This window comes from Somniosus microcephalus, chromosome 18, assembly GCF_052327205.1.
Source record: "Somniosus microcephalus isolate GS21.2 chromosome 18, FLI_Smic_1.0, whole genome shotgun sequence".
In the NCBI taxonomy this organism is placed as follows: Eukaryota; Metazoa; Chordata; class Chondrichthyes; order Squaliformes; family Somniosidae; genus Somniosus; species Somniosus microcephalus.
The window spans coordinates 40,358,232-40,430,320 of record NC_141004.1 but is presented as its reverse complement, the minus strand read 5'-3'; the positions used below and the strand labels follow the sequence as shown (position 1 = coordinate 40,430,320).

The window sequence follows — 72,089 nt, the reverse complement described above, 5'->3', positions numbered from 1 at the left end:
CTGCGGGGCGCGGGGGCGCTAATTAAAGGGGACTCCTCCTGCAGTATAAATGGCAGCCATTTTGCGCCACTCCTTCTTTGTGAGAGACGGATCTTTGGAGAGAGACAAAGGTAGAGAGCTTTCTGGTTTGGCTCAACACTTGCACAGGTACTTGTGGCTTCAGGCCACAGCTTTGCACTTGTCTTTAACTTCAGTGTCATAGCATTGATTGGAAACATATAATGGGGGCTGCAATGGGTGGAAACGTTGGGCTTCTCCATTGCATTCAAAGGGCTCAGAGACGCCGTGAGAGAGTGCCAGTCATGGCCAGACGGAGAAGGGCCAACAGGCATTGGCAAAGGAGGCCTTACCCACCCAGGGTATACCGCCAACAGTTCTCATATCTGAACATGACTGAGGAGCAGTGTGTTCGGAGGCTGCGATTCAGAAGGGCGGTGGTCACTGAGAACTGCCACCTGCTTCGCGGAGATCTGCAGCCACAGCTGAGGAGCAGGACGTCTCTGTCGGTGGCAGTGAAGGTGATGGTGGCTCTCAACTTCTATGCCACCGGCTCCTTCCAATCCGCTACTGGGGACATTTCCAACATCTCCCAGTTTGCGGTACATTGGTGCATCCGCCAGGTGACCAATGCCCTTTTCAGAAGGAGACGTCAGTTCATCTCCTTCCCCATGACCGTTGACAAGCAGCAACAGCGTGCAATGGGCTTTGCAGCATTAGCGGGCTTCCCCATGGTGCAGGGTGCCATTGACTGCACTGCATGTGGCTTTGCGGGCACCTCTAGAGAATGCCGAGGATTACCGCAACCGGAAGGGCTACCATTCGCTCAATGTGCAGTTGGTGTGTGACCACAGGCAGCTCATCCTAGCTGTCAATGCCCGCTTTCCAGGCAGCAGCCATGATGCCTTCATCCTGCGCCAGACTTCTGTGGCAGACATGTTTGAGGCCCAGCCTCACCCATGAGGATGGCTTCTCCGGGACAAAGGCTATCCTTTGTGCACCTGGCTGATGACCCCGCTCCGTGCGCCCAGCACCCCTGCTGAAGAGGGATACAATGACAGCCATCAAGCAACCAGGAACATCATTGAGCAAACAATCGGCGTGCTGAAGCAATGGTTCTGCTGTCTGGATCATTCCGGGGGAGCCCTACAGTACTCGCCTGAGCGAGTCTCCCATTTCGTTGTCGTGTGCTGCATGCTGCACAACCTGGCTATCTGCAGGACTCAGCCACTGCCAGCAGACATTGGAGGACCACAGGAGGAGGAGGAGGAGGAGGACCAGTACAGGAGGGAGGCAGAAAGTACAAGGGCCGCCCGTCGGCGGCTTATTGCAAGTCGGTTCTATGCCCCCTCTCAGGGAATGGCTTGTGCCAATGGCAGAAGATGAATGTAGCCGCTCCACAAGCCCTCAGCCGAGCAGGGCAACCAGGACTTCCAAAAGAAAGCATGGACAGTGCGATTTAAGATTTTATTTTACTGTGATACCTCTGTGCCCTTCCCACATGACAAACTAATGGTGAGAAACCCCCCCCCCCCCCCCCAAAACACAAATACACCAGTCTCGGCCTTTACAAGTAAAACCAATATACCAGTCTCGGCCTTTAAATATGAAACAAATACAGCAGTCTCGGCCTTTATATATAAAACAAAACATTTGGCCACACCTTCTACTTTTTCCCCTGCGAGGGTGATCCGTTTTGCTTCCGTGACTGGCCCCTACCCGCCCTGCAGCTCCTCCTCAATGGGACCCCAGTGGCTGGGGGAAGGCTGCTGAGGGTCAGATGGTGAGACGGCAGATGCCCTGGGGTCCGCCTGGACCAGCTCTGGGCCTGGAGGGGCCGGCTGCTGACTGCTCCAACTCTGCTTGGGTGGCAGCAGTCTGTCCAACAGCTGGTGGCAGCTGCAATGGAGGAGTGACAGTGTTGGCTGCAGGAATGCTGCCAACCTGACAGATCACAGGCACTCCCTGGTCGGCTGATTCTTTGGCACGTGCACGGGCCAGCACTGCAGCATACGCAGCAATCTGCTGAGGCACAGACTGCTGGGCTGCTGGGGCACAGTGAGTGCCCCGGTGATGCCTGGCCGAACCAGCGAGTGTAGCAGCAGTTAGTGCCCGTGTGGCCCTGGTCTGTGTCTGCATGACAGCAGCCAGTGAATGCACGGCATGACTGAGCACTTGGCTAGAAGCCGCCTGTGAAGCAGCAAAGTCCTGCTGACTCCTAGCCTGTGCTGCCGCGACATCCTGCAGACTCCTGGCCTGTGCTGCACTGAATTGTTGCAGACTCCTGGCCTGTGCTGCCGCGACGTCCTGCAGACTCCTGGCCTGTGCTGCCCCGAATTCCTGCACACTCCTTGCCAGTGACTCTATGGAGTCAGGCATCCTTGCCACTGCAGCCATGAGCTCAGTGTGCCTGCGCTCAGCCTGGGCGCCCATTTCCGCTAGGAGCTGCACCTCCTCTGCGCTCACCGTAGCAGGACTGGAGGCCGCACTCGCCCTCCGGGGAGAAGGCCGCCAAGCTTCCCCACCCCTCCCGCGTTGCTGCAGCCTGCTGGTCCCCGGAGCTTCACTATCCTCCGACCCTTCCCCCCCCCCCCCCCGCTCCCCTCCAGGGAAGACGTGTCACCATCATGGCCATGGGCTGCCTCGGCTGAGTGTGTCCCTGATGGGCTGGCTTCCTCCTCCTCCTCTATGTCTGACTCGGACACAGTGCCAGCTTGAGGGGCCGCCTCCTCACCTGGCGAGTCACCATCTGAAAGCAGGGAGGCACAAGAGTTGCTTTAGAGTGAGGACAGGGCGGCAGCGAGGGAGGCATGAGTGCTGCTGTGCACTGCATTGGTTCAATAGTGGCAAAGGATGCTGGTGTGAGGCGCAAGTGGAAAAGGAGAGGTCAAAAAGGTGATGACCTTACCATTGGTGCCCAGAACAGGGTCAGCATCTCCAGTGGCGACGGGGCCACTCAGCCGGCCTGCCATGATCTGCTCCACTCGCTGCTCGAGGTCGCTCAGCTGTTTCATGTCAGGATAGCCTCCCCCGGTCTGTCGCTGCTGTCTTCTGTTATGCGCCAGCTTGGCCTGCAAGAGAAAGGACCGCCTGTAAGTACAGTGTCAAGCCCTGATCTTGCCCGCACTGCCTTCCATGTTCGATTAGCCCTGACAGTGTCAAGCCCTGATCTTGCCCGCAGTGCCTCCCATGGTTGAATAGCCCTGACAGTGTCTAAAGTCCTGAATGAGCAAGTGCTTTTCATGACAGTCCCATAGCTGCTGGATGAGGGCTGGCCATTAGGGCTTTCAGACCCGTTTGGCCATAAAGTGAGGTGCACATGCAGGGATGAGGAGGATACTGGAAAGGGTACTCACCCTGACAACCCGAGTGAGGTCGTTGAATTTTTTCCGGCACTGGGTGGGTGTCCTGCCAACCACGCTGTTGGACGTGACCCTGTTTGCCACATCTCTCCATGCTTTCCGATATTCGGCGGGCTGCGGCCTCCTGCCACCCTCAGGGAAGAGGATATGGCGCCTGCGGTCCACTGCACCAACCAGCAGCCTCAGGTCACCCTCGCCGAAGTGCTGCGCTCTCTCCCTGGCCTTCTCCATTCTCCTGGGCGTGGAGCTGTTCCAGAAGCAGTGTTCAGGCCTTGCCTTAGGGCTGCAGTGTGCAGGGTGTGGCAGCCAAGTAATTCCACCCTCCCCCTTTAAGTGCTGACCGGCACCTGACTGTCTGCCCTCAATGAGCAACTCGCCGCACCTGCGCTGCGCCCGCCTTCGGTGTTTGCGCCCCGGATCGCCGGCTTAGCGCCTAATGATAGTCGTGCATCGCCTGCTTTAGCGCAGCAGCAACCTCTTGGGGCGATGCAACTGAATATCGGCGAAGGTGGCGCTAAGTTGCGCCGGGCGCAAAAGTTAGCGAACGCCATGCTGTAGCGCCCCAAACGTGGCTATACTGAATTTCTAGGCCTAAGTGTAATATTTGAACCTACAATTATAAAGAAAAAATAATAAATAACGGTAACTACGGAACTGCTCAGATAATAAAATATCTTACTGTATGAAATGAAAGGAACAATTTTATGTTTAGTTACCGTTTTGTTTAGTCTGTGAAATGTCGAGGAAACTGATGTATAATAAAGGCCTCTGAACATTATTTTCCACTATTTCAAGTTGAACATAAGCTGTTAAGAGTGTTTCAAGGAGCTCTTTATTTAAACCTGGTTTTATTAATAGGGTATATGCCCTGTTTTGTGCGTTTCTCTTCTCCCGGTCTTTGTGGGAAGATGAAGCTGCAGGTTCAGATATAGAGCTGTCAACTGTTTAACAAATGTAAGAAGTCACACAACACCAGGTTATAGTCCAACAGTTTTATTTGAAATCACAAGCTTTCGGAGCGCTGCTCCTTCGTCAGGTGAAGGCACTGTTTAACATGTCAGCTGTAATACTGTGTACATCGATGTGGTGAAGGAAGTTTCAGACTTTCCAAAAACTTGAGGCACTTTAAAAGCAACTCCAGCCATTAAGTCAGCGGTGTATATCATTAAAAAATTAGATTAAAAGCACTGTACATAACATTTTAGACGAACCAAGGCAATGATGGATTACTGGATAGTTAACCGGTCATTGTTTATTTATTATTTTACTATAAATCTAAACCCATCATCAATATTACATTTTACATTATAATTTCCAAATGTTCAGTAACTTTTCTTTTCCATAATTCGAATGCAGCACAGATGGATGATATTATGTATTAGACAAAAATTAATTTGTTCTTTTTCCCTTGCAATTGAATTTCAAATTTACAAGGAACAGCTGGTTGCAGACTCTACTGCAAATGGCTAAAAGCTAAAAACTTTTTAGAATCATGTCACACCGCAATTACCACCAATTAAATTGAAACTTCCAGATACTGAATCATATTTTTTCACATTGCAGAATATTGGTCCAATGTTGCTTGTTAGTCGAGGTAAATAGACGTGGCACTCTTATGTTCCTTCAGTGCTAAACACTATCAAACATTTTCTCTCTCCACAGATGCTGCCTGATTTGCTGAGCAGTTCCAGCATTTTCTGGTTTTATTTTTAACATAGAAACATAGAAGATTGGAGCAGGAGTAGGCCATTCGGCCCCTCGAGCCTGCTCTGCCATTCAATGAGATCATGGCTGATCATCCAAATTCAGTACCCTGTTCCTGCCTTCTCTCCATATCCCTTGATCCCTTTAGCATTAGAAAATATATCCAACTCCTTCTTGAATATATTTAATGAATTGGCCTCTACTATCTTCTTTGGTAGAGAATTCCACAGGTTCACCACTCTCTGGGTGAAGAAATTCCTCCTCATCTCTGTCCTAAATGGCTTACCCCTTATCCTTAGACTGTAACCCCTGGTTCTGGACTCCCCGGCCATCGGGAACATCCTTCCAGCATCTAGTCCTGTTAGAATTTTATAAGTTTCGATGAGATCCCCTCTCATTCTTCTAAACTCCAGCGAGTACAAGCCCAATCGACCCAATCTCTCCTCATACGTCATTCCTGCCATCCCAGGTATCAGTCTGGTGAATCTTCGCTGCACTCCTTCCATGGCAAGAACATCCTACCTCAGATAAGACGACCAAAACTGCACACAATACTCAAGATGTGGTCTCGCCAAGGCCCTGTACAACTGCAGCAAGGCATTCTTGTTCCTGTACTCAAACCCTCTCACTACGAAGGCCAACATACCATTTGCCTTCTTAATCGCCTGCTGCACCTGCATGCTTACCTTCAGCGACTGGTGCACAAGGACGCCCAGGTCTCATTGCACTTCCCCTTCTCCCAATCTATTGCCATTCAGATAATAATCTGCCGCCTTGTTTTTGACACCAAAGTGGATAACCTTATCCACGTTATATTGCATCTGCCATGCTTCTGCCCAATCACCCAACCTGTCCAAATCATACTGGAGTTTCTCGGCATCCTCCTCACAGCACACACGCCCACCCAGCTTTGTGTCGTCTGCAAACTTGGAGATATTACATCTAGTTCCCTCGTCCAGATTATTAATATATATTGTGAATAGCTGGGGTCCAAGGACCGATCCCTGCAGTACCCCACTAGTCACTGCCTGCCACTCGGAAAAAGAGCCGTTTATTCCAACTCTTTGCTTTCTGTCTGTCAACCAGTTCTCTATTCAAGTCAATACCTTGCCCCCAATCCCATGTGCCTTAATTTTACATGCTAATCTCAATCTCTTATGCGGGACCTTATCGAAAGCCTTCTGAAAATCCAAAAACGGCTTTTATCTGAAAAGGACCTTACGCTGGAAAAGGCTTTCAGCATTGCGGTATCATATGAAGCAGCAGCACGGGGCACTGCAGAGATGCAACAGAGACCGCAAGAATATGGCACAAACGAAATGTCATATAGAACAGAGAAGTGCTATCGCTGCGGCAGAACAACACACAACCAGAATGATTGCTGGTTCAAAGACAACATGTGCAGACAATGTGGAAAAGTAGGACACATAGCACGAGTCTGCAGGTCAGGAAAGAAAACCAGCAATAAGAAACCTACCAAAGGAAAGTACAAGAAGGTACATAAGATGACGGAGAATAGTTCAGATGAACAAAAGAGTGATAACGACTCCGAAAGCAGGGAACTGAGTTGTCTGAAACTACATAATGTGATCACAACGGAGGATCACCGAACCATTTGGGTCACTCTCAAGATAGCAGGAGTCCAGGTAAAGATGGAATTGGACACAGGATCAGCCCTAACAGTCATAAACCGACGGGACTACGAGCGGCTATTCTCACACATACCCTTGAGAGACACAAAAATTATTTTGAAGACGTACACGGGGCAAAAAGTCTACCCCAAAGGAAAAATAAGGGTGACCGTTATATATAACGGTAAGGAAACAACAAAACTAGACCTGTATGTATTGCAAGATGGAGGACCACCATTACTGGGACGTGAATGGATCCGGAAAATACAACTGGATTGGCATTCCATACAGGCAGACTGTGGCTGACAAAAAGGATGACGACGTCACGCCTGGGCGACTGTCAAAGATCCTAACTGACGTGAAAGAAGTATTCCAGCAAGGACTCGGAATACTAAAAGGCATGACAGGGACAATTAAAATTGAAGAAAACGCAAGCCCAAAATGTTTTAAGGCCAGACCGGTACCTTATGCGATCCGCCCAGCCGTCGAAGCAGAGCTGGAGAGTCTGGAACGTTCAGGTGTACTGTCCAAGGTAGACTAGAGTGAGTGGGCTACACCCATCGTCCCTGTGATGAGAAAGTCATTGAGCAGCACGCCTGGGGAACCAAGGAAGGTTCGCATCTGTGGGGGTTTTAAAGTAACAGCGAACCCGGTCCTTCACACCGTACAATATCCACTTCTGCGGATTGAAGATATTTTCGCCTCGCTATCTGGAGGGAAACACTTCACTAAGATTGATCTGGCCCAGGCGTATCTGCAAATGGAGGTAGAAGAAGCATCAAAAAAATACCTCACAATAAACACCCATAAAGGTCTCTACCAATACAACCGGCTGGTATTCGGGGTAGCATCAGCTCTGGCTATTTGGCAGAGGGCAATGGAACAAGTCCTGCAAGGGATCCCAGGGACCCAGTGTTATTTGGACGACATCCTGGTCACGGGCGAAAATGACAGTGATCACCTTGCCAACCTGGAGCAGGTGCTCACTAGATTGCAGGAATATGGGCTCAGAGCTAACCGCCCCAAATGCAAGTTTTTTTAGAAAACCGATCTCGTATTGTGGCCACGTTATCGATTAAAGAGGGGTTACATAAGTCCCCAGAGAAGATTGAGGCAGTAGTCAAGGCTCCAGCACCGGAAAATGTGTCACAACTGAGGTCGTTCCTCGGGCTGGTAAACTACTACCATAAGTTCTTGCCAAATTTGTCTACAATACTACACCCACTGAACACCCTACTGCAAACTGGGGTGCCATGGAAGTGGAGTGACGAATGTAGACGAGCTTTCCAGAAGAGCAAAACACTAATCACATCGAAAGAGGTATTGGCCCATTACAACCCAGCATTACCAATTCGGTTGGCATGTGATGCGTCACCCTACGGCATTGGAGCGGCGCTGTCGCACAAATTCTCGGAGGGCTCAGAGAGGCCAATAGCCTTTGCGTCACGATCACTAACCTCAGCCGAGCGTAACTACGCCCAGATTGACAGGGAGGCCCTCAGCCTAGTGTGGGGAGTGAAAAAGTTCAATCACTATCTGCACGGGCAGAAATTCACCTTGCTGACTGATCACCAACCTCTTGTCTCCATTTTTAATCCGAAGAAGGGCGTTCCGGTGATGACTGCACAATGACTACAAAGATGGTCACTTTTTCTAGGGGCGCACCACTATGAGATTGAATATAAGGGCACGAAACAACATGGAAATGCTGATGGGCTATCACGCCTGCCACTGCCTACTGCGGAGGAAGCACCAGCAGTGGATCCTGTCGCAATATTCCATTCGACTATAGTTGAATACCTACCGGTAACTAACGCTTGTATCGAAAAGGACCTTACGCTGGAAAAGGCTTTCAGCATTGCGGTATCATATGAAGCAGCAGCACGGGGCGCTGCAAAGATACAACAGAAACCCGAAATGACCCGACACTGTCTCGGGTATATGATTTGACGGTGAAGGGATGGCCAGCACATGGCGACTCACTGTTGCCAGCATTCTCGACAAGGAGAGAACAGCTGTCAGTTTGCTGGGGACCTTGATGTGTGGATCCCGAGTGGTAATTCCACCCAAGTTAAGGGATAGAGTGCTCAATGAGCTTCATGAGGGTCATCTGGGAGGGGTAAAAATGAAAAGCCTAGCCAGGGCTTATGTGTGGTGGCCGGGAATCGATAAACAAATCGAGGACCTGACCAAGAGCTGCTCAGGATGCCAGAAAGTCCAAAATGCACCACCACAGGCCCCTCTACACCCATGGGAGTGGCCCTCATCTCCATGGCAACGGGTGCATATTGACTTTGCTGGTCCATTCATGGACTCAATGTTTTTAATAGCCGTGGATGCGCACTCGAAATGGCCTGAGGTCATCAAAATGTCCTCCACCACCACGGAGAAAACTATTGCAGTCCTACGGACCATTTTTGCCAGGAATGGCTTGCCAGAACAGATTTGCTCCGACAATGGACCACAGCTTGTGTCCGAAGAGTTCCGGAGGTTCTTGAAAAAGAATGGGGTAAGGCATTACACATCCGCCCTGTATCATCCAGCCACAAATGGATTGGCTGAGAGGTTCGTACAAACCTTTAAGAAGGCAATAAAGGCTATGTACAATGACAACATTCCGCTGCAGCACAAGGTGGACAATTTCCTGTTGGCCTACCGGAATGCGACACATGCAGTCACCAACCAGGCACCAGCCATGATGTTCTTTTAACCGAAGGTTAAGATCTCGCCTGGATTTGCTCAGACCAAACGTACGAAGAGATGTTGAGAGTAAGCAATTCCAGCACATCCATGAGAAGCCAACAAGGAGCTTCAATGTAGGGCAACCAGTCTTGGCCCGCGACTACCGAACAGAAAAATGGCAGCCAGGAACGATATGCACACGGCAGGGCCCACTAATGTACACAGTGGACGTTGGGGAGAGCATCGTGAGATGCCATGCTGACCAGATCCTAGAGTCACAGGAACAAGTCAACCCCATGCCTCGCCCATACGTACCTGGTGATGAACCCGACGTACAGGTCGCATCTACCCCAGAAACAGTAGCATCGGAAGCTGATGAACCAACCAACGACAGGAGGCCAGAATCGCCTCCGCACCAAGAGCAAGACACTCGGGAAAGGCTCTATCCAGAAAGGATCAGGAGGCCTCCCCAAAGACTGAATATATAAATAGACTATTTTCAGCTAATGTTGCATGTTAAAAGTGTTAATTGTAATTAGTTTGATATTTAATTGTTAAATGAGTGTTATGGTACTGTTAATCTAAAAGGGGAGGAATTGTAATGTATATACCTGTAAGGGGGGGGGACTACTTTTTACAGCTCATGTATACTGTAGTACCGGCAGTGACCACACCTGTATATAGCACTGAGTAGTGATCTGTACAGTCAGTTCAACTGTGAGCCACGTTGAGTAAACACCTGTTGTACCGTTTCTGCTGCAGTCTGTATCTTATTATACACTGACGTAACCTCCCCAACATCTTTGGGAGGTTATTTGTGTCCTCCTTTGTGAAGACAGAACCAAAGTATGTCTTTAATTGGTCTGCCATTTCTTTGTTCCCCATTATAAATTCCCCTGATTCTGACTGCAAGGGACCTACGCTTGACTTCACCAATCTTTTTCTCTTCACATATCTATAAAAGCTTTTAGTCAGTTTTTATGTTCCCTGCAAGCTTACTCTCATACTCTATTTTCCCCCTCTTAATGAATCCCTTTGTCCTCCTTTGTTGAATCCTAAACTGCTCACAGTCCTCAGGTTTACTGCTTTTTCTGGCCAATTTATATGTCTTCTCCTTGGATCTTATGCTATCCCTAATTTCCCTTGTTAGCCACGGTTGAGTCACCTTTTCTGTTTTATTTTTATGCCAAACTGGGATGAACAAATTCTGTAGTTCATCCATGCGATCTTTGAATGTTTGCCATTGCCTATCAACCGTCAACCTTTTGAGTGACATTCCCCAATCAATCCTACCCAACTTGCACCTCATACCATTGTAGTCTCCTTTATTTAAGTTCAGGACCCTAGTCTCTGAGTCAACTACTTCACTCTCCATCTTAATGAAGAATTCTACCATATTATGATCACTCTGACCCAAGGGGCCTCGCACAACAAGATTGCTAATTAATCCTTTCTCATTACATAATACCCAGTCTAAGATGGCTTGATCTCTAGTTGGTTTCTCGACATATTGGTCCAGGAAACCATCCCGTATACACTCCAGGAATTCCTCCTCCACAGTATTGTTACAAATTTGGTTAGCCCAATCTATATGTAGATTAAAGTCACCCATCATAACTGCTGTGCCCTTATTGCATGCTTCTCTAATTTCCCATTTAATGCCATCCCTGACCTCCGCATTACTGTTTGGAGGTCTATATACCACTCCCACTAACGTTTTCTGCCCCTTGGTATTTCTCAGTTCTACCCATAGATTCCACATCATCAGAGCTAATATCCTTCCTTTCAATTGTGTTAATCCCCTTTAGCCAGCAATGCTACCCCACCTCCTTTTCGCCTATCTTTCCTGAATATTGAATACCCCTGGATGTTGAGTTCCCAGCCTTGGCCACCCTGGAGCCATATTTCCGTAATCCCAATCATAACATTTGTTTACCTCTATTCGCGCAGCTAATTCATCCACCTTATTAGGAATGCTCCTCGCATTAAGACACAAAGCCTTCAGGCTTGTTTTTTTTAACTCTCTTAGATCTTTTAGAATTATTATTTACTGTGGCCATGTTTGATTTAAACCCTTGATTTCTCTGCCTGCCACTTTTGTTTTTCTCCTTCCTGTCTTTTTCTTTTATCCTTGTTTCCCTTTCCTCTGTCTCCCCGCTGAGGTTCCCAACCCCCTGCCATTTTAGTTCCAACCCTCCCCCAGAGCATTAGCAAACACTCCCCCTAGGACATCAGTCCCGGCCCTGCCCAGGTGCAAACCGTCCGTTTTGTACTGGTCCCACCTCCCCCAGAACGGGTTCCAATGTCCCAGGAATTTGAATCCCACCCCGTTGCACCATTCCTCTAGCCACGTATTCAGCTGAAATATCTTCTATTTCTATTCTGACTAGCACGTGGCACTGGTAGCAATCTTGAGATTACTACCTTTTGAGGTCCTATTTTTAAATTTACCTCCTAACTCCCTATATTCAGCTTTTAGGACCTCATCCCGTTTTTTACCTATATCGTTGGTACCTATATGCACAACAACTGGCTGTTCACCCTCCCCTTCCAAAATGTTCTGCAGCCGCTCTGAGACATCCTTGACCCTTGCACCAGGGAGGCAACACATCATCCTGGAGTCTCGTTTGCAGCCGCAGAAACACCTATCTATTCCCCTTACAATAGAATCCCCTATTACTATAGCTCTCCTGCTCTTTTTCCTCCCGTCCTGTGCAGCAGAACCACCCCTGGTGCCAGGAAGTTGGCTGCTGCTGCCTTCCCCTGGTAAGCCATCCCCCCCATCAGTATCCAAAGCAGTATATCTGTTTGAGAGAGGGATGGCCACAGGGGACCCCTGCAGTACCTGCCTGCGCCTACTACTCTGCCTGTTGGTCACCCGTTCCCTTCTGCCTGTGCCACCTTTACCTGCGGTGTGACCAACTGATTAAACGTGCTATTCACGACGTCCTCAGCATCGCGAGTGGTCCAGTATGTATCCAATCGCAGCTCCAGTGCCGCAATGCGGTCTGTCAGTAGCTGCAGCTAGACATACTTCCTGCACACATGGTTGTCAGGGACAGAGGAAGTGTTCCTGAGTTCCCACATAGCACAGGAGGAGCATACCACGGCACCGAGCTGTCCTGCCATGACTTACCCTTTAATTAATTCAAATTAAATTAAACAAATCAATCCCACCAATTTCATTACAGTTAAATGATATATTTAAGGGCCCTGATTTACAAACAGTCCCTGCTATACCACAGTGAGCTTAGAAAGTATAAACCACAGAGTTAAAGTTTAAAAAAGAAATACTCACCAACCAATCACTTACCTGCTTTCTGGTGACGTCACACTTCAATTACTTTTTACTTCTCTCCCTCTCTGAGATTAGTAAGCCTACCTGGTCTCTGCCACCTTTTATAGCCTTGCCGCCGCCTCCGAGATTCTTATTGGTTTACTTATTCATCAATGTAACAATTTCATTCATTTATGTTACCGATGCTACAAGTAATTTCAGCAGATCTACGTTTCAGTTGAATCAGGCAAGTAGTTGCCATCTCAAATGTTGGCAGACTCGAAGCATTAATACTGTCTAATATATTTTCACATTGCAGAATATTGGTTTGATGTTGTTTGTTAGACGAGGTAAAGACGCGGCACTGGCTGTGTTCCAAGCATTGCGCTATGGTCATACAGTGCTAAACACTATCAAACACTTGTTGTTGAATAAATGCAAGCTGTAATCACTAAATCTGTCCCAATGTGTTCGTTAAAAACAGTTCATTTGCATGTCAATCGAAATCCGCATGATGACGAAAAGTCTTAAAAGAGCTTTACATCAGGTTTTGGCAAACTACTGTATCTTCTTTAATCGTACTTAGATTGTCAATTCCGTTAAATCTTTTTCGCCCTTGCCCCCAATCCTTGGCACTGCTGAAAAAGTGTATAAAGAGGTGAATTAGTGCAATCAGCCAAAAGTGCTGCTTTTCCCTGCCAACTTTCACAGTAGTTGGGAGTATTGCACAGTTGCATAATCTTTCCGTTAGTACTTTTCGTTTAAGATGAACGGCAAGGGGATAATTTTTACATTCCGTTTTCCAACAAGACGGGTAGTTCGCAGTCCTTATGAATTCCCTCAGCATTACCTGGCTGAACCCTGGAAGTTCTCCATCATCGCTGCCTACATGTTCCTGCTGATGGTCGTTGGGCTGCCAATCAATGGTTTGACTCTGGCAGTCACTTTCAAACACAAGAAACTAAGACAGCCTCTTAATTACATTTTAGTGAACCTGTCGGTGGCCAACCTGGTCGTGATTCTCTTTGGCTTTATAGTCGCCTTTTACACAGCCTTGCATGGCCACTTCATCTTTGGTCCCACCGGCTGTGCTTTCGAGGGCTTCTTCGCTACTGTGTGGGGTGAGTAAACTGCAACCGTGTCCAAAATTGGAATAAGATGTAGTGCCAATATGAAATATTTGATATATAATCGAGTGTGCCAAGCACAAATTAAACATCAACTCCAGTTAGCTGGTATCCTTAAAATATGGACCGTTAACAAGTACGTGTATCTGCATTTTGTTGCAGTTATCTGGTACTATAATTTGTGAAGAGAAAAAGATTGGTGAAGTCAAGCGTAGGTCCCTTACAGTCAGAATCAGGGGAATTTATAATGGGAAACAAGGAAATGGCAGACCAACTAAATACATACTTTGGTTCTGTCTTCACAAAGGAGGACACAAATAACCTCCCAGAGATGCCGGGGAACATAGGGTCTAATGAGAGGGAGGAACTGAAAGAAATCAGCATTTGTAGGGAAATGGTGTTAGGAAAATTGATGGGACTGAAGGCCGATAAATCCCCAGGGCCTGATGGTCTACATCCCAGGGTACTTAAGGAAGTGGCCCTAGAGATAGTAGATGCATTGCTGGTCATCTTCCAGAACTCAATAGACTCTGGAACAGTACCCATGGATTGGAGGGTAGCTAATGTTACCCCACTATTCAAAAAAGGTGGTAGAGAAAAAGCAGGGAATTATAGACCAGTAAGCCTGACATCGGTAGTGGGGAAAATGCTAGAGTCTATTATAAAAGATGTAATAGCAGAGCACTTGGAAAGCAGTGACAGGATCGGACAAAGTCAACATGGATTTACAAAAGGTAAATCATACTTGACTAATCTACTGGAATTTTTTGAGGATGTAACTGGTAAAATAGATAAGGGAGAACCAGTGGATGTGGTGTATTTGGACTTTCAGAAGGCTTTCGATAAGGTCCCACATAAGAGATTAGCATGCAAAATTAAGGCACATGGGATTGGGGGCAAGGTATTGACTTGGATAGAGAACTGGTTGGCAGACGGAAAGCAAAGAGTTGGAATAAACGGGTCGTTTTCCGAGTGGCAGGCAGTGACTAGTGGGGTACCGCAAGGATCGGTCTGAGGACCCCAGCTGTTCACAATATATATTAATGATCTGGACGAGGGAATTGAATGTAATATCTCCAAATTTGCAGATGACACAAAGCTGGGTGGGAGGGTAAGCTGTGAGGAGGATGTCGTGAAACTCCAGTACGATTTGGACAGGTTGGGTGATTGGGCAGAAACATGGCAAATGCACTATAATGTGGATAAATGTGAGGTTATCCACTTTGGTGGCAAAAACAGGAAGGCAGATTATTATTTGAATGGCAATAGATTGGGAGAAGGGGAAGTGCAAAGAGACCTGGGTGTTATTGTGCACCAGTTGCTGAAGGTAAGCATGCAGGTGCAGCAGGCGGTTAAGAAGGCAAATGGTATGTTGGCCTTCGTAGCAAGAGGGTTCGAGTACAAGAACAAGGATGTCTTACTGCAGTTGTACAGGGCCTTGGTGAGACCGCACCTTGAGTATTGTGTGCAGTTTTGGTCACCTTACTTGAGGAAGGATGTTCTTGCCATGGAGGGAGTGCAGCGAAGATTCACCAGGCTGATACCTTGGATGGCAGGAATGACGTACGAGGAGAGATTGGGTCGATTGGGCTTATACTCACTGGAGTTTAGAAGATTGAGAGGGGATCTCATCAAAACCTATAAAATTCTGTCTAAGGATAAGGGGTAAGCCATTTAGGACTGAAATGAGGAGGAATTTCTTCACCCAGAGAGTGGTGAACCTGTGGAATTCTCTGCCAGAGGGTGGTGGAGGCCAGTTCATTAAATATATTCAAGAAAGAGTTGGATATATTTCTTGAGGCTAAAGGGATCAAGGGATATGGAGAGAAGGCAGGGACAGGGTACTGAATTTGGATGATCAGCCATGATCTCATTGAATGGCGGGGCAGACTCGAAGGGCCTACTCCTGCTCCTATCTTCTATGTATAATTAATTTCTCGAAAGACTTGCATTTAGATAGCACCTTTCATGACCACCAGATGTCCCAAAGCGCTTTACAGCCAATGAGGTACTTTTTGAAATGTAGTTACTGTTGCAATGTAGGAAACGCGGCAGCCAATTGCGCACAGCAAGCTCCCACAAACAGCAATGTGATAATGACCGGATAATCTGTTTTAGTGATGTTGCTTGAGGGATAAATATTGGCCAGGACACGGGGGACAACTCCCCTGCTCTTCTTTGAAATAGTGCAACGGGATCTTTTACGTCCACTTCAGAGAGCAAATGGGGCCTCGGTTTAATGTCTCATCCAAAAAACGCCACCGCCGGCAGTGCAGCACTCCCTCAGTACTGCACTAGAGTGTCAACCTAGGTTTTTGTGCTCAAGTCCCTGGAGTGGGACTTGAACCCACAACCTTCTGACTCAGGGTGAGCGTGCTACCACCTGAGCCACAGCTGACACATTTCATTCTGATACAGGGGTTAACTCCCTAAGCTATTCATAGTTTCTTCCCTCTAGCTGCTTTCTCATCCATTTTACTCTCCTTTCTTTCTACAGGCCAAGCCGCCCTTTGGTCCCTGGTGGTTTTGGCTATAGAACGGTACATAGTGGTGTGCAAACCTATGGGGAATTTCAGGTTTGGGGCGACTCACGCCTTTATGGGGATCGGCAGCACTTGGATCCTGGCGCTTGCCGCCGCGACTCCTCCTCTGGTCGGTTGGTCCAGGTAAGAAAAGGAAACAAAATCAATCAAACAAACGTTCCACTTTCGCAGATCTTTACATACAACAAGGTTTAGGAATTAAGATCCCTTCACCTCAAATACTATCTAAGGATATATTCACACTCCAGCTATTGGTTTGAGAATCATGTTTACATTGCTTGGCGCTGCTTGTCCTCCTCTGATTGGTTGGTGCAGGTGAGAAAAGGAACTTTTATTGTCCTATTTAGGAGAGAGCTGAGTTCACTTTGTAAACTCGGTTTGACACCACACTCCATGGGATGTCAAACCCAAGCGATGTGAAACTAACCCAAGGAGCTTCATTCTGCTTCACTTAAGGTGGGTGGCCCTGATTCTGGATGTACACTGTAAATATACAATCGATGGAAAGCAGAAATTGTTCAGCTCCAACCCTAAGGACGCTTTTCAACTTTAATGTGACTTATACTTCGGTCATAAAATTGCATTCAAAGAAATAGAAAGTACAGTGCAACAAAACACTAGAAAAATGACTTTGTTTCCTCCTGCAGCTGAAAATCTGGTTGTAATTTGAAGAGATCCTTCGAGCAAGCGCAAATACAGGAAACTCGTATATGAGGATCTGTAACTTGGGGTTGGGGCCAGTTATGGGTGGAGATGCATTGGGGCAGAGGGATCGATAGACGTCCGTAAAAGATTGGGGAGATTTGGGGTATTGTACTTATGTGTGTTACTCACCTATGCCCCAAATTCTGTGATTTTCAGGTCAAGTAATTGATTTACATGTGTTTCTGGGTGCAAATACAGAGGAAATTCAATGCCTACGAGTTCAGCTCCTTGGTGGGTTCTGTTCATTTCAATGTTGCTCCGTTACAGAGCATACCAGTACTTTCGGGACCCATATTTTGAATGAAAATTGTGTATTCTACAAAATTAACACATTTTTTGACATTGATCTTGGTTACATGGCTTGTTAGCAGTTTAGAAAAAAGTGTTATTGTAGGTGTGTTGTAATTGCCTCTTTTTGGTTCCATTCTCACTAACAAGCTCATTATAACGAATCTGATGTCTCTAAACTTGTAATTCTGTTGATAGGCTGTGAATATGGATCTTGACCAGAATTTTCCATTGTGGTGAAATCCCAGTGCATCTTCGGTGGGTGGAAGTTCCAGCCACCCCAGTGATCTGCCTCTGACTCTGGACAAATTTATGGGGTCAGGGTAATTTAGATAATATTGGTAGGCTTCTAGCAGGATTCTCATCGCCATCAGGGAGGGAGGGAAATTACTGTGACAGGTCTCGTGCATCTGTCACAACATACCAGGGCCAGCTGCCTCCTGGAGCAGCTGAAAATCATTGCCATTTTTTTAAAAGTTAAAAATCTGTGGGGCTGGGGAGCCAGTGTAACTTCAGATGAAAATATTGGCCAAATAGTTTTCCTATTTTTCTCAGGTAGAGGAAAATGGGACCCTTAAAGACGCACTAACTTACAACAGATCAGGGAGGAGTTAGATTGCAGGGAAGAATTATTTTTTACTTCTAATAGATATGGTTTCATTGCAATTTTTAAATAATGCTTGTTAATTGTTTCTACTTCAGGTACATCCCAGAAGGATTTCAGTGCTCATGTGGTCCAGATTACTACATCATGAATCCACGTTACAACAATGAGTCTTACCTCATCTATTTATTTACCTTTTTATTTTCTGATTCCAGTTTTCCTCATATTCTTTACTTACGGAAGCCTGATATGTAAAGTAAAAGAGTTAAGTATCAAATACTGTCAAATTTACTTGAGTTTATTCATCAAGTCCCAGCAAGCAGTGTCGAAAAAAAGTAATGTTTTGAAGATGATCATATTGCACCTAATAATGTATATAAATTGTCAAAATCTCAGGTATCTCTATTAAACAGCAAATATGTATATCATAGAATCATAGAAAGTTACAGCACAGAAGGAAGTCATTTCGGCCCATCGTGTCCGCGCCGGCCAACAAAGTGCTATCCAGCCTAATCCCACTTCCCAGCTCTTGGTCCATAGCCCTGCTGTTAGAGCATCCCAAGTGCACATCCAGGTACTTTTTAAATGTGGTTAGGGTTCCTGCCTCTACCACCATTTCAGGCAGTGAGTTCCAGACCCCCACAACCCTCTGGGTGAAGAAATTTCCCCTCAAATCCCCTCTAAACCTTCCACCAATTACTTTAAATCTGTGCCCCCTGGTTTTTGATCCCTCTGCTAAGGGAAATAGGTCCTTTCTATCCACTTTATCTAGGCCCCTCATAATTTTATACACCTCAATAAAGTCTCCCCTCAGCCTCCTCTGTTCCAAGGAAAACAGATGCAGCCTATCCAGTCTTTCCTCATAGTTAAGATTCTCTACTCCCGGCAACATCCTTGTAAATCTTCTCTGTACCCTCTCTAGTGCAATCACATCTTTCCTGTAATGTGGTGACCAGAACTGCACGCAGTACTCTAGCTGAGGCCTAACTAGTGTGTTATACAGTTGAAGCATAACCCCCCTGCTCTTGTATTCTATGCCATGGCTAATAAAGGCAAGCATTCCGTATGCCTTAACCACCTTATCTACCTGGCCTGCTACCTTCAGGGATCTGTGGACATGTACATATAACACATGAATTCAGTAACAATGGTCAATACATTTCTGTACAGGGTATATCCAAACATATGTAAAGTACAGCCAGGTAAAGAGGACCCTTAATCTATATAATCATTATGATTTGTCACATGATTAATATTATAGGAGTAATGTTTATCTCCATGTTAAATTAATTAAGTATAAGTAAATTAAATACCAGAGACAAGTCAGTTAGTCTAAACAGTTTAATTAAACAACTATTCCAGCCAAAGCTTAGATACTTAACCCTTGTAAGCCTAGTTCCCCCAAGATCCCTTCTAAACCTATATTTTCTTACAGGCTGCAGCACAACAACAGGAGTCTGCCACTACACAGAAGGCTGAGAAGGAAGTCACCTGCATGGTCATTTTAATGGTCATTGGTTTTTTGACTGCTTGGTTACCATATGCCACAGTAGCATTCTGGATCTTCATGAATCAAGGAGTCGAAATTTCCACTACGCTGATGACAATTCCTTCGTTCTTCTCCAAAAGTTCAGCAATATATAATCCAATCATCTATGTGTTAATGAACAAGCAGGTATGATCGTTAATCTGTTTATGAGTGGAGTACCAAAATTATTTAATGAGAGAGAAAAACTAACTCACAAGTACAATGGTCTTCTTCATTAATGGTACTGTCTTTGTATTCTACTGTTATAAACCATTGTACATCTTAACTGGAGATAAAAATCAGAAACACATGGCTTTAAACATATTTATCTTGACTTTAGTCAGGGACTTCTATAAAAAGCGAAAATTTTTAATAGCGGCCGCAGCTGCATCAGAAGTTTGCATGTCTCTTAAAGAGCGTTTGGCATAATTCTCATTTGTCACCTGCATGTTGCACTGCACAGATACCAGTCAGAGATGAGCAGTTGCAGTATAATTGCAGCTTAATGCACAAAAATGGGCACCACATGCCAGAAAACATGAAGTTGGATCTACAAATAATAATACATTTCTGGGTACGGTTTACTCAATTCAGCCCCAAATTGCGTTCAAAATTGTGCTCGTTTTCCCAAATTGAAACATTTGCTCGATTTTCTGCTCAAACTCATTTGCTTAAACCACGCAAAGGATCGCGGAAACTCGATTTGCACAGGACGGCACTTGCGCTCGAGATTCCTCGAACTTTTATACTAGTTTAGCCAATTTCAGGCGAATTGCGTTGGAAAAACCTGCACAACCTAGCAGAAACTCGAACCCTTCCTGTTTAACTTGTGTATTATTTGACACTGCCTGTCCATGCCAAACACAAGTAACATTGTTATTAATAATTATGTGGATAATAGAGGTAATTAAGAGACTGTGTTGAAGTTCTCAGGAATTTCATGTTTTAATTGACAGCTTGAAAGAATATGCTTTAAAAATGTAGATTATTTACATTTAAAGTTAATTCATTATACACTTTCAGATATCTAGCTAAATAAACTCATTTCTTTTTGAAACTTTGTTTCTAGTTCCGGAGTTGTATGATCACCACCTTGTGCTGTGGAAAGAATCTATTTGGAGATGATGAGTCTTTCATAACATCACAAAGCAAGACAGAGCTTTCTTCAGTGTCATCGAATCAGGTTTCCCTGGCATAGAGACAGAATGGGTAGTGTTAAAATGTCAACCTTTTATATGCGGACAACTGCCTGTATTTATACTCAAAAACATTGTAGTATCTTCCTAGGATTTCCTTTAACCATTCAAATGAATTGAAGCAAGATATGAATTTCATTAATGCACATTATGTTAACCAAGTTCATAAGAGTAAATAGGGGCATGGTAGCATAGTGCTTATGCTATTCGACTAGCAATCCAAAGGCCAAGTTTAAATCCAAACTTGGTAAGGTGTGAAATTCAATTCAATAAATCTGGTAACCTGTGGCTGCTCTAGAAAAATGATGATGAAAGCTGATGGTTGTTGGTTAAAACTCATCTGGTTTACTAACATCTTGCAGGAAAGGAAACCTGCCACACTTACCAGTCTGGTCTACCTGGCTTGAGTCCTAAGCTATGACTCCCCCAAATTTTTTTTGGGTGCGCGGCCCCCTTCACAATTTCGCACATGCATGAAATTTAACATTGGAAAAGCCAGTCCCGGGCTGCGCAGGACTGGCTGAGAGCGGCTGCGCAGCTTAGACGGAACATTGGTCCTAATCTGGTTGACTCTTCATGTCCTCTGAAGTTATCTAGCAAGGTACTCAATTGTTTTTTAAAAAAACAATTGCTATCAAGAAGGCCCACAACCAGTAATTGCAGACATGACAGCGTCACCCATATCCCAAGAACAAATAAAACATTATTGACTTTGGGTGAAATTTGGTGCTTATTACTCACCCAACATTTTGCACCGGAAACTTATCCTCCATCAATAGCAGCTTTGGAGATGTTGATAACTCACAAAAATCCAATAATAGTAAATCATATTCCATATAATATAAAATAAATTCTGTCCAATGTGGTTTATTTTAGCCTTTATTATTTATATAATAAAAAGGGAACAATATCCCACCTTTTCCAATAGTAAAAACACAATGAATGTTGGAACACAGATACACAATGTACATATATATTTGTGGGACAAGAACCTGAAACAACTGAACAAGCCTTCTAGATGTGAAAGTGTCTGTCGTGTGGATAGTATTTTCATTGTACATGGCTCCTCTTATTACATGGCAATAGAATATTTCCAATTCACTTAAAGGTATACTTTCCTGTTTGCATTTTTTAAACATTTATGCAAAAAATATTAATAATGTAAAACATGGCTTGCACGTGCATGGCACCATCGCTGTATTTATATATTAAACAGCATGTACAATGTGAAAAAAGTTTGTAAAGTCAACTAGTATTAGAAATAAATGCATCACAAGTTTACTGTGCTATTCCAGTATTTCAATATATAATGACGATTAATTTTGAAGCTTTGCCCCTCTCTTCAATTTCATAAAAGGCAAAAATAGTATTTTATTTCCTTTTAACACTACATACATCTCTTTTATATGACTGCAAACTTTGAGGGGTTGGAGATTAGCACACAAAACAGAATTTTCTTGTACTACTGCTACTTCATGTGAGGAGGAAGGGAAGAGGGATACAAGATGTGGTAAGCATTCAACTAGGTCAACAGCTGGCAAAACATATCAAGCTGGCACTTGATCTCAAACTTGCATTGTGAGGTAAGCATCATTACAACAGTAACTAAAGAATTAGATTAAAACTATATTTAACTTTAATTCACCCTCTAACTTATTTGGCAGGATCAAATTTAATAAAACACATTGGACCAATCCAAACTACCAACCATGATGCCCCAGATGAACTCCATGCATCACTGTGGGGAGAAGGTGGTTCCGGAGTCAACACTGCACTGATTCTCCCCTCTGCGTGCTGAGTTAATAGTATGTGGCTATTTCCATAAGTGCTGGAGTGTCACTGAAGCTGGAACATGTATATATGTTTTGGGTTTATTATGTTCTTATGAGTTCAGTGAGGAACCCAAGAAATAGGAGCAGGAGTAGGCCATACAGCCCCTCGAGCCTGCTCCACCATTCAATAAGATCATGACTGATCTTCCACCTCAACTCCACTTTCCCGCCCTATCTCCATTTCCCTTATTTTCTCCTTCATTTAGTCCTTCCAGTACTCCCAAGAGAAGATGTCAACATCACCATTTGTTTTGTATAGAACGCAGCAGTCCTATTCAACCTCAGTATTGTAGGAATGTAGACAGAAGTCTCATCAAGTCTGGGCACTGCTATATCCAACAAGAAGGCAAGCTGACCTATATTACCTGCTCTCCTCCAGTCACTTTGTTGTAAAGATTCCTTATTGACTGATCAGAATGTTAGATTTTACCTTTATCTGCCACTCTGACTAACACACACACACACACACGAGTGCTGGTATGTAGACATTAATAGTGAACCACTGGAGAAGCTAATCCCACCTGAAATTATTGAAGGGTAAAAAGAAAACAAAATAAATCCGAAAATATTCAAGTATAAGTTGCTTCATTTGGCTATTTGTTTCTCCCGAGAGCTTCACTCCCCCTCTAAATGGAAATTCTTACCCAATAACAGCCCGTTAACAGCCAAGCAGATTTTAAAAGGACACTTTTGTGACATCGTTCACGATAAACAGCATTTTGTAGACAGGTGCTTTCCATTACCTTGCCTCAATCAAGGCTCATTACAGTTCCTTACTCTAATTCACAGATAAAACACAGGACGGTCACAATAGAGAGAATTGGAGAACAATGGTGAGATGACTTGTCGATCAGATGACTTTTTCATCATATCCTGATCAGGAATGTCAGAAAGCCAGAAGACCCTCCCCAGATATGGGAGCACTATTCAAGTCTTTGACGGGCTTGGGAGCTACACAGGAGGAAAGTATTTAACATGAAAGAGGAAACTGAGCTTGGAGGCAACTTCGTAATGAGGATGTGAGGGTTCTATTTGAGGTCAGTGGGGTTAGTGAAATCAAGAATATCAATAGATGAAGGACTAATGGTGGAGCTGTCAAAGCTAGGAGATAAGAACATAAGAACACAAGAATTAGGAGCAGTTGAAGGCCATATGGCCTCTCGAGCCTGCTCCGCCATTCAGTAAGATCATGCCTGATCTTCGACCTCAACTTCACTTTCCCACCCGATCTCCATATCCCTTGATTCTGCTAGAGTCCAAAAATCTATCTATCTCAGCCTTGAATTTACTCAAAGATTCAGCATCCACAGCCCTTTGGGGTAGAGAATTCCAAAGATTCACAACGCTCTGAGTGAAGAAATTCTTCCTCATCTCAGTCTTTCCTCCTCATCTCTAGCTGTTTGTTAGACTTGAGTGTCTTGAAGAAATTCTGTCTTTGAAAAATTGATTAGACTATTTTCATTACCCCACCGAGAGGCAGGAAAAAGACTAGATGTAACACTGCAATAGGACTCAAAGTTGTAAGCATGGCAATAGTGAGGAAAGGGAACTAAATCATCCAAGGTTCTCGCCTGCATTATAGATTTCTCTACCCTTCCAAGTCCAAGCACTAACAAAGGAAAAGGCATCTTTCACAATTGGACAACACAGTTGGTCAAAGTTGGCTTTAAATAAATCACAGTGGCCTCCCAGAAATCTATGTTAAGCCATACACCCAGTTCAGGACAACGCAGGGTTGAGCGCTGGTATACAGGACTACTCTGTTGTGATAGACAATCATAGTTAATGGCTCTTCGAAGGCTTGGTAGCATAATACATGAAATAAATTGTAAATCTGGGCAGATCCCAGCCCAGAGAGCCTTATTTATTATTTCTATCACCTGGGTAGGTGTAGTCATTTCATTTGTTGAAGAGTTTACCTAAACAGAAAAGAATCACCTGCATTTGAAGTGATAATGTGGATCTCCTCCAATACAGAAATCAAGTCACAAGAGAATTTCCCCCAAAATAACGCCCAAGAAGCCTTGTTAAAGTGGCCACAAAGCGGACATACTATACATTCTTGCTAAAGTAATATTAAAATACAGAGGGGGAGAAATTCAGAATCGCCCCGTTTGGGGGCGGTAACTTTTGAAAGCTGGGAAATAGCGCCAGGCGCTAATGATTCCCAGCTTTTAAACAATTGGGTTTTAGCGCTCCAGGAAGGAAGTGAAACGTTAAATCAAGCGCTCCACCTCCTTCCTGGAGCGCTAAAGGACGCAGGTGGGGCAGCAGTTGTGCAGCTGCTGCGATCCGAGGCTCCTTCCCTCCCTTAAAGGGAAGGGCCATTGCTGCAGACTCTGCAGTGGGACCGGTTAGCTGGTCCGCGACGGCAGCCGCAATCCGGCCCAATCAGCCCCATGAACTCCAGCAGAGTGCCGGGCTGATCGATCGCGGCCCAGGAGAAGTAAAAATAATTGAACAAAAACATTTCAGAAATTTAGGTACTTGCCATTGGCAACCTCCCCGTTAACTTTTGTCTCCGAAACGCCCGGGCTCCCGATCAACGCCTCCTGCAGCTGTCGGTGTCATCGCCCGGCGATGCTGCAGGGGGCGGGACCAAAGTTCGGGTTTGGGGCGCTACCGGGGCGTTGCACACGGCAATGACGTCACGATCTCCGGGCGAAGGAGATTGTGGCGCAAAGTCTTACCGCCGGCGCAAACCTCTCACCGAAGTTCGCGGGAGTTGTTCATCTCACCGCGCCCCGGCGGTAAGTTGTTAGCGCCCCATTATCGCCCCCCCCCCCAGGGGCGCTAACCCACCAAACCTCTCCCCCAGACTCTGTTATGAAACAAGACAAGATTGGCTGGTGAGCAGAGGAAGTCATTGCTATGAAAAATGAACAGAATGGGAAAGAGAAAAACACCCTGGGTAACAGAACCACCAACAACTTATATATTTATATAGTGCCTTTAACGTAATAAAACGTTCCAAGACGCTTCGCAGGAGTATCATAAGACAAAAAATTTGACACCGAGCCAGATAAGGAGAAATTAGGGCAGGTGACCAAAAGGTTGGTCAAACAGGTAGGTTTTAAGTAGCGTCTTAAAGGAGGAAAGAGAGGTAGCGAGGCGGAGAGGTTTAGGCAGGAAATTCCAGAGCTTAGGGCCCAGGCAACAGAAGGCACGGCCACCAAAGGTTGAGCGATTATAATCAGGGATGCTCAAGAGGGCAGAATTAGAGGAGCACAGATATCTCGGGGGGGTTGTGGAGCTGGAGGAGATTACAGAGATAGGGAGGGACGAGGCCATGGAGGAACTTGAAAACAAGGATGAGAATTTTGAAATTGAGAAGTTGCTTAACCGGGAGCCAATATAGGTCAGCGAGCACAGGGGTGATGAGCGAACGGGACTTGGTGCGAGTTAGGACACGGGCAGCCGAGTTTTGGATCACCTCAAGTTTATGTAGGGTAGAATGTGGGAGGCCAGCCAGGAGTGCGTTGGAATAGTCAAGTCTAGAGGTAACAAAGGCATGGATGAGGGTTTCAGCTGAGGCAAGGGCAGAGATGGGCGATGTTACGGCGATTGAAATAGGTGGTCTTAGTTATGCCGCGGATGTGTGTTCGGAAGCTCATTTCAAGTTCAAATATGACACCAAGGTTGCGAACAGTGTGGTTCAGCCTCAGGCAGATGATAGGGAGGGGGATGGAGTCAGTGGCTAGGGAACGACGTTTGTGGCAGGGAACGAAAACAATGGCTTCAGTCTTGCCAATATTTAATTGGAGAAAATTTCTGCTCATCCAGAACTGGATGTCGGACAAGCAGTCTGACAATTTAGACACCGTGGAGGGGTCAAGAGAAGTGGTGCTGAGATAGAGCTGGGTGTCGTCAGCGTACATGTGGAAACTGATGCTGTGTTTTTGGATGATGTCACCAAGGGGCAGCATGGAGATGAGAAATAGGAGGGGGCCAAGGCTAGATCCTTGGGGGACACCAGAGGTAACAATGTGGGAGTGGGAAGAGAAACCATTGCAGGTGATTCTCTGGCTGCGATTAGATAAGAATGGAACCAGTCGAGTTCAGTCCCACTGAGCTGGACGAAGGTGGAGAGGCGTTGGAGAAGGATGGAGTTGTCAACCATGTCAAAGGCTGCAGATAAGTTAAGAAGGACGAGGAGGGATAGTTTACCTTTGTCACAGTCACAAAGGATGTCATTTGTGACTTTGATAGCCATTTCAGTACTGTGGCAAGGGCGGAAACCTGATTGGAGGGATTCAAACATATGGAGTTGTGGGAAAGATGGGAACGGATTTGGGAGGCGACAACACGTTCAATGACTTTGGAGAGGAAAGGGAGGTTGGAGATGGGGCAGTAGCTTGCAAGGACTGCGGGGTTAAGGGTTGGTTTTTTGAGGAGAGGGGTGATGACGGCAGATTTGAGGGAGCGGAGGACATACCCGAGGAACCCCTTAATGAGTGGGAAGTCAGAGGATGGGTCAAGTACAGTGCAGAGTACAACATTAGATATCAAGGGCCAGTTGGCAACACTTGGAAGTGAGAGACTGTGTGGGTGCAAAGCTTTAAAAATTGTTACTGACTTAGGACTTACTATGTGGTACAGCCACACATTAATTACCACCACAAGTTTCCTTAGAACTGACAAAGGATATTGTTTTCAAAGGATAGGGGAGTGCTGCACTGTTGGAATTGCCGTCTTTCAGATGAGACGTTAAACCGAGGCCCCGTCCGCTTTATCGGGGGACATAAAAGAGCCTATTGAAGAGGAGCCGGGAGTTATCCCTGGTGTCCTGGTCAATATTTATCCCGTAATCAACATAACAAAAACAGGTTATCTGGTCATTATCACACTGCTGTTTGTGGGAGCTTGCTGTGTACAACTGGCTGCTGCATTTCCTACATTACAACAGTGAATAAACTTCAAAAGTACTTAATTGGCTGTAAAACGGTTTGGGACGTCCTGAGGTTGTGAAAGGCACTATATAAATGCAAGTCTTTCTTTTATTAAGAAAATATGAATACAGTTGGCAATGAATAGTTTGCTTTCAATAAATAGATGAACTGTGCCAGTAAAAAGCAACAGATAGAAAACTCCCCTTGTGTCAATCGCAGATAAGGCCCTCTCTGATCACGTCCTCGTATCGCTCTCCACCCACATCCCCTTCCCCCCTCAACCCTACTTCCTTCAGTGTCCGCCCCTGGAATAAACTCTCTCCCAACTGCACTTACGAAATCCCAACTATCCAGCCTTTGGCCCTCCATTCACATTTCTGCAGCTACCAATCTGCTCAACCACACCCTCACCACCACCTTTAATGCCCTAGTCACTATTAAAACAATTACTCTCTCACTCTGGCCGTTCCCCCCTGGTACAGCCTTCATCTTCGCTCCCTTAAATCGAAGGGACGTAGACTCGAATGGATATGGCGGACAACTGGTTTAGCCATTCACCACCAGATCTGGCTGGACAATATAAAACATTATCGGGTCCCGCTCTCGTCTGCCAAAACTGCTCACTATTCCAGAATCATTCTGGAATGCAAAGATAAACCACGGCTTCTATCCTCTACTGCTAGTCGTCTTCTTAAACCCCTCTCCCCTGTCTCCTTCACCCTCACCTCCGACAGCAAGTGTGTGGAGCTCATGGACATCTTTGTCTCTAAGATTGAGTCCATCCAGTCAGCTGCCTCTGCCACTTCCCTTCCTTTCCCTAGCCCACTGGACCAAACTTCCTCCAAGGTTCTCCCCTGCCCTAGCCCTGAACTCGCATCTTCAGTTTCTCTCCGATCTCCCCTCATGACCTCTCCGCGCTCATCTTGTCCATGAGACCCACTTCCTGCTCCCTCGACCCTATTCCCACCAAACTGCTGACCACCCAACTTCCTTTTCTGACTCTCATGTTAGCTGACATTGTTAACGGTTCTCTTTCCAGAGGTACTGGCCCCCTCTCCCTCAAATCTGCCGTCATCACCTCTCGCCTCAAAAAAACAACTCTTGACCCCTCCATCCTTGCAAACTACTGCCCTATCTCCAATCTCCCTTCTCTCTCTAAAATCCTTGAACGTGTTGTCGCCTCCCAAATCCGTGTCCATCTTTCCCGTTTGAATTCCTCCAATCAGGTTTCTGCCCCTGCCACATTACCGAAACGACTCTCATCAAAGTCACAAATGTCATCCTTTGTAACTGTCCTTCTCGACTTGTCTGCAGCCTTTGACATGGTTGACCACTCCATCCTCCTCCAATGCCTCTCTGTCGTTGTCCAGCTGGGTGGGACTGCACTCGCCTGGTTCCATCCAGAGAATCACTTGCAATGGCTTCTCTTCCCGCTCCTGCATCGTTACCTCTGGTGTCCCCCAAGGATCTATCCTTGGCCCCCTCCTATTTCTCATCTACATGCTGCCCCTTGGCGACATCATCTGAAAACACAGCGTCAGTTTCCACATGTACGCTGACGACACCCAGCACTACGTCACCACCACTTCTCTCGACCCCTCCACAGTCTCTAAATTGTCAGACTGCTTGTCCGATATCCAGTACTGGATGAGCAGAAATTTTCTCCAATTAAATATTGGGAAGACCGAAGCCATTGTTTTCGGTCCCCGCCACAAACTCCGTTCCCTAGCCACTGACTCCATCCCTCTCGCTAACATCTGTCTGAGGTAGAACCACACTGTTCGCAGCCTTGGTGTCATATTTGACCCTGAAATGAGCTTCCGACCACATATCCACAGCATAATAAAGACCGCCTACTTCCACTTCCGTAACATCGCCCGTCTCCGCCCTTGCCTCAGCTCATCCGCTGCTGAAACCCTCATCCATGCCTTTGTTACCTCTAGGCTTGATTATTCCAACGCACTCCTGGCTGGCCTCCCACACTCTACCCTACATAAACTTTCGGTCATCTAAAACTCGGCTGCCCGTGTCCTAACTCGCACCAAGTCCCGTTCACCCATCACCCCTGTGCTCGCTGACCTACATTGGCCCCTGGTTAAGCAATGCCTCGATTTTAAAATTCTCATCCTTGTTTTCAAATCCCTCCATGGCCTCGCCACTCCCTATCTCTGTAATCTCCTCCAGCTCCACAACCCCCCCAAGATATCTGTGCTCCTCAAATTCTGCCCTCTTGAGCATCCCTGATTATAATTGCTCAACTATTGATGGTCTTCTGTTACCCAGGCCCTAAGCTCTAGAATTCCCTTCCTAAACCTCTCCGCCTCTCCCCCTTTAAAGCGCTCCTTAAAACCTACCTCTTTGACTAAGCTTTTGGTCATCTGCCCTAATTTCCCCTTATGTGGCTCGGCGTCAAATTGTTTGTCTTCTAATACTCCTGTGAAGCGCTTTGGGACATTTTACTATGTTAAATACAAGTTATTGTTGGTATCTGCTTCTCATAACCTCACGTTACCGTGATGCTCATTGCCAATGTGACATTCCCTATAGTATGTTTCTTTCTGGTTGGAAAGACTGTAGGAACATTTATCAGCTAGGTTTCACTATATCATCTTGAAAGAGAGTATCACAGCCCCAGTTGTGGGCTTTGAGTTTTTATCTAAGGAACGTCTCTCCAGCAAGCTTGGCTATGTTCATGATCCAAACCTCTCTCAGTTCAGCAACTTTAGGGAAATTATGAAAAGAGAGACAGTCCCCCTCTGCTCGAGACTGTTATTGCACCAGTAGAGGGCACAACATGAGTGCCGACATTGACTTTCACATTAAAAACTGACCATTGTCAAACCAGAACACACTTCCCTCACCTTCACATGGCCCATCTCCGACTCTTCCCTTCCCTTCCTCAACTTCTCTGTCTCCATCTCTGGGGATAGACTATTGACAAACATTCACTATAAGCCCACTGACTCCCACAGCTACCTGGACTACACTTTCTCCCACCCCGCTTCCTGTAAGGACTCTATTCCATTCGCTCAGTTTCTCTGTTTCTGCCGCATCTGCTCTGACAATGCCACCTTCTATACTAGTGCTTCCGACATGTCTTCCTTTTTCCTCAACCGAGGATTCCCCTCTACCGTGGTTGACACGGCCCTTGACCGTGTCCGTTTTATTTCCCACACTTCTGTTCTCACTTCTTCCCTTCCCACCCGGAACCACGATAGGGTTCCCCTTGTCCTCACCTTTCACCCCACCAGCCTCCACATTCAACGGATCATCCTCTGTCATTTCCACCACCTCCAACGTGATCCCACCACCAAACACATCTTTCCCTCACCTCCCCTTTCAGCATTCCAAAGGGACCACTCCCTCGGCGACACCATGGTCCACGCCACTATCGCCCCCAACACCCTTTCCCCTGGCACCTTCCTGTGCAATCACAGGAGATGCAACACCTGCCCTTTTATCTCCTCCCTTCCCACTGTCCAGGGCCCCAAACACTTCTTCCAGGTGAAACAGCAATTTACTTGTACTTCTTGCAATTTAGTATACTGTATTCGCTGCTCACGATGCGGTCTCCTCTACATTGGGCAGATTGGGTGACCACTTTGCGGAACACCTCCGTTCAGTCCGTAAGGGTGACCCCGAGCTTCCGGATGCCTGTCACTTTAATTCTCTGCTCCACTCCCACTCTGACCTCTCCCTCTTACACTGTTCCAATGAAGCTCAATGTAAGCTCGAGGAATAGCACCTCATCTTTCGATTAGTCACTTTACAGCCTTCTGGACTCAACATCGAGTTCAACAATTTCAGACCATAACCTCTGCCCCTATCATTTTTTTTCTCTCTCACACAGCAGCTGTTTATCATCCTGCCACTGCCATTTACACGTCATCTTTTGTTTCTTAACCTGTCCCATTACCATATCCTTTTGCCTTACACCATCATCCCTTTTGTCTTTTAATCTCTCCTGCCTTCCATCCTATCACAGACCTTCCCTTTTGTTCTTTCCTTACCTCCCCCCTTTCCCTACCCCTGCTTAAAAACCTGTAACATCTCCAACCTTTTCCAGTTCTGACGAAGGCTTAGCGACCAGAAACGTTAACTCTGTTTCTCTCTCCACAGATACGGCTGAGTATTTCCAGCATTTTCTGTTTTGATTTCAGAAGACCAAGACCTTGGAGATGAAGCTACTCAGTGCCCACAATGCGCCTCTCTACCCGAGCATGCGCATTTCAGCCCAAATTCCAGAATAATTCGTAGTTGTAGATTCGACAATACAAGGAGTTCAGAATGCAATATAATGATTAGTGTAATTTGGGGGGCATTTGTTAAGCAAAATCATAGGTTTTTATTTAAATATATGTCTCTACTTTAAAAGTCGTTCAGTTCTGTTATACTGAAGTGATTCTCTGGCCTGGTTTTGCAGGCTGGTGAAATGCTTCAATAGGAATTCCTGCAGCAGTCAGGACTGAGCATTGTAACTGCTCACGGATCGCAGCGTGACACCGTGCCCGCTGTATGTTTGATTGATTCATAGTGTTATGCCCTTAGAAATTGAGAGGGAATGTTCTTTTATTTAGTGCGCACTGGATACAAAATAATGATTTGGACAAATCAAATTGTATTTGCCACAGGATAGGAACAATTAAAAAAAACATTACAACAAACCCGAACAGTTTGCAAACGCCAGGAAAAAAAATAACAGTGTCATCTCCTACTTAGAGGCTGCAGAGGAATGCAGCCTTTTTATTAAAAAAAGATTGGTATTCTTTAAAGGTTTCTGCTTTCCTGCAGCCTCAGTGCCGAGGGTGTTGGATATTGTAGTGTGTGATTGCCTTGTCGATCCAGTGTTGGTCTTATTCCATGGTGTACTTTCCCTGTAGGCCAGTGTGTGTCGAAAGTGCGGGCGGGTGGCCGAGCCGGGCAGTGATGGCGGACAATGGGAGCTGCCCCGAGTGAGCCGGGTCTCTATGAGAGGCTGGCGGACAACGTCGAGCTGCTGCGGCAGTCCGGTGAGCGCTATGGCATGTCCGAGCGCGACATCGAGAGGTTTGTCGACCAGATCCTGGAAACCAACGAGCCGCAGAGGGAGGCGGCCAGGCACCCGCGGCTCCTGACAGCAGCCAAGGTAAGAGAGAGGGCCCGGGGCCCTGCAGGGGAGAGGTCAGTGGCCGGACACCCGGGGGTCAGTGGCTGGAGACCCGGGGCCTGGGGGTGGGGTCAGTGGCCAGAGACCCTGGGCAGGGGGGGGTGTCAGTGGCCAGAGACCCTGGGCAGGGGGGGTGTCAGTGGCCAGAGACCCTGGGAAGGGGGGTCAGTGGCCGGAGATCCGGGCCCAGGGAGCTGGGGGGGATCAGGGGAGGAGGGCAGTGGCCAGAGACCCGGGGGCATCAGGTGAGGAGGGCAGTGGCCAGAGACCCGGGGGCATCAGGGGAGAAGGGCAGTGGCCAGAGACCCGGGGGCATCGGGAGGAGGGCAGTGGCCAGAGACCCAGGGGCATCAGGGGAGGAGGGCAGTGGCCGGAGACCCAGGGGCATCAGGGGAGGAGGGCAGTGGCCGGACACCCGGGGGCATCGGGAGGAGGGCAGTGGCCAGAGACCCGGGGGCATCAGGGGAGGAGGGCAGTGGCCGGAGACCCGGGGGCATCAGGGGAGGAGGGCCGGGGGCATCAGGGGAGGAGGGCAGTGGCTGGAGACCTGGGGGCATCAGGGGAGGAGGGCACTGGCTGGAGACCCGGGGGGGTGGTGGGGAGAGCAGTGGTTGGAGAACCGGGCCTGGGAGCTGGAGGGCGGTGGCCGGAGATGGGGGCTGGGGGTGTTGCAGGGGAGGGTGCAGTGACCGGAGACCTGGGGGTGGGGGTCAGTGGCCGGAGACCCGGGGCCTGGGGGCATCAGGGGAGGAGGGCCGGGGGCATCAGGGGAGGAGGGCAGTGGCTGGAGACCTGGGGGCATCAGGGGAGGAGGGCACTGGCTGGAGACCCGGGGGGGTGGTGGGGAGAGCAGTGGTCGGAGAACCGGGCCTGGGAGCTGGAGGGCGGTGGCCGGAGATGGGGGCTGGGGGTGTTGCAGGGGAGGGTGCAGTGACCGGAGACCTGGGGGTGGGGGTCAGTGGCCGGAGACCTGGGGGCATCAGGGGAGGGGGCAGTGTCCAGAGACCCGGGCTGGGGAGGCAGTGGCCGGAGACCCAGGGCCTGGCGAGGGGGGGCAGTGGCCGGAGAGCAGGGGCTGGGGGGCAGCAGGGGAGGGGGCAGGGGACGAGGGCAATGGCTGGAGAGCCAGGGCTGGGGGCATCAGGGGAGGGGCAGTGGCCAGTGGCTGGGGGGGCATCAGGGGAGGTGGTAGTGGGCAGAGACTGGGAGCTGGGGGGCATCAGGGAAGGGTGGCAGTGGGCAGACACCCGGGCCCATGAGCTGGGGGGGCAGCAGGGGAGCGGGGTGCAGACTGGCCAGAGACCCGGGCCCAACCAACAGACCCCCGGCCACAGGATGCAACTTTCAAGGGCTCCACTCTCGCTGGCCTTTCTAATGTATTTTATTTTTCCACCTTGTATTTCCTACATTACAACAGTGACTACACTTCAAAAAGTACTTCATTGGCTGCAAGGCGCTTTGGAACGTCCGGTGGTCGTGAAAGGCGCTATATCAATGCAAGTTTTTCTTTCTGTATTTTCCTCCTGAAGCTGCTGACTCATTCTGCATCCAGAACTGCCCACATTGGGCAATTCCCAGGGTGAGAGTTTCATCGCCTGGGGCCAAAAGAAAGACTTGCATTTTTATAACCTCAGAATGTCCCAAAGCGCTTTACAGCCAATTAAGTACTTTTTGAAATAACAACAGAAAATGCTGGAAAAACTCAGCAGGTCAGGCAACATCCGTGGAGAGAAATTTGAGTTGACGTTTCGGGATGGACCCTTCTTCAAAACTGGAAAGAAAAGAAACTACATCGGAGGCAGGGCTGCGATCGGATAAAAGAAACAAAAGAAGTAAAAGAGATTAGAAGCTAGACGAGATAGTAATAGGCTGGGATTAGGTGTAAAGTGTACTGGCAGGGCAAAAGATAGCTGCCAGGTGTGAGAGAGAAACAAAAGGAAAGGGGGGGGGGAAAGGAGTGGAACAATTACAAGAGAAAATGAAATGGGGGCCGAGCTTATGATCTGAAATTGTTGAACTCGATATTGAGTCCGGAAGGCTGCAGACTGCCTAATCGGAAGATGAGGTGCTGTTCCTCGAGTTTACGTTGAGCTTCCGTGGAACAATACAAGAGGCCAAGGACGGTGAGGTCCGAGTGGGAATGGAGCGGTGAATTAAAATGACAGGCGACCGGAAGCTCGGGGTCACCCTTATGGACTGAACGGAGGTGTTCCGCAAAGCGGTCACCCAATCTGCGTTTGGTCTCCCCAATGTAGAGGAGACCGCATCGTGAGCAGCGAATACAGTATACTAGATTGCGAGAAGTACAAGTAAATCGCTGTTTCACCTGGAAGGGGTGTTTGGGGCCCTGGACAGTGGGAAGGGGGGAGGTATAGGGGCAGGTGTTACATCTCCTCCGCTTGCACGGGAAGGTGCCAGGCGAAGAGGAAGGGCTGTTTGGGGTGATAGAGGAGTGGACTAGGGTGTCTCGGAGGGAGCGGTCCCTGCGGAATGCTGAAAGGGGAGGGGAGGGGAAGATACGTTTGGTGGTGGGATCACTTTGGAGGTAGCGGAAATGCCGGAGGATGATCCGTTGAATGTGGAGGCTGGTGGGGTGAAAGGTGAGGACAAGGGGAACCCTATCGTGGTTCCGGGAGGGAGGGGCAGGGGTAGGGGTGAGGGCAGAAGTGCGGGAGATAGAACTGACACGGTCGAGGGCAGTGTCAACCACAGTAGAGGGGAATCCTCGGTTGCGGAAAAAGGAAGACATGTCTGAAGCACTGGTGTGGAAGGTGGCGTCGTCGGAGCAGATACGGCGGAGGCGGAGAAACTGGGAGCATGGAATAGAGTCCTTACAGGAAGCGGGGTGGGAGGAAGTGTAGTCCAGGTAGCTGTGGGAGTCAGTGGGCTTGTAGTAAATATTGGTCGATAACCTATCCCCAGAGATGGAGACGGAGAAGTCGAGGAAGGGAAGGGAAGAGTCCGAGATGGACCATGTGAAGGTGAGGGAAGGGTGGAAATTGGAGGCAAAGTGAATGAAATTGTCAAGTTCGGGGCGAGAGCAGGAAACGGCACCGATACAGTCATCAATGTGTCGGAAAAAGAGGTGAGGGAGGGGACCCGAGTAGGACTGGAACAAAGATTGTTCCACATAGCCCACGAAAAGGCAGGCATAGCTAGGACCCATGCGGGTACCCATGGCAACACCTTTGATTTGGAGGAAATGAGTGGAGTTAAAGGAGAAGTTGTTCAATGTGAGAACAAGTTCAGCCAGGCGGAGGAGGGTCGTGGTGGATGGGGACTGGTTGGGCCTCTGTTCAAGGAAGAAGCGGAGCGCCCTTAGGCCATCCGGGTGGGGGGTGGAGGTGTAGAGGGATTGTACGTCCATGGTGGAAAGGAAGCGGTTGGGGCCAGGAAACTGGAAACTGTTAAAGTGGCGGAGGGCGTCCGAAGAGTCGCGGATGTAGGTGGGAAGAGACTGGACAAGGGGAGAAAAGATAGAGTCAAGATAGGAAGAGATAAGTTCTGTAGGGCAAGAACAGGCTGAAACGATGGGTCTACCAGGGCAGTCCTGTTTGTGGATCTTGGGAAGGAGGTAGAAGCGGGCTGTGCGGGGTTGGGGAACTATGAGGTTGGTGGCAGCAGGGGGAAGATCTCCAGAGGAGATGAGGTCAGTGACAGTCTTGGAAACGGTGGTTTGATGTTCGGTAGTGGGGTCATGGTCCAGGTGGAGGTGTCGGAGAGTTGGCGTTCAGCTTCCACTAGGTAGAGGTCGGTGTGCCAAACAACAACAACAGCACCACCCTTGTCAGCGGGTTTAATGACAATGTCAGGGTTGGATCTAAGAGAATGGAGTGCTGCAAGTTCAGAGGGAGGTAGGTTGGAGTGAGTGAGGGGAGCAGAGAAATGGAGACGGCCGATGTCACGGCGGCAGCTAGCGATGAAAAGATCTAGAGAGGGTAAGAGGCCAGGGGGAGGGGTCCAGGTAGAACGGGAATTCTGCAAGCGGGAGAAAGGGTCAGTTGTGTGGGGGGAAGACTCCTGGCCAGTGAAGTGGGCACGGAGACGAAGGCAGCGGAAAAAGAGCTCAACATCGTGCCGAGCTCGAAATTCATTGAGGTGGGGGCGTAAGGGGATGAAGCTCAGGCCTTTGCTGAGGACTGATCGTTCAGGGTCAGAGAGTGGAAGGTCAGAGGGGATAGTGAAAACGCGGCAGGGGGTGGGATTGGGAGAAGGGGGGTCAGAGGAAAGTGAAGGGGAAGAAGGTTCCGGAGGGGCGTTGGTGTCCAAGAGTTGATGAAGCTTGCGATCCTTGACATCGGAAAGGAAGAAGAAAAGTTTTTTGTTGAAGCGTCGGATGAGTCGAAGGATGAAATGGAACTGTGGACCCGGACAGCTTTGAGATAGAGTGCGCCGGTGTTGCTGAAGAGAGAAGTCGAGTGTGTTCATGTGGCGCCGCATGGCGTTGAGCGTGGATCTCCGGATGCGGCGAGAGCAGTAGTTCGAGGAATGATGAATATCTTGGAGATATTTGTAATCCTGGGTGGATCCGAAGCACGAAGGGTGGAAGTTTAGTTGGAATCCACGTGGAGTAAGTCGGAACCGGAGACAGTTGCTGAGGAAAATGATGTGGCTGTGAAACCGAGTCTTGGCAGATACCTGATCAAACACGAGAAGGGAAACTGAAAGTAATGAAGATAAACAAGGTTGAAGAGCCAAACGGAGATCCCGTCGAAGAGAAGAGCAGAACTTCTTCAAGGTAGGCATTCCTAGAAGAGGTGTGGCAGTGCACCAAACACTAGTACGATAGCAAAATACTGCAGATGTTGGAAATCCGAAATAACAACAGAAAATGCTGGAAAAACTCAGCAGGTCAGGCAACATCCGTGGAGAGAAATTTGAGTTGACGTTTCGGGTTGGACCCTTCTTCAAAACTGGAAAGAAAAGAAACTACATCGGAGGCAGGGCTGCGATCGGACAAAAGAATAAAAGAAACAAAAGAAGTAAAAGAGATTAGAAGCTAGACGAGATGGTAATAGGCTGGGATTAGGTGTAAAGTGTACTGGCAGGGCAAAAGATAGCTGCCAGGTGTGAGAGAAGTGTAGTCACTGTTGTAATGTAGGAAACGTAGCAGCCAAGTGGCGCACAGCAAGCTCCCACAAACAGCAATTTAATAATGACCAGATAATCTGTTTTAGTATAAATATAGGGATAAATATTGGGCAGGACACCGGGAAACTGAGAAACAAAGTTGGTGAAAGGTATCCCGCTGCGCTGCTCACTGGATGCAGGGGTGGCTTTGTTTTCCCGACCTTGCTGTTTCACTGACATTACAGCTCTGACCAAATGATCTATCTTAGTTATCCTTAGATCAATCAAGTCCCATCACCAAATTGCTACCAAAAGCAAGTACATTTGGCTAATCACCTGGTGATCTCTGAGTGCATAAGTTAGAGAGAAGATAGCAGAGGATCTGACCACAATCTTTCAATCCTCCTTAGATATGCGAATTGTGCCGGGGGAGTGGAAGGTAGCTGCCGTTACTCAGAGTAGAATAATCTTGGTAACTATAGGCCGGTCAGTGAATATTTTGAAATGGCTGTTAATCAGGGACAGTACAGTCAACACTGATGTGTGTGTGTGTGCAATAGGAAAATGCTGAAGGGTGTGGATGAACAGAAATACCTAGAAGCTTCATTGCTTAATTCTCTGAAAGTGCGAGTGTAGTCCACAACAGTATTTTTGGTTTCATTGATCGGGGCATCGAGTACAAGAGTAAAGCAATGATGATTAGGCCACAGTTAGAGTATTGTGTGTAGTTTTAGATACCCCATTATAGAAAGCCATAGAGAGTGTACAATGTACATTTACAATGCCGGTTATGGGGAAACTATGGAAATGAAGAGAGACTTGAGATACTAGGGCTATTTTCGCTGGCGTAGAGGAGGCTAAGAAGCAATTTGAGGCTTTTCAAATTATGAAGGGTTTTGATAGATTGTGCATGGAAAGACTCTTTTCTCTGATTGTTGAGTCAGTGACGAAGGGTCATCAATTTAAAATGATCACTAAGACTAAAAGGAGAGGGTTGGAGAGATCTCAAGTGGTTGGAGTGATTGAGGTAGAGACCATTGCATCTATTGAGGGAAAATTGGATAAATATTTGAAGCAGAGAAAGGTACAGAGCTGTGGTGAGAGAGCGAGGCAGTGGGATTAGTTTTAGATTCCTCCAACAAAAAGCTGGCACAGACAGAATGGGCCAAATGGCCTACATCTGTGCTGTAAACCTTTATGGTTCTAAGAGTTACGTCGAGCCTACAGCACAGAAGTAGGCCATTCAGCCCTACTGGTCTATGCTGGTGTTTATGCTCCACATGAGCCTCCTCCCACCCTCCTTCATCTAACCCTATCAGCATACACTTCTATTTCTGTCTCACTCGTGCTTATCTAGTGTCCCCTTAAATGTATCTATGCTATTTGCCTCAACTACTCGTTCTGGGAGCACATTCTTACATACTTTTGGATAAATAAGTTTTTCCTGAATTCCCTATTGGATTTATGACCTCTAGTTTTGGTCTCCCCACACGTGGAAACATCTTCTCCATGTCTACTCTATCAAACCCTTTCATTATCTTAAAGACCTCTATCCGGTCACCCCTCAGCTTTCTCTTTTCTAGAGAAAAGAGCCCCAGCCTGTTCAGTATTTCCTGATAGTTATAACCTCTTAGTCTGGTATCATCCTTGTGAATCTCTTTGCACCTTCTCCAGTACCCCCATATCCTTTTTATAATATGGAGGCCAGAACTGTGCACAGTACTCCAAGTGCAGTCTAATTAATGTTCTATACAAGTTTAACATGACTTCCCTGCTTTTCGATTCTGTCCCTGTAGAAAAAAGCCCCAGTGCTTGGTTTGCTTTTTTATGGCCTTATTAAGCTGCGTTGCTACCTTTAGTGATTGTGTATTCCCCTAGATCCCTTTGCTCCTCTACCCCATTTAGACTCTTATTATCGAAGCACTATGTGGCCTCCTTATTCTTCCTACCAAAATGCACCACCTCGCACTTATCTATATTGAAATCAGTCGGAAGGATAGGCATTGGTAGCACTGCAAAATCAATTAGTGCTAAGCTCCATTGGAAATTGTTAGCTTTTAAAAATAAAACAAATTCCAATTAAAAATCATTGCTGGTAGGAAGCTGGTGTGCAGCGTTTCCTGCATGTGATTGAGACACAAGCGGGCAATGAAAACGTGGCTCCTGTTTGTATTGCTGTGACAATGGAGCCAATCCTTCAAGTACCACATAAATGTGGTAATACAGGAAACTCTTTGGTATCCGGCACCGACGGGACCGGGATGGTGCCGGTTGATTAAAACTTCCGGATGACGGAGAGGGTTATCTACCGAGGCTATTTTTAACAATGAGTCAGACACCTGTTATTGAGGTGTTCGGACTTCCGACAGCGCCAAGAAGCCGAGTAGTGGCAGTTTGGAGAACTACCCCCACTGACTAACTCGGCCACTGCGGGAGACTCGGACTCGGCAACATTGCCGGTTATTGAGGTGTTGTTTTCGGAGTATGAATTTTGCTGGTTAATCGAGAATTCCGGATATTTAGGTGCCGTTTAAACAAGAGTTTCCTGTATATGTTTCTTTTCCTTCTCTGAGTAGTGGTCTGAATATCCTCCTTCTTGGGTATATGATCACTTGATGATAAACATTTCCATTGTATCAGTCGTTAATTCTTCAGCCATCCCGCATCAACTCGTTGCAGCTTCTGCATCGGTAAAGAGAAATGAGAATTGAGTAAAACCACAGTGTGCATTTCCCACTTTTTTTTAAAACACGTGATTTCAGAGTAGTAATCCTTGTTAAAATTCAGATAATGGTTATAAAAACATTGAGATTTTCTTGTGACATGCGATATGTTTTGATTCTCAATATGATTAATGCCTGGTAATGTTCCTGGATATTCAGCATTTACTATTAATATGGTACAGTAATTCTAAGTAAATATTCATTTTTTGATTGATCGAACTGGCAGAAATTTCTCGGAGGAATGTTTATAATTAATCCTGTTGTCTGAGTACCATTGCGAACTGCTAGCTGCTGCTAAACCATAAAGATAATGGTGAGGAACACCACTGCTGCTGTCAGAAGCACAGACCTGTTGTTGCATTGTGCATAAAAAAAAGCTAGATGATCTTACCTGGAGTGGCGATATCAATCGAGTTTAGGCAATAAAGTTTCATCTGGTGACTGCACAAGGGAGGGAATATGAGAGCGTGCATGGGAGAGGCGAGGAAAGAGAGAAAGGAAGAGTTAATGAAAAAGGGAATGAGAAAGATATGGAGGGGAAATGAGAGAGAACGACTAGGATTGAGGGAATAACAAAGACCAGGAGCGAGGGAATGACAGAGAGAGGGAGAGAGAGAGCAAAAAAAGAACTTGCAATCATACAGTGACCTATCATGTCCTCGGGACGTATCAAACCTCTTCACAACCAATGAAGTACTTTTGAAGTGCAGTCATTATTTTGCAGGCAAATGCAGCAGCCGTTGCCAGTTAATTTTTTTTTGTGTTGCATGTTGAATGTTGGCCAGGACATCAGGAGAACTCCCTGCTCTTCTTTGAATAGTGCCATAGGACCTTCTACATCAATGTGGACATTGACTTAATATCTCATCCAAAATGACACCTCTGACGATGCAGCACTCTCTCAGGATTGCACTGAAGGGCCACTGTAGATTATGTGTTCTGGTCCTGGAGTGGGAAGTTGTGCTAAACCTTTAAAAGCTGAGGCCTAACCAGTCTTTTATAAAGTTCAGTTTGTAGCAGTCTTATTTTGGATTATGTTTACCTTGGAAGGCTATACTTATTATTGACTGCATTTGTGATTGAGCTCTGTGTGCAAAGGAGCTTAGTGTTCTTGGGTCAGTAACTCAAACTACTGCATCTGTGGACAAAGTCAAATGGCAGAATGTGTGTTGGAGTAGAACGGGGAAAAGAAGGTTCCCAATTGAAGCTGTAGTGACAACAGAAGGCCTTGGGATCTGTAGTACTTGTACAGAACAGACTGGGCACATAATTTAGTCCTTGCCAAGTCAGAAGTCCTAATGTTTAAGGGAATGCTTAACAGAGACTGACGACCAAAAATGGTTATGTCATGCTATGGGTGTCTAAATGGGTCGATCCCATTAACAATGGTATGGAGTAGATGGGTATTGAAGTGATTTCCTTTTGATTTGTGACATCCAAGATTTCGGTTTCATTTTGCTATTAGACACAGTAATATAAACAGCTGGGACAGCTCAGTAATGAAGCCTCGCAGGCCTGACTAACAACGACATTAGAGACCACACAGAATGTCATGCAAGAGGGTGGAGAGGTAATACATTCTCCTCAAAACTGGGGCCAACATTTACAAGCTCTTTATTCCACTGAATGAGCATCTACTAATTCCTAGGACCCCAGCTGTTCACAATATATATTAATGATCTGGACGAGGGAATTGGATGTAATATCTCCAAATTTGCAGACGACACAAAGCTGGGTGGGAGGGTAAGCTGTGAGGAGGATGTCTTGAAACTCCAGTACGATTTGGACAGATTGGGTGATTGAGCAGAAACATAGCAAATGCACTATAATGTGGATAAATGTGAGGTTATCCACTTTGGTGGCAAAAACAGGAAGGCAGATTATTATTTGAATGGCAATAGATTGGGAGAAGGGGAAGTGCAAAGAGACCTGGGTGTTCTTGTGCACCAGTCGCTGAAGGTAAGCATGCAGGTGCAGCAGGCGGTTAAGAAGGTAATTGGTATGTTGGCCTTCGTAGCAAGAGGGTTCGAGTACAGGAACAAGGATGTCTTGCTGCAGTTGTACAGGGCCTTGGTGAGACCGCACCTTGAGTATTGTGTGCAGTTTTGGTCGCCTTACCTGAGGAAGGACGTTCTTGCCATGGAAGGAGTGCAGCGAAGATTCACCAGGCTGATACCTGGGATGGCAGGAATGACGTATGAGGAGCGATTGTGTCGATTGGGCTTATACTCACTGGAGTTTAGAAGATTGAGAGGGGATCTCATCGAAACCTATAAAATTCTGTCAGGCCTGGACAGACTAGATGCAGGAAGGATGTTTATGATGGCCGGGGAGTCCAGAACCAGGGGTCATAGTCTAAGGATAAGGGGTAAGCCATTTAGGACTGAAATGAGGAGGAACTTCTTCACCCAGAGAGTGGTGAACCTGTGGAATTCTCTGCCACAGAGGGCGGTGGAGGCCAGTTCATTAAATATATTCAAAAAAGAGTTGGATATATTTCTTAAGGCTAAAGGGATCAAGGGATATGGGGAGAAGGCAAGGACAGGGTACTGAATTTGGATGATCAGCCATGATCTCATTGAATGGCGGAGCAGGCTCGAGGGGCCGAATGGCCTACTCCTGCTCCTATCTTCTATGTTTCTATGTTAAATGGCTGAGGAATGTTCTGGCTTCTAACGTCTAATAAAATGCTCAAGAATGCTCTCAAAAGAATTCCAACATTTGAAAATCAAAGTTCCTTTTTGAAGTGACAGTAACTGTATTTGTGACACGTTTTTGAAAAAGGCTGCCCAGTTCCATTTTCATAAAGTTAACTGGCAAGAGTTGGATTGAAGATATGAGAATAATTTGAATAGCCGATTATTGGCATTTTATGGACAGCAAAGCATGTGAGTGTGTTAAACTGTCAGAAAGGTCTTTAGCAGTATTTTACCTTGAGATTATTATCCATTTTTCTTTCTTTCTTCCTTTATCACCCATTCCTCTCCAGTCAGGAAAAGGAACCAGACCCCTCTTTCTGGCACTGTAATGGATGCTATAAGGTTTGTGAGAGCTTTCTAGCCTGACAAATGTTCTAAAAAAAAAAAATTACATTTCAGTTAATTTTTCTTCTCCTCCCCCTCCTTGTGGATAATTACTTTGCTTCAATGTGTTGCTTTATATACAGGAAACTCTTTGGTATCCGGGACCGGCGTGTTGCTGGTTGATCAAAAATTCTGGATGACGGAGAGGGTTATCTACCGAGGCTATTTTTAACAAAGAAAAATTAAAAAATCAAGAAATGTGCAGTATACAGTAATTGGGTACTCACCTACAGAATGTTGTGTTAAATGGATGGTGGAAGATGCTTGATTAAGTACCGTACTGCCAGTTGAGGGTAATGCGATGCAATGACTACCAGCAGCGTGGGAGACACACATCATTAAATAAATTTAAAACAGAAATAGATAGTTTCCTAGAAGTAAAGGGAATTAAGGGTTACGGGGAGCGGGCAGGAAATTGGACATGAGTCTAGGTTCGGAATGGTTGTGGCCCTGTGGGTAGTGGAGCGGGCCCAGGGGCCGTGTAGCCTGGTTCTGCTCCCACTTCTTGTGTTCTAATTCTGTTAGATTTCAGGAGATGGTTTTATTCCTGTTCCTGGCTGGGGTGGAGATCGCCTTTACAGAAGGTAAGTACTGTAGAAAATATAGGGACAGCGTGATCTCCTGGACGAGTTTCGATCGCCTAGATGGGCCGGAGAGGAATTTCCCAGATTTTTTTCTCCCAAATTGGCCATTGGTTTTTTTTATCTGGTTTTTCGCCTCTCCCGGGAGATCACATAGGTTCGGGTGGGATGGAGAGTGATAGTAGATTTGAGGTTAGGATCAGATCAGCCATGATCTTATTGAATGGTGGAGCAGGCTCGAGGGGCCGATTGGCCTAATCCTGCTCCTATTTCTTATGTTCTTATGTACCCCTGTAAAATGACGGATCGGAAGAGACTACCGGCGGCGCGGGAGAGTCAGACTCCTGTTACTGGGGTATTGAGGTGTTCCGACTTCCGACAGCACCAAGAAGCCGAGTAGTGGCAGTTTGGAGAACGAACTCGGCCACCACGGGAGACTCGGGCTCGGCAACATTGCCGGTTATTGAGGTGTTGTTTTTGGAGTGAGAATTTTGCCGGTTAATAGAGAATTCCGGCTATTTAGGTGCCGTTTAAACGAGAGTTTCCTGTAGATGGTTTGTCTGAAATTGGGAGCTCGCTGGACATGCTATTGTAAACGAAGATCCTGCCAGTTTGTGGTGCAGTATCTTGGTATAACAATCCTTACTACTGGACTGCAACGGGAACTAGATCTTTTTATTTAAGTAATCTGATGCATATCAAAACCCTAACCTGTTTTCTAGTTAAAAAGGCGAGATCTTCTTTCATGCGAAAGATGTAATGAATGGGTATTTTGAACAACCTCCAAGAAAAGCTGCAATTTCAGGCATCGGCATACAGTATGCTTTATAATATTTATGAATATCCCAGGCTAGTTTCTGCAGTTTATAAAAATCCATGATTGAAGTAGAGTACAGTACATCATCTTGTCTAACATTGGAGTTTTTTGAGGTTACAAATTGAATAACTGCTGTTCAAGAAACCAGACATATCATCTTGTTAGTTTGCTCAAGTTAACAAATTTGCTGTAATTTGGATTTTGTTGGAATTTAATTATCTGCCTTGTTTATTTTCTTCTGCCAGATTGTGGTTGCCCTGGGGCTCCTTATAATGGCAGCCTACCCCTTCATCAGCCCCTATGGCAGATCTCACTACCAGAGTGCCGTTGCAGAAGACCAGAGCTGGAGGAGTCCAATAATTGGTCATGTCCGTCTGTTTTGCCTACCAATTGCCAAAAAGTACAATCTGGAAGGTAAGCTGATATTTGAAGTCTTGCTTCTGAATTTTGTGCAGACTCATGGTATGTTTGGATTCAAGCTGGTAAGGATTTTCAATTTTAAAAAGTTCCAGTAAAACAAATTTACACTTGTGTCAGCACTTTGCAAAGCCAACATGGAACAGACACTGTGAAACAGAAACTGGCTTAGAAAAACATGCATTGCTCATTTGTGACCCTACCCGAATATTGAACAAACAAACTTTACACTCCAACATACTGTCAGAGTAGAGAAAACAAAACTCTGGAAGTTGTTTTAAGTCCTAGTAGATTTTAAAAATCTAAAGTGAACTACATAGTTACCAATATCTTGCATTTAGAGTCTGAAGAAAAAAAATGTGTAGATCCACAAGTTTGTAGAAACTCCTAAACTCGGAAACGTCGACACTCACTGACCTATACTACAGATTGTTACTCTATCATTATTTGGATTATAGATGTGATTTGTAGCTATAAATTCTTTTTTTTGGGGGGGGGAGAAAAGTGTGGGTGATCAGTGAAACTTTACGAGCAAACTCACAGAATCACAGAAACCCCACAATGCAGATAGAGGCCATTTCGGCCCATCGAGCCTGCACCGACACATATCCCACCCGATCCCCGTAACCCCTACACCAACACATATCCCACCCTATCCCCGTAACTCCACATATTTAATCCCCCTAACACTAAGGGTCAATTTATCATAGCCAATCATCCTAACCCGCACATCTTTGGACTGTGGGAGGAAACCGGAGCACCCGGAGGAAACCCACGCAAACACAGGGAGAATGTGCAAACTCCACACACAGTCACCCGAGGCCGGATTCGAACCCGGGTCCCTGGCGCTGTGAGGCAACAGTGCTAACCACTATGCCACCGTGCTTATCTCATATCCCACACAGCAACCATCAAACTATCTAGTCAAGAGTGGTTTCATTCATTTTTCTGAGGGAGGTTTTCTTGAGCGCTACTTTGTAAAGACATTATGTATAACACTATTTAAACCACCAGAATAGCATTACATTCATCAGATTTTCTATGCCTAGAAAGATCAATTTTTCTAATCAATTCTAAATTCTGTATTAATGGATAGTTTTCCAGGAGATACTCTTCTCACTATCCAGTATCTCCCTTTTCCGGTGTTAACGTGAGGGGAAAAGAGAGGTTATTTGAAACAGTTAAATATTTTTATGTAATATTATTGCCTCAGTACCCCTGCCTAATAACAAGGGAAGGGGAAGATGACAGTGAAGATTTCCCCGCTTAAAATGTTTACTTTTACACTAACATAAAATGGGAGGAAGAGTAAAAATGAGAGTGTTAGATAGGAAGGTAGAAAGATGCCAACAGAATTATGTGAGAAGCATACAGTGAGGGGCTAATAGAGAAGAAAAGTATGAAAAATAGAAAGACATAGGTATACAGGAAAAAGAGATCAGGAGGGAGACTGTTTTAAGGAGAAAGAGAATCTGTTTTAAGGAGAAAGAGAATCTTTTAAAATGTTTGTCCATGAGCAGTGTTTTATGCTTACTGGTATAGATGGGCAGTCGCTTTTCACCTATGGAACCAGGGTTTTAATTGGGCCTCACTGATTGATTGGTTGAAAGTCTCTTCTCCCTGCATCTGAAGAATCAGACAGTCTCCATCCTGATCCTAGTGGGTTTAAAATCTCTTCTCCCTGCCTCTAAAGGATCATACTGTCTCAACTCTATTCCTAGCTGCCCCTACAATTGGCAAACTTATTTCAGACCCATCATAGGGATGACTAGTGTAGAGAGTAGAAACACTAACTTTCCCTGGTGTTTCAAAGTTCTGCAGCCCTGTTGCTGATGGAATGCATAGTGAGCCTCCTTTCACATCTTCATTTGCACACTTTGTGAACAGCTGTGAAGACATTGGCAGTAGAAATCCAGCAGCAAACAATCTGTCAATCCAATACGGCATTCCCTCTGCATATTAGGCAGCGATGCATTAGCATCTGCCTGGAAATTCCCTGCCCAGCCTGCCAATAGGGAATTGGCTCCGAAGGTAAGGACGAAGGCACGCTGTTGAGTTAGAATAGAGCGACTTTGCTTTACAGCCAGCTATGCTCTACTTGACCAGAAAGTCTTTGACAGTGATAATGGGTCCTTAAAATTAAATCACATGCAAAAACCTTTTGCCTTTGAGTCCAAAAATGCTCTTTCCAAAATCTTAAAAAAGATGTTAGTTTAGATACCTTCTATTGTTAAATGATCCCAAAATAAATCTGTACTTATTATTCAATTGCCACTTCCCGACACTAAATCCCACCCAAGAAATGTGCAGGTTTATTGAGCAGCCCTCCTGCCTCCACTGCTCAGATTTTGCATTTTATGAGCATTTCAAAGTTGTATTATTTGTGGGGTTTTATTTTCCCTCTCCTACATTACAACAGTGACTACACTCCAAAAGTACTTCATTGGCTGTAAAGCACTTTGAGACGTCTGGTGGTCATGAAAGGCGCTATACAAATGCAAGTCTTTCTTTCTCTCTCCCATTCAATAGGATCATGGCTGATCCGAATCTAGACTCACGTCCACTTCCCTGCCCTCTCCCCGTAACCCCTAATTCCCTTATCTGCTAGGAAACTGTCTATCTCCGTTTTAAATTTAATGTTGCAGCTTCCACAGCTCTCTGGGGTAGCAAATTCCATAGATTTACTACCCTCTGAGTGAAGAAGTTCCTCCTCATCTCAGTTTTGAAACTGAACTGTCACTATACATAATCTTTATCAAAGTAACTGAGCAGCGTGTCCTTTGTTTCTAGTATTTTTACAGCAGCTTTTTATGCTTATTATTTAATCTTATTATTGAACTTGCCTCTTTAGTTTTGTCACAATCTTTGGGTTTTTGCACTCGATAGTTTCTTGTGTTCATCGTCACCAGTCACTCCCATGCATGTACCTCGCGTCCCCTATGACCTGGAGTGTACCTTTATCTGCCCAGTATCTAGTTAAACAACAGCATGACCTGGAGCTTCGAACAGACCTTCTCTCCTTTTACAAGCTACTGAAATATAATGTGCTGCTATGTGAGTCCTCCTATCTCTATACAAGGTGAACTTAATAAGCCACTGAGATGAGGCACAGGCTTTGGACCAATAACATGGATATTTACATAAAATGCACGATTGAGTAATCACACATTCCCCAAAGCCCTTGGTTTATAAAAACAATAAAGATGTAAGTTACTTTCTCTCTAAACTTGATTCTGAGACAGAAGACGTCCTCTGGTTTAACCCATTGAAACTAAACTGGCTTAGGCTTCAAAATACAAACAGCTCATTTTTGCTAACTGCTGAAATCGCAGACAACTCTATGACTGAGAAAAAATCTGACCCTTGTCTCGGAGCACTGCCTCCTTAGGGCTGTCAGTTTAGGTTCTCTATCTCGTTCCTGACCTGCTAACTATAGGGCTCTGGACTGGGGCCCAGCTTTAGATCTATGAGCAGACAATATATCTTTCATGATTTAATTAAACTTTCAGTATTGAATGAAAACAATATTTATTGAAGGCCTAAGATGCCTGTTGATGAATATGACCATTCCAGCTAACTGGCCTCTTGGGTGGGTGGGGGGGGGGCTTCCTATTGTTCAGCACTCCAGTAACGCAAATAAATGTGCAGCATCAATGCCAACATGTCTAACTCAGTAACCCTTCATATCACTACTGTGTGGGCCTAATCATGCTTGAGGAACATCTCCTGGACAACCAGACTGCCCTCTGGGTGGAGCCTTATGATTGGCAGGTCAATGGGCAGGATCCTCAACTGACAGCTCTAGGGGGCAGTGCTCCGAGACACAGGTCAAATTCTCTCTGTCGTAGAGTTGTCTGCAATTTCAGCAGTTAACAAAAATGGGCTGTTTGTATTTTGAAGTCTAAGCCAGCTTAGACTTCAAAATGGGTCTCGTCAGAGGAAGGCACACATTTCCTGTCACATTCTGTGCAACACTTCAATCACACTTAATCATAGCCAATATAATTCTAAACGGGGGAACTTCTTCAACCACACTTGATTAGGTCATTCTTCCCGTGTGATTGACTCATGGATTTGACCATCTTCCACTTCCCTAACTTCCACTTTCTCAACAGTTGCAACAGACTATGGACAAGTAAGTTAAAAACAAACTTGAAAATAATTTAACAGCACCAAGCTAGGTGTGAAAGTAGCAAAGTTTAATGTTTTAAACAGTGATTAGCCAATCAACTCCGTCAAAATACCTTTTTCAAATCCTTTTAATGCATTTTTTTCACCACCAAACATGCACAGTTCTGAATAACCTTCAAACACAAACCATTAAACATAGGTTTAAAACATTTTATTTTATTTGTTAATTTTGTACCTTTTAAGTATTTGATTTTCCTCCGAGACCTCATGGCTCCTAGTATTATAGTTGGGGCTCAATTCTCTTACAGTTTTTCATGGACGTTGATCTGTGTACTACTTTTCTGTTTTTCATATTGTGCATACATGACCATTGCCCATGCATGGTCCAGATTTTGTGGTCAGTGGTGGAGGAATGATGCTCGCTGTTCACTACGCTGACAGAGTTTCACGGGCTTTTGAGCGTAGATTTGCTGTCATCGGACATCTGATCCAGCGAGGCGCCCTCTACAGGGGATCTGTGGCGTGTGTGAGCAGGCCAAGCAACCGTGCAGCTCTCCAACCAATCAGATTGAAGAATCCTCACTGAGACACGCGGGGGGGGGGTCAAAATTGGGCGTGGTCAGGCCCGTTTGGGTACTTTGAGGCCTCTTAAATGTCCAAAAGGGTGTCCATGCCACACATGCGCACTTCCGACGGGCAGTGTGCCAGACGCCATGTGTAGAGGTTAGCGCACGCATACCTAACGTCCGCCAGCAGCATGAAGAGCCCACAGATCATGACATCAATCAGTGTGCATTGCTAATCTGACGCCAGAGCTGCTATTTTGGAGCTCCACGCGCCAGCCTACGCCCTCTCTTAACCTCACGCAGCTGAACATGACGTTAAGCAGCATGAAGGAACCCCTACCAGTGCTATTTAAAGGGATCATCAACTACAAGGCAAAATCCAGGCTGATTTCTTACCCAATTTTTCTCTCTTTTTGGTTACAGCCTTCACTTGTGCTTGCGTGTCCTCTACTATTTGAGCTAAACCTCTAAAACAGCGTAACCTCTGACATGCCATACACAACATCATGGGAGGGTCTGCTAGCTTTAGCCCCACTCCAAAACCTGAACGCATAATCCTAGCTGAGACTTCAGTACGATACAGAAGCAGTTGCAGTGTTAGAGGTTCTGTCATTCAGATACAACGTTAAACCAAGGCCACACTTGCCTCCTCTTGTGGATATTAAAGATCCTTGGCTGTATTAGAAGAGCAGGGTTCTCTCCCGATCTCCTGGCTAACATTCTTCTTGCAACCAACTCCATCAAAAAACAGATTAAATATTGGTTCATGTCTCTTGTTGATTGTTGGGTCTTATTATGTGCAGTTGGCTGTTGCATTTATCTCCAAAGCAACCAAAAATGCATTTAAAAAGTAATTTGTTGGCGGAGGTGTCCACACTATATAAATGCAAGTTTGTTCTTTAATGTAAATGTATAGATGAAATTTAGTACAGGAAACAAAGGAATCTGTTAAAGTTGCATTTCATTTTAGTGGCGAAGTCTGTAAGTAAAGTGATTAAAATGTTGGTTTGGATTCAGCCTTGTTCTTGAACACTGAGTTATTCTTTCCACCCTTATTTAATAAAACAATCCATTTAAAGTCTCCCAGGGTTTGAACATAAGACATCTGGAAATTAAAAGTAATGTATCCCAGTTGAAACAGTGAGTCACACACACTGAGACAGCAACATGCTTCGCATTACTTTTGTTTGTTTTCAGTACAGCTGTAGGTGGCCTCCAACAGTAGAATTTGGAACTATAAGCCACTACAATGAATGACATGTCCTTGAATTAAAGTACAAAACTTTCTTTAAATCATTGACCTTATTCAAATCCTAGCATAATGAATGCAACAAAGTATTTGTGACCGCCATGTTGAAGTAGAAGTTGAAAGCTAGGCAACCAGTTGTTTAGTTTTGTAGACACAAAATAACGAGTGACTGGAGTATTGGGTCATAGTTCTGATTATTACATGAAAGGCTTTTATAGTTTGATATCGGTACCTTTTGGTAATATTAAAAACTTAACTATTCCCAGCCAACTGTTCTTTATATGTCGCCTTCACCATGATTTACTTTCTTTAGTGTGTAAGAGGACTCATTTTTGAGTCTCACCAAACTAAATTGCAGGATATTGTACAGCCCGAAGCAATTGTTGATTCACACCAAGTAGCTAACAAGTTCTGCAAAGACATGCGACCTTGATCGGATATTAATTTTCTGCAGGACTAAAGAGTAAATGAACACAGACAAAATGTGTAAGCCTTTGGGAGTAAAAGGTTCTCCAAACATTTTTCTCCTGAATTGCAGCTTGTTCTCGTGAATTCTCTGAGGTGACATATATATAGTTTTCGCCATATAGTTAATTAATTTATTCCGATTTGTAAAACAAAAGTAGATTTCAAAGTAGCATTTGACTTTTAGCAAAACATTTATCTGGCAGTACCGATCAGGCTGAAGTATTGGTCGAAGATTGTGTCAACTAGCAAGAATTTAAAGTAGAGCCAGTTCTTGCTGTACTAAGCAGAAATGATGTCCCATTGGATAGCTTTTTCTCATTTCCACGAAGTGTAAGGGTGTTGACTATTTTCATTGCCAATGTATAACATTTGTCTTAAAAAAAACACATCCTAATGCAATGGGCTGCAACACATTTGAAATGCTCTCCATTTTATTTTTGTTGAATATTGATTGACCTACACATAGACAAAAAAGCAAGAAAAATTCTTTTTACTTGCCTCCCATACTAATTTGTTTACCTCTTTCAGTACATAATAAGTAAAAGGAGTAAATAAAAGGGTTGGTAATGCTCATGAGGAAGGCTATCTTGTACTTGGGAGTGAAGGGATAGCAGAGATGTTTAAGTATTTTGGGTCAGTTTTTAGAGGCAGTCAAAAGTATGATTGTTATAGTACCTGATGAGGATTTGGAATAAGACTCTACTGGTGATAAGTATTCAAATGCTCACTATATTTCATAGACTAAAAATAGAAAGGTCACCAAATCCAAATGGGATGCATTCCAGAATACTGGAGGAGGATGGGGAAGAGATAGTATAGGCACTAACTATAATTTCGCACCCCACCCCCCCACAAAAAAAACTTGGAAATGGAAATTGTGCTAAAGGACTGGAGGATGGGAAATGTCACACCCCTATTCAAGAAAGGGAAAAATGATAAGCCAGAAAATTATAGGCTGGTTAATTTTACCTCCGTTGTGTGCAAAACATCTGAAGCCCATAGTATAGGATGAAATTCGTGAACACTTGGAAAAGCATGGAGTTATGAGGAACATTTGCATGGGTGCATTTTAGCATGCATTTGTATGGATGGGTCATACTTGATTTTAATTTTTTGAGGGAACCACAATTGATTAATCAAGGCAGACCGATGGATGTTCTAGAAATTGATTTTTACAAAACATTTGGTAAGGTGCCACGCAAGAGATTTGTTAGAAAATTGGGGCATGGTATTAAAGGGAATGTAGCCACAAGGATAGAGGGATGGCTAGGGGACAAAAAGCAGAGATGGGGCAAATGGGTGGTTTTCGGATTGGCTGGATGTAGGTTAGTAGTGTGCCCCAAGGATCTGTGCTGGCGACTTTATATAAATGATTTGGACATAGGCACAAGAGGAATTATACTAAATTAGGGGGCATGGCGAACAGTGAGGAAAAATGCAAAAGATTACAGCAGAACAAGTTAGCAGAATGGGCAAATTGTGACTCGTGCAGTTCAATGTAAAGAAAAGGAACAGTGAAAGGAAGTACTGTATACCCTAAGTATTAAGATTCTTGAGAATGGGGAAACAGACCTAGGGATGCGGCTAATATAAAATTTTACTGAAGTTTGACAGTAAAGCAATATACTCAATAGTTGGATGTGAAAGTGCAATTACTTTGTGTGCAGTACTCGTTATTTATACTGAATCCTGATCCTACATATTTAACAAACACGCATGACTTCCATTGTGTTTCAATTAAAGTTGTTGCTTCTTGCAGCTTTTCATGAGTGGGGATGTTCTGGATGTGAGCGGCTGATAACCAACTGCACTAAGTGTGCTGCCCTGACCACCGTTGGAACAGTAAATGACATGAAACATGTTTCCAAGTATAATCATCGAATAGTACAACCGATTGTAATCAAGGTGAGAAGTTACTTTAGGTTGAAGTGTTGGCCCTTTTATTTGGTGGCAGTTGTGCACTATCTTCTTTATTGTCTACAGAGGTTTGAAAAGACAGCATTCTTAAAATAGTGTTTGTAAATGCTGGCTCTGTTTCTGAAGTAATGTTTGCTGAAATGTAGAATAAGCTTTTTCAAGGGAACGTTGTAGTCACTTTGTGATGCTCAAATTTCTGTAAAAATAGTTTTACTGTAAAAATGTTCTTGGAAAGTAGAATATTTTTTAAACTGAAAGGTAATCCAACTGAATAGGTGTAAAATGATTTTCCTTTTATACAGTGAACAAATTTGTGCAAATGCAGGCTTTAGTCATGAAAGATTTGGTCTGCTTATGGAAAATGTCAAGCTGTTTTCGTGACGAAAAGGTGTTGGAGGTGTTGAGTTGGGGGGGGGGAGGGGTTGTCTCGCAGATGATCACTTATTGTGCAATATGGGGGGTGATTATTGTCAGCAAAAGCATAATGGAATATTATGAAACCCAGGCCCACAGTGTGATCATGGCAAGTGTATTGCACTCAATCATGATATGGTATGGTCTGCACTGCTAGATTGCATATTTATTTTAGTAGTGTATGAAAAATCTCTGTCATATTATGTTAATGTTTTGAGTAGATTTGTATTGGTGGCTTTTCCAAATGGCTCAGCAAGTTTATCCAGGGGTTAGCAGAGCCTTGCGTACCAGGAGTTGGTTTCAGCAGCTGTGGCACTACCATTAGCCTCACCACCAACAGGTTAAGTAGGCGCATATCGGCCAGGATTCCTGCTCTTGACTGATATCATGATTCCTAGAAATGCACAATGTGGATGGCAGACAAGGACTGGATTGGGCACAGCTGTGATGTTCTCTGTGGTCAAATAGCCTGCAGACACTTGCTGTGGAGGATCACATGGATATTAGCCACATTGGTGAGGTATCAAAAGGTGTACGGCAACCTTGGAACTGTAAACTAATAAGGCATCGATGCCTTCAGGAAAGGAGGGGGGAATTGGCAAGTAAAAGGGGAATAAAAGCTATTTATGAGGGTATCCCTTAAAAACAATGATTCTTTATATCAGATGATGCAGGTATCAGATTTGAGCACTTTATTTAAATAGAAAACTTAAGACACAACTTTTTTGAACATGATTACCAGGAATACACATACTTTGATTGCTGTACTGTTTTATGTTAGTACAATTTATAACTACAGTTTATGCCTTGTGCCGCCACCTATTCCAGTTGAGTGCACAGAATACTGAGGTTTACAGTGTGCATTCCTGTTAATAACTACATAATGTTTGTAAATGTGATGCAGATACCACATTTGCAATTATTTTTTCAACTTCTTCCTGTAGAGTGGATCAACTGTGTCGTTATCGTATGAGGATTTGAAGCGCTTGTATTCAGAATACAAGGAGGCCATGGATGTATACGCTGAGGTTGGAGGTGATATTGAAAATGAAGTCAATAAAAACTCTTATCTGTTTCCAGAAGAAGAATCCAACCTAATTGTTCACTGGTGAGATTAAATCTAGTGAATCCAGTTATTTTCTTTTTCTTAAATCACTTGGGTTTTAAAGTATCTTTCAAAAAACTGATTAATTTTCATAGTTGGAATCTTCTGTTTATTTCCTTGCTTTTATTATTATTCAGTTTGCTACTTCTCCTTTCCCCTACCCTAATATATAATATTCAATAGCCTGCTAAGAGATGGCAGTAATTGAGTCAGGGTGAATCATCGACTGAAATTAAGAGTGGCTGTTATTTGTTTCGTGGTCAACTACAGATAATTACTTGGTTAGAATCTCAATGATTAACATCACAAACATTTAGTTAAGTGGTCATTAGACCCTGCAACAAGGAATTTCTTGACCATAAGAGCTACGATTAACAAAAGAAAGTGATGAACAAAACTGCTTTTAATAATCTGGTAGTACAGTATTTGTATATTAAAAATCTTGTGTGATCATGCACTTCCTGTCTACAAACATTGCTACCTGTTGTCCTGATATTTGATTTTGCTTTTATGTCAATATTTAACTTCGGAACTGTCCATGTAATCATTTTACAATTGCCTGTTCTGCTTTGTTCATTAGCAGTTGAATGACTCAAATTGCTCTTTGAAATTTTTTCGTCTGCCATTCTTTTCTCAGTAACCAAAATTTTTATGTCCAAAAGTAAGGTTTTAAGCAACAGAAAATTGCAATAATTTACTGATTTGAATTGTCTTTTGTATCTTTTAATGGTTTTTACTTGAATGCCTCAGCCTGACTCAAAAGCCTGGGTGTCACCTGGATATTTTTTACCCCAGAGTAGTTGGACAGAACAAAAGACCACAGCTATGCATTCTGAGCATGTGGCAGTTGCAGAATTGTCAGCATGCACCAGCAGCATTGAAGCTAGGCAAATGATAGAATGCTTCTCTCTGCTTCAAAAATATTTGAAAAAAGCGAGAGGATATATTTGGAAGAGTTTTATTCTAGTAAAATTTATATTGTTTTTTAAAATAATTAACTCTGTTTCTGTATGAGAGACAGAGTAAATATACAACAGACTTTTCCTGTGGCACAGGCATTATTGAGTGCATTTCTTTTGTTTTAATCATGCAATTTTAAAGGCCAATAATGCCATCAGTAAGTTTGGTGTTTTGCGATTGGCTCTTGGAAGTGTAGCTCTGTGTCAGTCTCGCAAATGGTAGTAATTATATTTACATTCTTTAACTAAACACAAATGATAATTACAGACCATTTGCTTTCAAAATTCTTTTTAAAAACTCAAGTAAGGATGAGGAAAGGTACCAGTATGTCCTCATCTGTTAAAGCTTTAGTTGGTGTTTGAATATAAGTATGTTATAAATTTCAGGAAGCATATAAAGCAGAGAGAAAAAGAGACACTGGTGTCTTTCCTCATCCATACTTGAGTTTTTTTTTAAAGAATTTTGAAAGCTAACAGTCTGTAATTATAATTTGTAATAGTTAAAGAATGTAAATATAATTACTAACATTTGTGAGACCGACACAGAGCTACACTTCCAAGAACCAATCACAAAACACCAAATTTACTGCATTATTGACTTTTAAAATTGCATGATTAAAACAAAACAAATGCACTCAATAATGCCTGTGACACAAGAACATTCAGTAATGATTAGAAACTGAGTGACTAGTTATAAATGAAACTGCATTTTCCATATGCTTAAATCTCTTGTTTGGCTCTAGTTTTACATGTTTTAATTGGATAGATCAAAATTACATGGTCTTTTCTAATTCCATTTAACATTTTGGCTGCTATTTGTACAGATGTAGTGATCAAGTCAGACTTGATGCCATGTAATGCATATATAGTAGTTTGGAGTGGGGATTTATATATTATATACATGAATTTAATGTGAGAATTTCTGATTAAAGCAGGGAGAATAACTCATAACAGAATAAGAGTATGCACTGGAACTAATCTGCATCCTCAGATGGTTAAGAATTAGTGGAATAGAAAAGCTGCTGAAATCCCTGGTCAACCCAAGTGGAAGTCCATTAACATGCAATTCCCCATTTCTCATCACTTGACACTGGCAAGGATGATTGTTTACAAGTCATGCTAGTTCAGGCACAAAATCTTAGCACTATGCCACTGACTTCACCATCTTTGCCCAGAAATTATATACAGGCATCATATAACTCAATAAGAAAAGTGTTTATTTTGTTATATACCTATCTGTCTATCATTTGAAAAGATCACACGTTATCTTCCAGGAAAACCTTTGGTCTAATGTCATAATCTTGGGATCCAAAATTATATGTCAAATCATGGTACTGGCCAAAGTGTGAACTCCAGTAACACACTGATAGGGAAGGGGGAAGTGTGAATCAGATTTGTATGTTGTGAAAAATTAACAAGTACTTGACACTATGATTTAAAAGTATAATATACTTTTCTCAGGGTTTAGATGCCATCTGCATACTGCTGAGTTCTCTCTTATAACTGGTACAATAGTAGATTGCTGAAAACATTCATTTACTAATTTTGTTCTTTAATGCCAGACATTTGAAACTTTTTTAATTATCATGTAGAAAAAAGCAATCATTGGATATGTAATCCTGTATATTTGAACAATAGTAACCAAATTTAATCTTTTCTCCATAATAATCAGGAGAAAACAACGTATAAATGGGATGCATATTCTACGAGCACTTTTTCCAAATTCAAGCATGTTGCCCTTTGAGAATAAAGTATCCCTGAAGAAATGTTTAATAGCGTCTAGTCGTGGTTCTCCGTTCCAACTCCTGGTAAGGAAGATTGAACTAAGAGAATTGTGCTCTGTGACTGAATAATGAACAAAAATATCATCGCAATTATTTGTTCCTCTTGTAAAACAACTGCATGAAAGCATTCATGATTTATAATTCTGCAACAACAGAGCATATTTTTGCTCACCAGTCTTCTCCACCTTAAAACAAACTCTTCAGTTTTACATTTACCTCTACCACGTTTCTGTATTTAATTAATGTTTTCATCAGTCTTGCGAATAGTGACCATAATATGATTGAATTTGGTTTGAGAGGGAGAAGGGAGAGTCACAAACCAAGGTTTTAAATTTTAAGTAAGGTAAACTTCAAAGGGAGTAGAAATAAATTGACTGCAGTAAACTGGGCTGAACTGTTAATGGGTGAACCTACAGACAAACAGTGGGAAGTATTCAAAGAAGTATTTGGTACAATACAAAACCAGTATATGCCTCTAAAAGGCAAAAACTCCCCTTGTACAGTTAAGCAACCATGGTCAACAAATGAGGTAAGAGACAGTATCAGAAAAGGCTTGCACAAATGCAACGGAAAGTGGAAATCCAGAAGACTGGGAGAGCTATAATAAAAAGTAATAAAGTAATACAAAGAAAGTAATGAGATGCAACCAGCGAATATAAATAATCTTTCAAGGAATATCAAAGTTAACAGTAAAATGTTTTATTAAAATGTAGGGATATAGAGAATGAACTCTGGTGGGATGTGAGAAGTGACATTTCCCCAGGGCGCTCTACTGGGGCCCCAACTTTTCACCATATATATCAATGACTTGGTTGAAGGAATAAAGAGCTGTATATCCAAGTTTGCAGATGACCGCGTGTTAGGAGGCACAGTAAATTGTGTAGGTGGGAGCAGGAAGTTGCAAAGGGACATAGACAGATTAAATGAGTGGGCAAAACTTTGGCAGATAGACCTCAGTGTGGCGTCATTCACTTTGCATCCAAGAATGTTAAATCGGTATATTTTCTAAATAGCAAGAGATTAGGGATTGTGGAGGAGCAAAGGAATTTAGGTGTCCATCTACACAAATCAAGAAAAGCTAGTGCACAGGTACAAAATGTAATCAAAAAGGCTAATGGAATGTTGGCCTTTATCTCCAGTGGACTGGAATGCAAAGGGGAGGAAGTGTTGCTTCAGTTGAACAGAGCCTTGGTCAGCCCCCAGCTGGAATACTACAATCAGTTTTGGGCACCACATCTCGGGAAGGATATATTGGCCTTGGAGAGGTTGCAGTGCAGATTCATCAGAATAATTCTGGGACTTAAAAGGGCTAAATTATGAGGGTGGGTTGCATAAACTTGGCTTGCATTTCCCTCAGATTAGAAGGTTGACGAGTGATCTAATCGAAGTGTTTAAAATGATGAAAGGGATTTGACAGGGTAGATGCAGAGAAACTATTTCCTCTGGTAGAGGAATCTAGAACAAAGGGGTAAAATTAGAGCTCGGCCATTTAGGAGTGAAATCAGAAAGTGCTTTTTCCCCACACGGTGGCTGCTGGGTCAGTTGCAATGTTCAAGACGGAGATCGATTGAGTTTTTTTAGGTAATGGTATCAAGAGATGTGGAGAAAAAGCAGGTAAAGGGAGTTGAGGTATAGATCAACCATAATCTAATTGAATGGTGGAGCAGGCTCGAGAGGCTGAATCGCCTACGTCCTATGTCCCAGTCTCTTCCAATTACTAAACTATTGATTTGATTTTTTTTTTTGCAACAAGTAACTATTACAGCCATTTTCTAAAATAAAATACAAATTTTGTTCGATTTGTTTTTCCAACCAGATTTACAACCAGAACTATCAATCTTGTATGTAAGTAAGGTACTTGTGGTATTGGTTTTTATATGGTACGGTTATGTTGATTTTAAGGAAATTGCTGATTACAGGAATCATTCTTGTTGAGGGAATCAAAACAAAAAAAATCCAATCTATTCCAATAGTTTTTTTTTCCTGTTTAAGCGTTTCATTAAATTCAATTTAAGGGAATCAGTGAAACTAATCAGCATTACCTACTGAGATTTCATTTTAAAAAGTACTGAAATGGAGGTACAAAGCACCGTCAGAGCTGACATTCCATGCAAGCTGTACAAGTCTGCATTATGAAATAGGCAAGCTCAAACTGGGGGTGGGGGGGGTGGTTGGAGATTGGGACAGAGAGCTCCCAAGATCACTGATGGCTGGTTTCCCTGAGTGGTACGCTCGGTGGGCGTCACTGTACATTTATAGATTCACTGTCACAAAGATAAGAAAACAACTTTAAATAAACTGGATTTTGAATTGTAAATACGGTTTGCAGCAATGTTTGCCCTTCGCTCATTTCTTAAAAAGAATGGCCAGGAATTTCCTGAAAACTTGCACTTGAAACAATGGCATCATGATGATTTTTTAATACAAACGACCTGCATTTTCTCTCTCTCCTGTGCTGCTTCAGTGAAAATTCCACTAAAACATTGCATTGCTCATTAATGTAGCTCCACCCCCATACAAAAAAAGTAGAGAACAGGAGTTTCCTGCCTTTCCGCCAGTTCTGAATTCAGGTCATTTTTCTGGTGTTTGATGGCAGTTTTTCCTTTGTTTTATTTCTCCTCTATGAGACCTACACTGTATTTTCTGGATCTTGGAAAGCATTTTTACAGCATCAGAATAAGTTACGTTAAAAACTGAAAAGCGTCCATGATTGTATTTTCTTAAACATATGTGCATAATGTAAATAAAGGATGGTTTGATGGCTTCAAACTTTACATTTTCATACTTAAAAGAAGGATAAACTAGATTTTGAACTGTAGATACTGTTTTCTGTGAATTGTAAGTTCAGGCTTTCCTTGTGCGCTGATTTCTGCTTGTTTTGCGCCAGTTTTTACGTTGTTGTTGTGATTCTCAGGAAATGTTGGCATAACTTGCTGGTTACACCATTTGTGGAAATTCCAGGCCAGTTAGAATTAAAGACTTAAAATATAGATTGTGTCAGGATTTGTTGGGATGGAAGCCAGACAGGACTGAACTCTCTGTAACTCACAATTTTCAACAATTGAGCAGCGAAAGACCAGTCGTCAAGCCGCAGAGTTCAGGAGATTTGGGGTTGTTCTGTTTAAAGGAATTGTCTGCTTTAGGATATTAAAGTAACTCAACCAAAGGTGATTCCCTTATGAAAAATGGGCTGTACATAAATTACAGTATTGCTGCAAAACATCATTTGATTTTAATGTGTCTCTACTCTGCTCTGTCCTAGTCTCACCAGCTCCAGGTAGGACACAGCTGGCTGTTTGTAGGTGAAGGCAATCTGAAACTTCATATTAATGCCTCTGAGAAATGTGCAGAACAGTGTGGCTCCTTTGCAGTCCTACTCGGAGAAGGAGATATTGGTACGTAATCAAATGCACTTTTTTTTTTGCTCCTCATTGTTCATGTTCTATGTAAGAGGACAAATGATCTTTTCTAATAGTTCTCCCAGCTCACCGGCAAGGGGGAAAAAAAATCAGGCACCATTCAAAGAAGGACACCCTTTTTTTTAAAAAAAATTAAAAAAAATTAAAAATCAATCTGTTACGAACATTTTTTATTCTGTTAAATCATTCTATTCTAGCTTATTTTTGATTCTTTTATTGTAAATAATGCCAATAGAGATACTGATTTAAGCTTTCACACTCCCTATTTCCACCTCAACTCGATTTAGGTGCACATATGGCGCAGAGATTTCTGCCTTCCCTGCTGAAGCTTTACTGATCCAGCCGCCACCAGGTTTTGTACCAGGTATGGGATGGAGAGCTGCTGTGGTAGGTCTCTGGCTTAGCACAGTGGGAGAAACAGGCGACCGACAGGTGCCTATATCAAAACTTTTTTTCTGCCTAAATATTTTGCATTTCACTAATGTGTCTGTACACAGCTGCACTCAGAGTGCTTTGCCACAGATTCCTCTTCAGTTTTTGCCTCGAAGACCCCTCCTATCGATCTCCGAATGCTGGACCACCAGGGCTTTACGGGTGTCCACTTGCATCCAATTTTCAAACTGCAAATGGTGGGAAAATGTAGCAGAGGCAGTGTTTCCCTCTTTTGGCATACAGGGAACATGTGTCCAATGACATATCAGCTGTCTCTGATGGGACCAGGTACCGGAAATCTGCCTGTCCCAGATCCACCAAAAAATCAGCAGGGGAGGTGGAAAGTCTAGGCTGTGGAGTCCTACAGCAGTGTGCGTATATGAATTAATGTACAGAGCTAAAATGACCAAATTATTGAGCGATTCTGGATTAATGACTATCTCCCAGTCTGTTTCCCCAGTGAATTTGTGAGCATTTACTGTTGAGATGAAAAACCATTAATATCAAATAGATGGATGAGTTTTGGTGGGCTAAATATGCTATCTCATCCTTACCATTTCTTGTTACAGGTATTAGTCTTCCTGATTGTCCCAATTCCTCTACAAAAATGTATAGTTCGTCCTGAATTAATTCCTCTACAAAATGTATTGTTGGCCCTGAATCTGTCTTATTAAATGTAGCTTACTTTTGGCCAACAATACATCTCTACACCAAATACTGTGAATCGTTTATTTCTATTTTATGGTGAATATTGAAGTCAGATAAACATTTATTTTTGTTCCCTTTCTAGTATGTTTTTAAAGGCATAATTTGAAAGCATTGAGATGTGAAATAGCTGTTTTTATTTGGTGGAGAATCTATTTAATTGAAAATAGCCGAAAGTACATTTTTGTTGTTTACACTATTCAAGAAAAAGTAAGCTACACACACAATAGCAAGTAGCCCAAGATGGTTTACAGATATATCAAAATGATTTGGGGTTGTGCTGACACAATTCTAATCCTTCATTGCTCTGTATAATGTGGGTTGCTGACACTCCTATACATACAAATTCAGACAAAAGACCTTGCCATGTAAATATAATTTATCCTTTGTTAAATAGTTTTCTTTCTTGCTGTTGTTAGATTTATGCAATATGGACCAAATCCCCAAAGTAGCTTGCCTTGTCTTGTTTCCTATGTAAACTAGTAAAATGATTATATTACATTACATACATGGTATTTACAGCACAGAAATAGGCCATTCGCTCCAACAGGTGTGTGCTGGTGTTTGTGCTCCACATAAGCCTCCTCCCACCTTACTTCATCTCACCCTATCAACATTTTTTTTTTCTCCCTCATGTACTTCCCCTTAAATGCATCTATGCTAGTCGCCTCAACTACTCTGGTAGCAAGTTCCACATTCTAACCACTCTGAGTAAAGATGCAAGCTGTTTGTTATATACATTGTATTAATTGCAATTATTTGATTTTCATAAAATACTGTTTTACAGTTTATGCCAATTCAAATTACTGGCGGATGACCATTTTACCTGTTGGAGAGCAAACTGTCATTTTTTGTGTTGGATCCATCTAATTGCGGATGCTCTTGATGTCGCCAGATGAATAAATGTTCAATATTTATCCAGATAAAAAATGTTATTTGAATGCATGTCTGTGGACAGATCTACATTCCGAAATATGGTTTAATTTGTACTGTTTAGACTATTACTTTGGCTAATCTGTGTTGGCAGTATTGCACAACGATCCAAAGTGTGGTTTGCACATCACTGACTTCTGAATAAGTCCAATATAGCTTTTCTGAGTTCCAGATATCTTTCATTTTCTATTAATCCTCTTTGGTTACATCTAATGCATAACAATTACAGGAGACTTTGTTATATCCGGCACCAACGGGACCGAGCTGTTGCCGATCTATCAAAACTGCCGGACATACCAGCGTTAATGTTGAAGCATATGGAGGTTTTCATCTCCATATCTGACAACAAACACTGTTGCTTAGCAACAGCTTCTAAACCGTCAGCTCAGCCCGTACCTTAGAAGCGTCTCTGTAGCTTAGCAATAGCTTCAGAGAGACTTTCCAGAGCCTGACTGTTGGGGGAAAAAAAAGCCACGAGAAGAAAAAAAACCTAACAAAACGGCTCCTGATTTCTGCCGGTAGATCGAGGACATACAACCTCCGGATAAACCAAAGTTTCCTGTAGTTCAGAAAATGTTAAATATGTTGGGGCTCGTGAAAACGAAAGCTATATAAATTTGTCTTTTTAATTGTTTGTTTACTGTTTCTGTTAACTAATGATGCAGGATAAATTATCAGTAATGTTTTCAGGGAGAAATGACTACTAATTACCATTTTCATTGACTATTAACTTCTGTTTATAGTCTAATTTAAAAGAATGAGCTGAAGAGAGTATGAATTTTGGGGGAATAGGTGGCAAAATATTCTCAAATAAAATGATGGTACAGTACTAACTGCTTTGCTTAAGGCATGGTTTATGTGTTTAAAAATGATTAAGTTATGTGACTTTTACATAATTGTATTTGTCTATGAAATATGGTGGTTTTGAAAACTGGCAATTTTAATACAGCCTCACCATGTACATATTTTCAAAATAACTTTGTAAAATGTTGCTTTGTGTACATATATAAATATATATATATATATATAATATATTTGTATGTGTAAAGGTAAGGAATCTCTGAAATATGTTGCCTTTGATTTTTTTGATAAAACCAAAATTTGAATCAAAAAGTAATTGTTAAATATGTTTAAACAGCTTAGTGGGTTGTTGAAAATAAAATCTATATGTTCCAAGTGTGATTCTAGCCTTTCATCTTTAGCATTGTAGGTCGTGGATGGGAATAGAAAACCATTTGATAACATTTCCTTGATAGCTATTTACAAGTAATCTGAATGTGATCTAGGTACGGCAGCAGCTGCGAACTCTTGTTATACTTGTACAGGAAACTTTTTTTTAATCTGGCACCGACGGGACCAACGTGGTGCCGGTTCATCAAAAATTCCGGATAACCGAAAGCTATAGTAAAAGATACTGAGAGCTCCGTATAAAGCAACAAACCCTGTTGCTTAGCAACAGGTTCAGAACAATGGCCACAAATTCCAAGTGTCTCTGTAGCTTAGCAACAGCTGCAGCCACACCCTTGCACAGCAACAGATCTGAGGAAGGCAGAAGTAAAACTTACCTGAACCTACTCCTGAATTTTGCTGGTTACCGAGATTTCCGGTTATTTAGGTGCCGGTAAATCGAAAGTTTCCTGTACATGATGCTTTCATACATTCAATGGTCCACACACTGCTTCCAATTGATACTACATTACAACCTCAAAAGAGCAAAGAAGTTGTTCATGCATGTATCCATGCAACAGGAAGCAGGTCATTTAGGAATGTCTTAAGCTGCAGAAGGATCATGAGAAGTCCAGCTAAGGCACCTTCACTCTGGTAATGGAGCAGAAACCAGCATGAATCTCATGCAGGGGAAACTTGGTAGCATTTTTAAGATGATATGGATAAGTTTTGTGTTTCTGTTTTAATTCTAACCTATAATTTTATTAATTTTTGCAAGGTAGGTAGGTGGGTGAGGAAATGAAATGGATGCTCTAAAGAGCCTAAATTTGGTTTGCTTTGTAGAGGCTAATGCTTGTGCATTGATTTTTCATAAATGCTTACTAAATAGAATGTTTTATAAGTGTTTTTGATTAGTCAATGGAACAAAGTCAACATGGCTCTCTTAACAGATTTGCAACTGGTTTAAATGTTTAATAAATCATGATACTTTTGCCTTATGGACATTTTCCCACAACCTACAAAGGCTTCTGAGATGTGAAGTCCTCTGGACCGGTTGCCAACATTTTAATTATATAGATAGATAGTTCCAATATAATTTTAAAAAGAACAACTTCAAAATGGATTTTATTTTCAGCTTTTAAGAAATTGTTTATAAAAAATTTTTTTTTTATGTTGTTTTATCTGATGAACAGCCATTCCTGAATTGTTAGCTTGTCTGTTCTCTTCACAGATGCTGTGTGACCTGCTGAGTATTTCAGTCATTTGTTTTTTTTAAATAAATTTATTTTTGTTAGAACAGATGCTGCATACCTCTGCTGGATCAAGATGAGACGAGAGTAGACATTTGGCAGATAGATATTTGATTCACGTTGATCTTTGTTCACTGGGGAGTCCCTGATACACAGTAGTGCCATAACACACTTTTTCTCTCTTCTCAGTGGTGGAGTCCCTTATCTCTCTGATTTTCCTTCCTGCTCTTCCATTTTGGGATACCAGGTCATATCATGAAAGAAAGTTCCGTGGTACTTATCCTCAGCAGGTTTTCCTCTTTTTTCTTGCTTCAATGAATATAAATTGGCAGAAAACACTAGTTATCATATTTCATTCTTTGGGCCCCTTAAAATGTCAGTGTAATGTTTATGGTGTGTTTGCCTGCTCAGCAATTGAATGAGGTATAAGGGGCACTGCCTGTCCTAATCAGTGTAGCAAAGATGTGCCAAGATACATGAGCTTACAATTGCAGTTGCAACTGTACGGGCCTTCAGGATAACCAGGTTCTACACAGTGCAATTTGTCATGCACCAGTTGTCATGCACAAGTGAATTAAAAAACCCAAGACCGATTTTAAGTCAACTGTGATCTTGACATTAAGAAACATACATACTAGGAGCAGGTTAGGGTTGGACCTTCAGCCATTGTAGTTAAGTCTCAAATTATCCATTATTTTGGAGACTCAGTGGTGCAGCAGAACTCCTGAGGACTGAATTCAAATTCAACCCAGCCCATGATTAATCTTACATAACATGAGTTTGAGCAATCTCAGTCCGATTACTGTTGGAGATGGGTCTACATCATAAAACTGCCCCTTATTTGGCAATAACCAGCAATCTCACTCAGACACGCTGTTATACCGGTGAAGTACAGTGTGCTCTTCTAAGGCTGGAGCTAAGCTACATTAGTACGATAGCAAAATACTGCAGATGCTGGAAATCCGAAATAACAACAGAAAATGCTGGAAAAACTCAGCAGCCCAGGCAACATCCGTGGAGAGAAATTAGAGTCGACGTTTCGGGTCTAACCCTTTTTCAAAACTGGAAAGGCAATGAAATAGATCGAAAGGCAGGGCGGGGAGAGAACGAAAGAAGTGAAGAGACATTAAGAGGTATTCAAAACGAGATGAGATGGTGATAGGACAGTGGAGACAAAAGACGGCTCAGATTAGGTGTGAAATGTTCTGGCAGAATGAGAGACAGCTGCCATGGGGCAAAGGGAAAAAAAGGAAGGGGGGGGGAAGGGAAAAACCAAAACAAAGGGGTGGATAAAAAATATAAGTAAAAATGTAATAGGGGCCGAGGTTATGATCTGAAATTGTTGAACTCGATACTGAGTCCGGAAGGCTGTAAAGTGCCTAATCGGAAGATGAGGTGCTGTTCCTCGAGTTTACGTTGAGCTTCCGTGGCTACATTGTTGGGTCAAAGTGAAGGGAATGGTACTCTGCATTTAACTATGCTACATCTGACCTATGAACACTTGAGGCTAACACTGGGTGCTTAAAATGAGAAGCATTCCATTCCTCACCTTGAGCACAACATTCCACACACACAAAGTGATTCAATAATCCATCAACTTGAAAGTTCTGGCATCTGGGGTTTCCAGTATGGTCTTTGGCATGGGTTTTCCCCTGGTGATCTTGTTTAGGTAATGCACCTCTGAAACTCACTCTTGAACACTTTGATGAGCCATTTATTGGTGAAATAACATTTCAAAAGTCTGTCATTGTGCACTTTAAATAAGTTACCATTGTATGTTCATGGGTATCTGGTTTCCTCTTAAACCACTATCTGTGCTGTTGTTAATGGTTCATATTCCAACTTATTTTCTATTATCCCTGGGGTACCCTTGGGCTCTGGCCTCTCCTACATAGTTTCTTCTTCGCTATCAATAACCTCTTCTAATTATTGGAGTGATTTTAATTTTTGGTCATAGTGTAAAGTGGGCGATTGGATCAGCCACGTTATACACCTCTCCTGATTTTCCATTCCATTGAAGTCATATTCCCCCATGATCTGACCCTATCCATTCTTTAGTTACTGATTGCACTCTGCATTCAATTACTTCTTTCAAACTGCATGCCCTCAGTGCACACAACTTCTGTTTTCACAATGCAATGACTGGGGGTAGGATTTTCCCTGCGGAGGCGGTATGGCGGCAGGAGAGCTGGTTGGCGGGTTCCAGTCCAGCTCCCGTTTGCAGCCACTCTCTGAAAATGATTTTCTGTAGATTGGCCTCGTTAAGCCTGCCCTATGGGGTTCCCGGCCAATTAATAGGAAGTGTCTTAGTGAGTTCCAGTGAATGTTGAGACATAACTGGCCGCCCCCCCCCCCCCCCCCCCTCAATACCAGTTGTGATGAATGTGAAAAGAATAGCTTGGGCATTGTAGGGATGTTTTATGGTGTTGGTGTGGGATGATGCCAACCTGGCACATTATGTGGCAGCCAGTGTGTACAGCGTCAAGGGAAGTAAATCTGGCCATGGTGAGGCCATCCCTGGTCTCCCGGGCAGCAATGTGGTCGGGTGCTGATGCCCTGTGCAGCATCAGGTGATTGCACAGAAGGTAGGTGTTGTTGGTGTGCCTAGTGATGTTGGTGTTGGGGCTGATCGTGGAGGGATTCAGAGGACCAAGGTGAGATTTTTTCAAGGGCACCAATGTTGCTGGAATAGATGGCAGCTGAAGTTGAGATGGCAGAAGTGATCTGTCAATGGTGAGAGAGCTTGCTCCAAGGAGAGACAGTGCATATAGAGTTAACAACACACACTTACAGCCTTTCAACAGAACAAATGTCATCCCAATCCTGAAATCAGACACCTCTGACATTTGAAAGTGAACAGATGTGAGAGTTCAACTTTTATACTGCAGTTGCAGCAGCGAACTATTCGGGAAGACCCGACACACTCAGCTGGCGTGTTTGCCAAACGACGTGAAACACGTAGAAACTGTGTGAAAATAGAGAAGCCTGGCAAATCGCAGTTAACAAGCTGTTAACTACCTTAAGTCCCGCTGCTTGGTGTCGGGTCTGTTCTGAAATCGCAGACCCGACATTTTGGAAGGTGGTGTGGAGGCGGGATCGCGGTGGGTTGACAATCATTTTCAATTTAACACCTGATCCGCCTCCGAACCCTCTGAGCGCCGGTAAAATCGCGACCTGAATCTCTACTGCTTGATCTATGTGCTGTTTGTATGTTTCAATTCTTCAAAAACTTGGTTTCTGCAGGTCTCTTGCAGGTCTAATCAATTACGTGTGATTATACCCTTTTAATTACCACAATTTTCCTTACATTTTATAGCGTGGAGTGTAGGCTAGCTAGTAATTAATGTATTGCATCTACTTCTGTACTGCTGGGTAATTGTGATTAATGTGTTGATTGACTTCTGAGATTTTGTGGAGTACAATTTTATATTGCAAAGTGAGTAAGAATCCTTAAGATAGTTTTATATGTGTCAGCTTTATTCAGTCAGTATCAATCTCATTATACCAACACCCTGTCTGCCAGAGCAAGTGGAGGGAAAAGATCACATGGTACTGTACAAAGAGCAATGATCATGTTTGTGGGACCTTTCTGTGCACCATTTGGGCGGCTGCTTTTGTTGACATACTTTTGAATGCAGTCAGTGTTAATTCATTGGATGTGATGTGTTTCGAGCCATCCTGAGGAAATAATAAGATGCTATATAAGTGCAAGTCCTTTTTTTCTCTAAGTGTTTTCCACTCGAGCCCTACTTTTCACAGATGCAATCATTTTACAAGACGCAGCTGTGCCTTGGATCCATATCCACAGGGTGGAGACGGAAACAGATGGTTGTTTTGCTAGTAACTCCTATTGCCACTGAATCATAAGTTGGATTGCATCTTGGTGAATTATCATATTTGTCGTGCCAAAAATTCAACTACTCAAAGTTTTTCACAGATTTTTGGAACACAACATCGAGTCCAAACAGCTGAGAGTATCTAATAAGAACCAGTTTCACTCCCATGAAAATATCCAACCTATGGGATACTCTGACCATCACATGCAAACTTAGGAATAGTGATAATTAATTCACCATAAGGAGATTAATGTTTGTGTTGCAGTACTACCTTATAACAATCTTATGGTTTTCTATCTTGCTGACCATTGTGACTACAGATATAAAAACAAAATGCTGAAAATACGCAGGTGGTCAGTCAGTCCGCATCTCTAAAGAGATAAAACAGGTTATGATGTTTTGGATGTGTACCCTTCAGTGCAGATACATAGAAATACATAGAAGTTACAACACAGTCTTTATCCTCACCGTGAACAGATAGTTCCAATCACATTTACCCATCATGTTCCCATATCCCTTCAACTCCTTTTCCTTCATCCACCTATCCAATCTAATTTTGAATGTTGACATAGTTTCTGCGTCAACCACTAACCCTGGAAATGCCTTTTGGAAGTCTAGGTACAGAAGCCTAGAAATTTGAGTGGGTGTGTGGGGGCACAGGGCATGATACCTGTGCCTCAATTGTGATGCCTGAGGCACCCCTGATATTGGGCCTTGGGCAACATGTCCACAAACAGGCAAACTGGAGAGGAAGAGAGAGCTTGCCTGCCGAAGCATCATTGAAGATCATGCTCCTGTGTTGCTAGAAGCGGCTCTCAAGTAAATGAAGGGAGGATGTGATCTGGGGGGGGGTGGCGATCAGTGGCCGGGGCGGAAGGGCTCGCTGGCCATTGGGGTGGGAGGGTGGCTCAGTGCCCAGGTATTGGGAACAGGGGGGCTGGTGGGGGGAGGAAGTGGCTCACCTTTTAATGTGAGGTTATGAGGAGCACTCCTCCTGGCACCACATTCATAAGGGCCTATCTGCGCGAGTTCCGCAGGGCTTTGCACAGTCCAGTGGGATTTTAGTTTCTCAAAGAAATCAAGAAAGTTGGTGAGATAGGATCGTCCCCCCGCAAGAGCGCACAGACAGGCTCGTGGAATGGGCGACACGTGGCCGATGAAATTTAATGCAGAAAAGTGCGAAGTGATACATTTTGATAGGAAGAACGAGGAGAGGCAATATAAACTGAAGGGTACAATTCTAACAGGTGCAGGAACAGAGACACCTGGGGGTATATGTGCACAAATCGTTGAAGGTGGCAGGGCAGGTTGAGAAAGCAGTTAATAAAGCATATGGGATCCTGGGCTTCATAAATGGAGACATAGGGCAGGATTTTGCCGGCGCTCAGAGTGCGAGTTAGGAGGTGGGTCCGCTGTCAAAATAGCAAAGATTGACAGCAGGTAGTAAACCCGCCTCCACGCGAATCTCCCAGGTTTGGGTCTGGCTGCGCAGAACTGGCCCGACACCAAGTGGTGGGGGAGACAATTTATATAATTAAATGGCTTGTTAACAACCAATTTAATGCTATTTTGAGCCTACCTTTCAATTTAACGTTCTCCCCCACGGGTTACCTGCTGCTTGGGGAACACGCCAGCTCACCCTGTCGTGAGTTGAGTCTGCTCTGATGTATCTGATGAGCTGACAGCTGCAAAAGTGGTGTAAAGGATGCCATGTTGCAGATGGTCAGTTTCAGAGCTCAGAAGCTGTTGGTAACTGAATTTGTAAGACATATAGAGATGTATTTAGCTTGCAAGTGATCAGAGCCGACTGTATATCCAGTGCCACCTCATTTCACCAACCTCTCTCACCACTGACAGATCGCTTCTGTCATCTCACATGCAGCTGCCATCAATTGCAGCAACATCGGCGCCCTTGAAAAAAATCACACCTTGGTCCTCTGAATCCTTCCACGATCAGCCCCAACACCAACATCAGCAACCATCTCCACCATCACCTGATGCTACACAGGGCATCAGCCCCTGACAACATTGCTACTTGGGAGGCCAGTGATGGCATCATCATGGCCAGATTTACTTCACTTGACGTTGTACACCCTGGCTGCCACATGCTGCGCCAGGTTGACACCATCCCACAGCAGCACCGTAAAGCATCCCTTTAATGTCCAAGCCATTCCATTCACACTCATCACTATAGCAAGGGGGGCGGGGCGGGGGCGGTAGTGTTGTGTCTTAATATTCACTGGAACTCAGTAAGACACTTCTCAAGGTGTGCACAGATCTGTCCAATAAGGTGAAGTGGTGAAAATATAGATTTCACTGTATGACAACAGATTACCAGAAACTTCACATTAACATTGGCTAACCCTCTCCCTTGTGTGTTAGTTGGTATGCTTGCAGTAGGATGAGGGTGAGTGTGAGGGGTGGCTAGTGAGATGAGGAAGTGATAATGTAGATAGAGAGGATTCAACTAGCTCATTTTTTATGGTGAAACATACCCCCTGGAGGCGGCGTTCTTCTTCAGGTTTGCCTTTCCAGAAGAAGGTGTAACCACT

General features: G+C 44.1%; 2 protein-coding genes across 4 annotated transcripts; both read left to right on the top strand.

Annotated features, from left to right (window-relative positions):
* The first annotated feature begins 13,402 nt into the window (after nt 1-13,402).
* LOC147105230 (blue-sensitive opsin-like) lies at nt 13,403-22,209 on the top strand. Its single transcript, XM_086011794.1, is given in 6 exon segments — nt 13,403-13,774; nt 16,278-16,446; nt 18,019-18,121; nt 18,123-18,176; nt 19,356-19,595; nt 20,518-22,209. Coding segments are annotated over 6 exon segments (1,050 nt in total). The 5' UTR covers nt 13,403-13,419; the 3' UTR covers nt 20,647-22,209.
* A 9,451-nt stretch (nt 22,210-31,660) lies between these two features.
* Nucleotides 31,661-64,272, top strand: c18h6orf89 (chromosome 18 C6orf89 homolog). Of its 3 annotated transcripts, none has more exons than XM_086011380.1 (8): nt 31,661-32,490; nt 45,031-45,199; nt 53,376-53,521; nt 54,892-55,055; nt 57,684-57,819; nt 61,058-61,190; nt 61,502-61,578; nt 63,139-63,268. In XM_086011380.1, the coding sequence occupies exons 1-7, from the start codon at nt 32,302-32,304 to the stop codon at nt 61,549-61,551; spliced, it is 987 nt and encodes a 328-aa protein (XP_085867506.1). In that variant the 5' UTR covers nt 31,661-32,301; the 3' UTR covers nt 61,552-61,578; nt 63,139-63,268. The 3 variants fall into 3 exon arrangements, with proteins under 3 accessions (XP_085867506.1, XP_085867505.1, XP_085867504.1); XM_086011379.1 differs by lacking the exon at nt 61,502-61,578 and having other exon boundaries at nt 31,669-31,878; nt 32,246-32,490; nt 63,139-64,272; XM_086011378.1 differs by lacking the exon at nt 61,502-61,578 and having other exon boundaries at nt 31,669-32,490; nt 63,139-64,272.
* The last annotated feature ends 7,817 nt before the right edge of the window (nt 64,273-72,089 follow it).

Bases quoted from the DNA above. Each gene is read 5' to 3' on its own strand.
- c18h6orf89 (XM_086011379.1), top strand. From the start codon at position 32,302: ATGGGAGCTGCCCCGAGTGAGCCGGGTCTCTATGAGAGGCTGGCGGAC. The intron at 55,056-57,683 runs GTGAGATTAAAT...CATAATAATCAG, and splicing joins TCCAACCTAATTGTTCACTG to GAGAAAACAACGTATAAATG. The intron at 57,820-61,057 runs GTAAGGAAGATT...GCTCTGTCCTAG, and splicing joins GTTCTCCGTTCCAACTCCTG to TCTCACCAGCTCCAGGTAGG.